Source organism: Centropristis striata, chromosome 16 (genome assembly GCF_030273125.1).
Source record: "Centropristis striata isolate RG_2023a ecotype Rhode Island chromosome 16, C.striata_1.0, whole genome shotgun sequence".
Lineage (NCBI taxonomy): Eukaryota > Metazoa > Chordata > Actinopteri > Perciformes > Serranidae > Centropristis > Centropristis striata.
Window position 1 is genome coordinate 23789389 of NC_081532.1, and position 69892 is coordinate 23859280.

General features: G+C 43.0%; 5 protein-coding genes and 1 pseudogene across 16 annotated transcripts; 4 read left to right on the forward strand and 2 right to left on the reverse strand.

The window, feature by feature from the left end:
- The first annotated feature begins 2441 nt into the window (after positions 1 to 2441).
- srp54 (signal recognition particle 54) lies at positions 2442 to 14078 on the forward strand. 3 transcript variants are annotated; one of them, XM_059353684.1, is made up of 17 exons: positions 2442 to 2535; positions 4992 to 5113; positions 5245 to 5339; positions 5755 to 5846; positions 5930 to 6014; positions 8410 to 8514; positions 9298 to 9364; positions 9936 to 9993; positions 10100 to 10250; positions 10342 to 10490; positions 10571 to 10671; positions 11689 to 11775; positions 12072 to 12145; positions 12608 to 12716; positions 13087 to 13257; positions 13338 to 13433; positions 13586 to 14078. In XM_059353684.1, the coding sequence occupies exons 3-17, from the start codon at positions 5262 to 5264 to the stop codon at positions 13675 to 13677; spliced, it is 1515 nt and encodes a 504-aa protein (XP_059209667.1). In that variant the 5' UTR covers positions 2442 to 2535; positions 4992 to 5113; positions 5245 to 5261; the 3' UTR covers positions 13678 to 14078. The 3 variants fall into 3 exon arrangements, with proteins under 3 accessions (XP_059209667.1, XP_059209669.1, XP_059209668.1); XM_059353686.1 differs by having other exon boundaries at positions 4992 to 5110; positions 5244 to 5339; XM_059353685.1 differs by lacking the exon at positions 2442 to 2535 and adding an exon at positions 2657 to 2817.
- Positions 14079 to 15752: 1674 nt separating this feature from the next.
- Positions 15753 to 33566, forward strand: sec23a (Sec23 homolog A, coat complex II component). Of its 4 annotated transcripts, XM_059353398.1 has the most exons (21): positions 15753 to 15771; positions 15886 to 16016; positions 17164 to 17429; positions 17525 to 17582; positions 17687 to 17773; positions 17866 to 18102; positions 18196 to 18272; positions 20709 to 20853; positions 20947 to 21105; positions 21219 to 21334; positions 21555 to 21678; positions 21762 to 21842; positions 21945 to 22034; positions 26541 to 26647; positions 26857 to 27010; positions 27127 to 27204; positions 27314 to 27475; positions 31135 to 31221; positions 31757 to 31912; positions 32471 to 32536; positions 32611 to 33566. In XM_059353398.1, exons 3-21 carry the CDS (start codon positions 17209 to 17211, stop codon positions 32698 to 32700), a joined length of 2295 nt encoding a protein of 764 aa, XP_059209381.1. In that variant the 5' UTR covers positions 15753 to 15771; positions 15886 to 16016; positions 17164 to 17208; the 3' UTR covers positions 32701 to 33566. The 4 variants fall into 4 exon arrangements, with proteins under 4 accessions (XP_059209381.1, XP_059209382.1, XP_059209380.1 ...); XM_059353399.1 differs by lacking the exon at positions 15886 to 16016 and having other exon boundaries at positions 15756 to 15771; XM_059353397.1 differs by lacking the exon at positions 15753 to 15771 and having other exon boundaries at positions 15802 to 16016.
- LOC131988291 (adenosine receptor A3) lies at positions 22069 to 25524 on the reverse strand. Its single transcript, XM_059353401.1, has 3 exons — positions 24265 to 25524; positions 23426 to 23579; positions 22069 to 23340 (listed from the first exon to the last, which is right to left on the reverse strand). The coding sequence occupies exons 1-3, from the start codon at positions 24959 to 24961 to the stop codon at positions 23148 to 23150; spliced, it is 1044 nt and encodes a 347-aa protein (XP_059209384.1). The 5' UTR covers positions 24962 to 25524; the 3' UTR covers positions 22069 to 23147.
- Positions 30467 to 30670, reverse strand: LOC131988843 (U2 spliceosomal RNA; annotated as a pseudogene).
- A 911-nt stretch (positions 33567 to 34477) lies between the features above and the next one.
- zgc:109986 (uncharacterized protein LOC553566 homolog) lies at positions 34478 to 37828 on the forward strand. Of its 7 annotated transcripts, none has more exons than XR_009395867.1 (9): positions 34478 to 34613; positions 34762 to 34859; positions 34978 to 35099; positions 35241 to 35379; positions 35465 to 35586; positions 35676 to 35786; positions 35882 to 35983; positions 36207 to 36297; positions 37369 to 37828. XR_009395867.1 is itself a non-coding variant. In XM_059353329.1 (9 exons), exons 2-9 carry the CDS (start codon positions 34763 to 34765, stop codon positions 37483 to 37485), a joined length of 906 nt encoding a protein of 301 aa, XP_059209312.1. In that variant the 5' UTR covers positions 34478 to 34613; position 34762; the 3' UTR covers positions 37486 to 37828. The 7 variants fall into 7 exon arrangements, 5 of the variants coding, with proteins under 5 accessions (XP_059209312.1, XP_059209313.1, XP_059209314.1 ...); XR_009395868.1 differs by having other exon boundaries at positions 37372 to 37828; XM_059353329.1 differs by having other exon boundaries at positions 35882 to 35988.
- A 4988-nt stretch (positions 37829 to 42816) lies between these two features.
- Positions 42817 to 49856, forward strand: LOC131988465 (uncharacterized). Its single transcript, XM_059353581.1, has 3 exons — positions 42817 to 42971; positions 43724 to 48623; positions 49376 to 49856. Exon 2 carries the CDS (start codon positions 43922 to 43924, stop codon positions 48128 to 48130), a length of 4209 nt encoding a protein of 1402 aa, XP_059209564.1. The 5' UTR covers positions 42817 to 42971; positions 43724 to 43921; the 3' UTR covers positions 48131 to 48623; positions 49376 to 49856.
- Positions 49857 to 69892: the final 20036 nt, after the last annotated feature.

The following is a 69892-nucleotide window of genomic DNA, read 5'->3' on the forward strand; positions in this document are numbered from 1 at the left end:
TTCACGCTTCACGTTTCCTTTCGCCTTTCAACGTTCGCTCTAAACTATTTAAAACACCATCTACAGCTAAAGAGAGTTTCGCGTCTGCAGCAGCCATGTTGGATCCGGAAAGCTTCCAAGTGCTGAGTAGTACGCGTCATCGTCTCACCGTCCCTCCCCGCTCTGTGATTGGATCCCTAAAACAGGGCTAAGAAACTGCCGTGGTTTCCAGACCGTCTGGAGGTTCGAAATTAAATTTGAGCGCGCAAGGCAGTCTGGGTATACCCAGGCTAAAAAAGGACACAAAATGACCAAAAAAAGACACAATATAACAGAAAAAAACCCTAAATTACTTAAAAAAGACACAAAATTACTAAAAAAGACTAGCCTGGCTAACACCAGACCAAATCTCAAATGAGATTTCAAATGACACCTGCCGTTCATTTCTCCGTAGAGGAGGTGTGGTTTACGATCCTCCGGAGCCGTTTATTGGGCGCTTAGAATGTCTATCAAAAGCGTCTGTAGGTAGCTCTTAGCCAATTGTATCAGTTATAACAGATGACGTAGTAGAGCAACAGAAATGGATGTTTGTTGTGTGTGTGTCTGTGAGAGAGTGTTGCTTGCTGCTTTGCTTCTCCAGTTCCCACTTTCTGCAAGATTATTTATTTTCACGCTTTCATGTCATTCAGCCACACACATCCACTGATTTTATGGCCAATAAACAAGCTGCTGCGGGTCTCTCGGCGGCTCCGCTGTCCCCCGGCACGGAGCCAGATCACCGGCTAGCGCTAGCGGCACTAATAGCCCCGCTACCAGTGATCTCGCTACGAGCCGTGGGACAGCGGAGCCGCCGAGAGACCTTTCGCCTTTCAACTTTCGCTCTAAACTATTTAAAACACCGTCTACAGCTAAAGAGAGTTTCGTGTCTGCAGCAGCCATGTTGGATCCGGAAAACTACAAGCTTCCAGGTGCCGAGTAGTACGCGTCATCGTCTTGCCGTCCCTCCCCGCTCTGTGATTGGATCCCTAAAACAGGGCTAAGAAACCTTCCTGGTTGCCAGACCGCCTGGAGGTTCGAAATTAAATTTGAGCGCGCAAGGCAGTCTGGGTATACCCAGGCTAAAAAAAGACACAAAATGAACAAAAAAGACACAAAATAACTAAAAAGGACACAAAATGACAAATTAGACACAAAATAACTAAAAAAGACACAAAATTACAAAAAAAAGACACAAAATAACAAAAAATGTAGGAAATGGTCCGCTACAATATATTTGTGTATGATTGTCAGTGCCAAGGGAAAGAGAGAAAGATGTCCTATATTTTGCATTTTGTTTTCCAAGTAGCTGTTACTTTGTTCAGTGACAATAAAGTTCAATCTAATCAATTCTAATGACTGTTGATTGAGGGTGGGTGGTGGCAGCGGGGCTCAATGGGTGCTCAGCACCCCTAAAGCTCTGACCCTAGACTCGCCCCTGTCCAATCTGCCTCAAACTTGTCATGCATGATGATGGTTCATCACTGACCAGTTCTACATAACAATATTTAATAAATTCCCGCCCTTTTTGATTAGCCACGCCCCCTTTCATAACAAATAAACTGTCCTAGAAACTTGTATAAGGTGTCAGATTACTCGGCATAGAGTTCCTGTGTAATTGGTGGTTGAGTACTACGCCCCTTTTGATTAGCCACGCCCCCTTTTATTAACTAATGAACCGTTTGTCCTAGAAACTTGTATGAGGTGTCTGTGAACTCAGGACAGAGTCCCTGTTTAACTGCTGATTTAATCAATGAGAATCAAGGGCCAGAGGCAAGCACACAATCAAAATTTCTTTAGAAATTTTCGAGTTCATATTAAAATTGTTTTTAATATTTTATATGTATTTTATTTAAATTGTATTTATATTCCATTTATATTTTATTTCTGTTTTATTTAAATTGTATTTATATTTCATTTATATTTTATTCATATTTTATTTGTTTTATTCATGTTTTATTTATTTTTTATTTAAATTGTATTTATATATCTTTTATATTTTATTTATATTTTATGTAAATTGTATTTATATTTCATTTATACTTTATTTATATTTTATTTAAATTGTATTTATATTTTAGTTCTGTTTTATTTATATTTTATTTATATTTTATTTAACAGTGAAACGCGGCTAAAGTGAGTAAAATGTGAAAAGGGGAGCAGCCAATCCAATTCACTTTATTTATGTTGCACAATTTCAGCAAACACAAGGTTTCCAAAGTGCTGCACAAAGATAAATAGATAACACAATGAAAGCACAATAAAAAGAGATGAAGTAAACAATAAAAGAAAAGAAAAGAAAAGAAAAGAAAAGAAAAATAAAGAAAAGAAAAGAAAAGAAAAGAAAATATAGCCAATCACAGCACACTTTAAGGTTTCGTCATACGGGGGTGGGCGTGGCTGAAGACGTAGCTCGCCCCGGTTATAACCAAAGCAGCAGCAGACGAAGAAGAGTTTCCGGTTCGGTGATTGATGACGTTCCTCTGGAGAGTTTCAGCTGTTTGAGCGAATCGACCTCCGGTGAGTCCCGGTGCTCCGGTAACCGCCGTCCGTCCGCTCCTCTCTCACGGTAACGCGTCTGCCAGGCTCCGAGAGGTTCCGCCGGGCGGCCAGCAGACAGATAACACAGCTAACAAACAGCTAACAGAGCGAACACGGCTAACTGAGCTAACATCATGCTAACCTCCATTCTCTGCGGACAGTACCGGCTAAAAGCTAAGCTAACGTTAGCCGGAGAGTCGCAGTAAACAGCTGCCGTGTTGTTAAACAGCAGCTAATAAACTGATAAACTGATCGATCACTGTGAGTATCGATAAGATGACGTCATCAGCGGAGGTCTGGACAATGACGTTTATTTAGTTTTTTTATGGTTTAAAAAGCTTAAAAAGTGGCGAAATGTTTCCACCTGACAACAACAACAACTTTTCACTGCCCGACAGATCGATCACACTGATCACATCCTGGTATTGATTATGTATTGATATTACAGGTTATCATAATAATGTTTTAGATCTGATCAGGTTGTTCTGACTGTCCGCCATGTTGTTTCTGGGTTTTTTTCACTTTAACCATCAACAACGTCATGATCGTTTCAGGTGAAACCGGATTCAAGAAGCGGATCAAACATTTAATCCAGATCAGTTAATGAGAAACTGATTACTATTATGGTTTCTGAGCTTATCTCTCGACTTCATCCTGCTGAACTGGAACATTATTTAGTATTTGTCATTAATACTGAAGTCAATCACAAATACAACAAATATCATTTCAAAAGTACTCGTTCTGCAGATTGGTTTATATATTGTAAATGTAATATGAGATTATTATCATTGATGCATTTTACTGTTGTCAGTTTAACTTAATATCTTGTTATGAGCTTTAATTTATAATCTCTTTAAACTGATTATGTTAAATCTGACCTGAAAGTGGTAAGATAAATGTGGTAAGTAGTAAAATGTAAATACACAGTAGTGCCCAAAATTTCGCAAATTCCACTCTACAGAAATAATTTTTACATAGAAACGTAGGAAAATTTGTCTTCTCACTCACAATCCTCTGGTAAAGCTGTCAGAGTTATAGTTTGGGCGTAAGACGCAGAGATGATCCACCAACACGCAGCAACAGCCTCATTGGCTCCCATATTAAAAACGCACTAAGATTTCTGAGCTGTCTGAGATTTAACAGTTTTTTTAGATCGCTCTGACAAAGCTATTTTTTCATTTTTCTTCACAAAAACCATATGTAGACGTTCAGGAAGAACTCAGGACGCTCAAAGGGAAGTCGGATCAATATTAGGTATTATGGTTTTGCCAAAAATGCTTTCTGTTCGAGGCCAGAAATTCCAGTCCAACTCTGGACCTCTGTCCACCGGCTGCTGTCACAGGTGTCAGTTATTTCTGTTGATTGCTTTGATCTGATTGCCTTTGATCTTTGATGTGATTACAGTTACAGATACCCACACACACACACATGCGCGTAAGCGCTCAAACTCCTCACACATGCATACACATGCTTCAAACACACACATGCGCGCGCACACACACACACACACAGGTAACTTTATGTGATTTTAATTACACAGACAAACACACACAAACACACACACAGGTAACTTTATGCGATTTTCACTACACACACACACACACACACACACACACACATTTTGAGGTTAAAGGGCATAGTTTGAAATCTCTGAAGAGTCTCATCATAGTGTACACACACCGGCAGTAGCGCCCGTGGCCCTTTCAGAATTTCCCCAGAGGAAATTTTCTAGTTGTTCATTGTAATTCTCTCTGTTCAGTGATTGTTTTCCAGTGAGTCAGAATGTCTCGCTGACGTACTAAATTCATTTATAATATTTTTTTGAATGGTTTGACCGTCAGACTGGACTCCTGTTTCCAGGAGAGATGATCTGCTGCCTCACATGGGTTAAGGAAAGGACCATTATTACTGTTTTATCTCTGTATCTTCATGGTTTTGTTCTTGAGGGATTCAAATTCTAACTTTCACATTGTGGTTGATGTTGGTGTGTTCTAGCAACATTGTGAGAATGTCGTGCTGGGAACGCCACGTCACTCAGATCAGACACACAAAGTCTCACGATCACACTGACAGCAACTCTGAAAACGCGTGTGTTTAAGACTCATAATTAAATCAATATCAGATTATTTATACTATTTCCTCTTCACTTGCCGTCTTTCCTGTCAAACATTTGCAGCATTATTTTAAACACAAAAATACATAAAAAGTCACAAATGTAAACGACAATATATTTAGTCCAGATGAAAACTATTGTGTCCTTTTTTGTATATGGAACGATAAGTCAATGGTGTAGTTATCGTGACAGGCCTATTTACAGCTGATGGTGACTCGGCTCGTATCACCTGAACCTAAATTAACTTAACTTCATCCCCTGAACGTGTCTTGTTGTGTTCAAAGACCTTCTGATTTTTTAAGTGTCTCTTTCCTCCCTACAGGAAGTGCGTCGCTTCGTGCTGCAGCCTTCACCTGTCAGCTGGCCTGCTGACTCACTGAGCGTGCTCAGTTGGGGGGTTCCCCTCCACACACACACAGACCTTTTCTAACACACACACACACGGTAAGCGCCTCCTCCACATTATATAAAAGTTACATTTGTTTTATTTTTCTGTTAATAAGAAGATCTGTCTGATGACATCACCACCGCTGTCCAATCAGTCAGTCATCCTGTGATATCACTGTGTGTTTCAGGTTAGTTGACCGCCATCATGGTCTTAGCCGACCTCGGAAGAAAGATCACTTCGGCGCTGAGGTCACTCAGCAATGCCACCATCATCAATGAAGAGGTAACAGACCACCGGAAGCCTGAACACGTCTTCATGTTTTATAAATATGTTAAATAAAATATATGTATTAACTCCTGCTGATTCGACGAGGATCCAGAGGAAACTGAATTCAGATATTTAGGTTGAGTGATACTATCTGCTGATATTTGTTATTTCAAGGTGTCTGCATATGTTGTCCCATATAAAAACTTTTAAAATGATGTTATATATTCTAAAGAAGCCTTAAAGTCATATCTACTAAATCAACACAAAACAAACAGGTTTATTTTTTATTTATCTCTGTGTATCTGGGCTCTAATATAAATGCTGAACACATTCTCCATATTTCATGTTAATGAGTCAAAGATGAAGAACAGAGACCCGAGGGATCCTGAGTCGCTCTGAGCTTCAGTCACATCAGCTGTTTGTGTTTCAGGTGTTGAACGCCATGTTGAAGGAGGTTTGTGCCGCTCTGCTGGAGGCCGACGTCAACATCAAGCTGGTCAAACAGCTGAGAGAGAACGTCAAGTGAGTCTCAAACACATAACCTGACCCTGGTCCAGGTCTGGTTGAGTCCAGCCTCGTTGGTTGAACAATTTGTCTCTCTACAGGTCTGCCATCGATCTGGAGGAGATGGCTTCAGGTCTGAACAAGAGGAGGATGATCCAGCACGCCGTCTTCAAGGAGCTTGTCAAGGTCAGACCAGCTAATAAGCAGCTAACAAACTGATTAACTGATAAACTGATAGATCACTGTGAGTATCGATAAGATGACGTCATCAGCGGAGGTCCGGACAATGACGTTTATTTAGTTTTTTTTATGGTTTAAAAATCTTAAATGAAATGAGCGAAATGTTTCCACCTGACGACAACAACTGTTTACTGTCCAACAGATTGATCACACTGATCACATCCTGGTATTGATTATGTATTGATATTACAGGTTATCATAATAATGTTTTAGATCTGATCAGGTTGTCCTGACTGTCCGACATGTTATTAGGGACCGAGCACTAACGGTGCGAGGACCCTATTGAAATTGGTCTGTTTATTATTTTTTTTCTTCCCAAAAGTAAATTGCCTTTTTGGGGGCTTTATCATATTCAAAAACTCACCATTTTTGGAATATACATAAATCTCCACTGAAATTTACATATTCTAGTGATTGCGGGAATGGGCGTGGCAAAATGACTCAACAGCGCCCCCTTGAAAGTCAAGAAAATTCAGCCCCTCGCACAGGAATGTCGTATCGGCACGAAATTTTCTACATACATGTATCATGGCAAGACGCACCAAAAAGTCTCAAGAACCCATACCCTAAAACGTACAGGAAGTCGGCCATCTTGGATCGAAAATGGCATTTCCTGCTGTTTTTGCCCATTTCCATGCCGCATACTTTAACGAACTCACTCGGATTTCACCCGATTTACTTCAAACTTGGTCAGTAGCATCACAAGGCCTTTGGGATCAAAAGTTATTGAAAGCTTTACCGACGGTCACACTATGTGGGCGTGGCATGGCGGCAAAAAATGCCGTCTCGCCATAAAACACGAGATCGTTATAACTTCTCCATTCTTTGTCCGATCTGGTCCAAACTTTTCATGCTTCATCAGAGTCCAGCCTTTAACACTTCTAAATAACAATATTTCATAAAGCCCCGCCCCTTAGGCTTTATCCACGCCCCCTTTCATAAAATGACCACGTTGCATACTTTACATAACTCCTCCGACAGATTTCACCCCATGGACTTCAAACTTGGTCAGTACCATCACAAGGGCTTTGGGATCAAAAGTTATATAAATCTTTACCGCCTGTCACACTATGTGGGCGTGGCATAGCGGCAAAATATGGCGTCTCGCCATGAAACACGGGACTGTATAACTTCACCATACATTGTCTCATCTGGCCCAAAATTCTTACACGTGATAAGGGTCCAGCCATGAACACCCCCACATGTCAATATTGACACACAGTCATAGCGCCCCCTGCTGGCAACAGGAAGTAACAACTTTAACGCCTAGCCCCAGCAGTAGGTTTCACGTAGAGACACGAAATTTGGTACACATATGAATCATGTGGAGACCAAAAAGCCTCTTGGACCTATACCTCAAACCCAACAGGAAGTCCGCTGTCTTGGTTTGAATATCGCACTTGTCATCGTTTTTGGCCATTTCCAGGTTGCATACTTTAACAAACTCCTCCTACAGATTTCACCCCATGGACTTCAAACTTGGTCAGTACCATCACAAGGCCTTTGGGATCAAAAGTTATTGAAAGCTTTACCGATGGTCACACTATGTGGGCGTGGCATGCCGCCAAAATATGGCATCTCGCCATAACACACGAGACTGCATAACTTGACCATACATTGTCCAATCTGTCCCAAATTTCACACACGTGATTAGGGTCCAGCCCGGGACACACCTACGTGTCAATAGTTACACACAGTCATAGCGCCCCCTGCTGGCTACAGCAAGAATTATGTTTTACACCTACCCTGAGCACAGTGGTAGGAGACACGCCATTTGGGACGCATAGGGACTGAGGCCACATCGTCGCGCCTGACATGGCCTCCCCCGACGTGCCCTCCCCCAACGGCTCCACTCGGCTCGGTCCCGTTCAGTCCTGCTTGCAGGCCTAGTTTCTGTTTGTTTTTCACTTTCACCATCAATAACTTCTGAGTGACGTCGCGATCAGTTCAGGTGAAACCAGATTAGAGAAGCGGATCAAACATTTAATCCAGATCAGTTAATGAGAAACTGATTACTATTATGAGTTCTGAGCTTATCTCCCGACGTCATCCTGCTGAACTGGGACATTATTCAGTATTTTTCATTAATACTGAAGTCAATCACAAATACAACAAATATAATCTCAAAAGTACTCGTGCTGCAGATTGGTTTATATATTGTAAATGTATTATGATATTATCATTGATGCATTCTACTGTTGTCAGTTTAACTTAATATCTTGTTATGAGCTTAAATTTATAATCACTTTAAACTGATGTCGCTATGCGGGCCCCAGAGGGAAATTAACCATCATGTGTACTGTGTGTATAAAGTGTGTGTATAAATACTGTATGTCTGCAGCTGGTGGACCCCGGTGTGAAGGCCTGGACTCCCACTAAAGGAAAGAACAACGTCATCATGTTTGTTGGTCTGCAGGGCAGCGGGAAAACTACAACCTGCTCCAAGGTGACATCACACACCCCAGACAGACCCCGTTAGCCACTGTTTAGCAAGTAAAAGCCAAAAAGTAGATTAAACTTGAATATTTCACTTATCCTGGCAGAATTTGGCCGCTACTTAGTTTCATAAAAGCAGCGGAGCATAAGTCACCATGAAAATGTGTTCTGTGATTACATTTTTTTTTTTTTACAGTACAATAACCGTTATTTATAAATTTTTAAAAAAGGATAATAGCGGGCTTTTGGTCCCTGTTTACACAATAAACAAATGTATAACTTTCTGAATGACATAGCTATGTATACTTTGCAGACTGAGGCGGCATCAATTAATTTAACAGGCAATGTATCAAGATGATTATCATCTTTTAGATAAATATACTGTAATTTGTTTATGCATGTGTTTAGCTTGACTTTGAACACAAGTTTTGTAAGTGATATGATGACAAATATTTAGTGTAAACTGAAAATACCTATATATTTAAATTCATATTGCACCGCCGGCGTCGCTATTTCTTCGCTCGCCATTTTTAAATCTCCCGGTAGACTGGTGTGTGCAAGGCATTATGGGTACTCAGGGCGCACGGAGGATACACACATGCATCCTTAGAATTTGGGCAAAAGAAGAACTCTGTCCTCTGGAGGATCCTGGACATTGGGGCAGTCCTTCCGCGGATGTCGATGACGTAGTATCCTTCGGATTCAGCCGTTTGAGGATCCTTCCTTGACATTGGGATACAGCTCGTATGTCAGTTTAATGCAGAGCGCCCCCTGCTGTTTCTGTCCCCTGCAGCTGGCCTATTACTACCAGAGGAAAGGCTGGAAGACCTGCCTGATCTGTGCCGACACCTTCAGAGCAGGTAACACCTCCCCTCAGACGCTTCACCTCCTCTAACTCATTTCACCCCCTCTCAGACACTTCACCTCCCCTCACTCACTTCACCTCCCTTCTCTCGCTTCACCTCCCCTCACTTACTTCACCTCCCCTCACTTACTTCACCTCCCCTCACTTACTTCACCCCCCCCTCACTCACTTCACCTCTTCTCAGCCCCTCACCTCCTCTCAGACACGTCACCTCCCCTCACTCACTTCACCTCCCACCTCCCCTCACTTTACTTCACCTCACCTCCCCTCTCGCTTCACCTCCCCTAACTCGCTTCACCCCTTCTCAGCCCCTCACCTCCTCTCACTCACTTTACTTCACCTCACCTCCCCTCTCGCTTCACCTCCCCTAACTCGCTTCACCTCTTCTCAGCCCCTCACCTCCTCTCAGACACGTCACCTCCCCACACTCACTCCACCTCCCCACACTCGCTTCACCTTCTTGCATTGGCTTCACCTCCCCTCACTCACTTCACCTCGCCTCACTCGCTTCACCTCCTCTCAGAGAGAACTTTTCTTGTTTTTATATTTCTTGTCTTTTACTTCAGGTGCCTTTGATCAGCTGAAACAGAACGCTACCAAAGCCAGAATCCCGTTCTACGGCAGGTGAGTCCGACAGGTGGCGCCCCCTGCTGGCAGCCGAGCCTCTGTCTCCCCCGTGTCTCACCTCTGTCTCCCCCGTGTCTCACCTCTGTCTCCCCCGTGTCCTCAGCTACACGGAGATGGACCCGGTGGTGATTGCAGCGGAGGGTGTGGAGAAGTTCAAGGCGGAGAACTTTGAGATCATCATCGTGGACACCAGTGGTCGCCACAAACAGGAAGACTCGCTGTTCGAGGAGATGCTGCAGGTGTCCAATGCTGTGGTGAGTACCTGAACGCACCGCGGCAGTGGCGGCGGGACGGTGCGCCGATGGTCCTCTTCAGGTGAGGTCACCTCTACGTGTGTTTCCACAGCAACCAGACAACATCGTGTACGTGATGGACGCGTCCATCGGGCAGGCGTGCGAGGCGCAGGCCAAGGCCTTCAAGGACAAGGTGGACGTGGCGTCGGTGATCGTCACCAAGCTGGACGGGCATGCCAAAGGGGGAGGAGCTCTGAGCGCGTAAGACCTCCTCATGATGTCACAATGATGTCACAGCGACCTTGCAGTGCTCACATTGTTCTTCTGTTGTTTCCTGTCAGCGTGGCGGCCACCAGGAGTCCCATCATCTTCATCGGAACCGGAGAACACATTGACGACTTCGAGCCGTTCAAGACGCAACCATTCATCAGCAAGCTGCTGGGTGAGCGCCGCCGGGCTGTCAACACGTTTAGATCATCCTGTTTCATAAGAGATTATTATATATGATTATGTTTATATGATTAGATTATAAATATCGTCGTTAAACCAGGAGAACGCTGGTGTTTCATCCCAACCAGACTCCATTCACATTCTGGTGAATTTAACAGAGCAGAGTAAAAGTTTGAAATTTGAAATTTTGCACAATAATAAGACAACAAAACAACAAAAGGAAGGTGCAAGGTAGCAGCAAGAAACCCAACAGGGCTTATACAGGCCTCTACCTATACTAAAATTCACAAATTAAATTAAAAACAAGTAACTATGAAATATATTTTAAAAAAACTACCATAAAAATAAAGCAAAATTATAATAAAATTAAAAAGTAAAGTAAAACAAAAGTGTGTGTGTGTGTGTGTGTGTGTGTGTGTACTACTTAGTGATCTGAGAATCAGGGCCACTAAACTGCTCTTGTATGAGTTAAGAGAATAAAACTATTGAACTAGTAAACTGATCATTCCAGAGTATTGTTCCTCTGTATTTTAAGGAGAACTGACCAAGGGTAGTACGATAGTGAGGAGGGTGAAATCTGGTCCGTTGTCTAGTATTGTACTGATGTAATTGTGAGTTGACATGGAAATATTCACTGAAAGCTTTAGGAATGGAATCTGGATTATACATATACTTAAAGATAAAAATGCATATTTGGTATATATTGATCTGAAAAAAATGTCATTATCTTGAGTTTTTGGAAGGAGATCCTCAGATGATTCTCATAAATTACAACTTTTAAATAAAGTATTTTAATGTCTGCTGATTTTTAACATCATCTTCTGTCTGTGTTTTGAATAAAGTAAGTTTAGGGTTTAAATCCTGTCACAGCAGCAGTGAACGGATTTTAAATATTGTTTCTGCTCTGAGTTTATCAGAAGAACTGAGTGAAAAGTGTAAATGAGTTATAAACATGTAACCATCAGAGTGATCTGATTAGCTGTGTGTCTAACTGTCCTGTGTGTATCAGGGATGGGAGACATCGAGGGTCTGATCGACAGAGTCAACGAGCTGAAATTGGACGACAACGAGGAGCTCATCGACAAACTCAAACACGGTGACAAACTCTGAATATGTATAAATATTAATGTAAAGTGGAGCCTTTTAGTTCTGAATTTTCTGCCTTTGTTCTTACTGTTTTTAACGCCCACTGCCTTTTGGCTTCTATTTAATGTTTTGTTTTTGTTTGGTATTTGTACTTATTAATTTTTTAAATATTTTTTGCCGAGCATGCTTTATTTATACAAAATGTTTTTTTGAATGTTTACTAATGCAAAACGTTCCTAAATACACCTTTGGAAGATAAATAAAGTGAAGTATTAATTATTATAATCATGTGGTAATGATCCTCAGGTCAGTTCACCCTCAGAGACATGTACGAACAGTTCCAGAACATCATGAAGATGGGCCCCTTCGGCCAGATCATGGTACACACACACACACACACACACACACACACACACACACACACACACACACACACACACACACACACTATGGGGGCATTTTATGCCATTGAACTAAAACGTGTACATCGTCTATGTGATGACATCAAACTTCTAACGTGTGTGTGTGTAAATTAATTAATATAATATTTAATTAAAATTAGTTAAGCTACTTAAAAACAAAACTATCCTGACTGCTCTGATGGGATTCATCTACAACACAGGCGTCCGCTGAGTTCACTCATGGTACGTCACCCTTCATTATCTGGTGAACTCACAATATTTATCAGCTTTATGCAGCGTAGGGCACACGGTTAAAGCGTTTTAGTTTGGTTCACTGGCATAAAATGCCCAACACAAAAACAGACACACACACACACACACACACACAGAGCTGGCGGGGAGGTCATGTGCCTTGTTGTTGACATGTCGTGGTGCATTCAGGGGATGATTCCGGGCTTTGGGACAGATTTCATGAGCAAAGGAAACGAACAGGAATCTATGGCCAGACTGAAGAAACTGATGACCATCATGGACAGCATGAACGACCAGGGTAACACACACACACACACACACACACACACACACACACACACACACACACACACACACACACACACACACACACACACGGAGACATACAAACACGGAGACGCACACACACACACACAGACATACACATACACACAGACACAGAGACACGTACACAAACACACAAAGACACACACACACACACTCTAACCAGAGGAAAGTTGTACTGGATTAAATATAAACTGAGAGAACTTCATAAAACATGAGACGCTGAATAATAATAATTATAATAATAATAATAAATAGAAGAAGAAACAACTCGCTTTCTCACTGGGTCCTGTCTCTCTCTGTTCCTCTCCCTGTCTCTCTGCCTGTCCTCTGTGTGTCCTCAGAGCTGGACAGTAAGGACGGGGCCAAGCTGTTCAGTAAGCAGCCTAACAGGATCCAGCGGGTGGCTCGGGGTTCTGGCGTGGCCACCAGAGACGTCCAGGAGCTGCTGACCCAGTACACCAAGTTCGCCCAGATGGTGAAGAAGATGGGCGGCATCAAGGGACTCTTCAAAGGTGGGACACAGAGGACAAACGGGGGGCACAGGGGGGACTATAGAGGACTCTGGAGGACTGAGTGTCTGATGTGTTTTCAGGAGGAGACATGTCCAAGAACGTGAATCCGTCTCAGATGGCCAAACTCAACCAGCAGATGGCCAAAATGATGGACCCCCGAGTTCTGCACCACATGGGTGAGACATGCTCCACCTGTCTGTCTCTCTCTCGGTCTGTCTCACCTCTCTCTCTCTCTCTCTCTGTCTCTGTCTCTGTCTCTGTCTCTGTCTCTATGTGTCTGTGTGTGTGTCTGTGTTAATAATTGACTCCTGGTGCTTTTATTTTGAAGGTGGGATGGCGGGGCTCCAGTCGATGATGCGTCAGTTCCAACAGGGCGCCGCTGGCAACATGAAAGGCATGATGGGATTCAACAACATGTGACCAGCGACAATCAGCTGCCTTACCACGTAAACTGTTAAAGCCCCGCCTCCTGGCAGGTACAGGTGGACGGGGGCGGGGCTTAGAGAGAGCAGGAAGTGTAAAGAGACAAAATAAAAGCAGGATCTTTGAATCTGATGTCGCCTGCTGCTTTTAGAGAAACACCAGAAGAAGAAAGTGATTTAAAGGAGCAGTGTGTGTGTAAAATGTGTCACTGCTCCTTTAAACGCTGCTGAGCTTTAATTTAACCTGTAAACATGTTTGTGTATAAGAGTTAACCGGGAGGGGACGGGCCGTCCTGATTGGACCAGGAGAGGCCACAAGGCCGAAGAAGATGGTGATGGTGACGTTAGTTAGTGACAGTATTTTTGTCATAATAAACATTTGTATTTCACCATTTTAAACCTGCAGTGTTTTTATTACATATCAACTCCTGGTTCAGGTCCTTGTGTCATCACATTTAGACTACTGCAACTCTCTACTGGCAGGTGTTCCTGCAGCACTACCAAACTTCTGCAGATGATCCATCTGGTCTTCAACCAGCCCAGGAGAGCACATGTCACTACGCTCCTCATCCCTCTCTCTGGCAGGATAGTCTTGTATACAAAACATATAAGAAAGCCTGCCGTAAAGCCAAATCAGCCTTTTATTCATCATTAATTAAGAAAAATAAGAACAACCTGAGGTGTCTCTTCAGCACTGTAGCCAGGCTAGAGTCACAGCTCTATTGAACCATTTATTCTTATAGCCCTCACTAGCAATGATTTTATGAGCTTTTTCAACAAGAACATTATAACTATTAGCGATAAAATTCACTTCCTCCTGCCATCAACTGGCCCTGAGGCATCTACAACATCTATTGACATCCTGGGAGATGGATCCCTCCTCTGTCTCTCCCTGAGTGAGCTCTCTTCTTATTCCCTGTTAAAAGGGTTTTTGAGGAGTTTTCCCTGGCTGATGTGAAGTTCAAAGATCAGGGTGTCCTACCATGTTCAGTCTGTTAAGCCCTTTGAGGGAAATCTGTCATTTTTTGATTTTGGGTTATATAAATAAAATGGACTTGACTGGCTGCCGGTCTCAGCAGCGTCACATTAAAGCCTTGTCTTTGTCTACAGACAGCAGCACTGCTCCTGCTTATCTGAACTCCTTTGCTCAGGTCCACAAACCCTCCCGCCCACTACGCTCTTCCAGTGAGACGTCTGGCTCCTCAGCTGCTGAAGGGCTCTATGTCTCAAACCAGACTCTTCTCCTCTGTAGTGCCCCAGTAGTGGAACCAACTTCCAAACTTCATCTGATCTGCTGAGTCCTTATCAATTTTTAAGAAGAGACTGAAGACCAATTCTTTACTGAACAACTACATACAGAATCAACACACAGAACACACACAAAAAAAAAATCTGCACTCACTACTGAATAGCACTTTACGTAGTATATGCCACTTATTCTTGCTTATTCTTGTGTAGTTTTTTGACCTCATCCTTGCTTGTGTTGTATTAACTCTTAAATGTACGTCACTTTGGATAAATCTCTGATAAATGACATTGTAGATTGACACTGAGTCAAACACTTAGATGATACAAACACAAACAGAACAAATAAAAGCATTAAAAGTGAAACAGACAGCAGCAGAACATTAAGATTCATGTTTATCAGTGTGAGGCTCAAAGATCCTGTGTTGGTGTGATGGCTCACTCAGCTTCAATCAGCTGCAGGAGACTAATGTTGAGTTCGGCGCCCCCTGTGGACAGGAGTGAGTTTTTCCATGAGCACCAGACTCCCTTTAGAAAACCTTTAGCTTTACTACAGCAGGTCTGATAGTCTGCCCCGCTCAGTCCTTGTTCTGGTTCTCCCCAGCCTGGTTCTCCAGCAGCTGGTGACGTTGTCTAGGGCGGAGACCTCCGTTTTCTAGTCAGAATGAGACCTCCTCTCTGTCTCCTGGTTCCTGGTTCTTGGTTCCTGGTCAGAGTGAGACCTCCTCTCTGTCTCCTGGTTCCTGGTTCCTGATCAGAGTGAGACCTCTTCGTGTTTGTCCTCTCTTTGTCTTGACGTGGCGCCGGTCCGTCGCCATGTTGTTTTGCTTCGTTGTCAGCAGCAGCGGTGAGTTACTGATTTACCTTCACACACACACACACACACACACACAAACAAACACACACACACAGACTCACTTACAGCCCGCAGACTCACCTGGACTCTGTCCGCTCACCTTAGTGCTCGCGGCTGCAGCTGTCAGCTGGTCGTGACGTAGCTGTTTACCTGCCGGAGAGCAGCTGTAAGCCGTTAGCTCCGAGGCTAACAGAACTCCACTCAGAAAACATCTGATTTAGTTTCTTCAGGTTCAGGTGAGACACACACACGCACGCACGCACGCCTGGTTCAGGCTGCAGACTTAATAGATGGACGCCATCAGCTGTGAAATATTCTTCATGTCAAACTAATACAAGTATTTTACTGCAGTACAGTCTTCACTGTGAGGTATTTCTACTCTGAGTGTGTATTTGTACTCAGAGTGTGTATTAGTATTTGGACTGTTCGGGGTTCAGGGTTGAAGGTTTCTTTCCTTAAATCCTGTGATTCTCTCACAGAGTCTGGTTGGGGCTGCAGGGTGGGGTCTCGGTGCAGGAATGTAACTGAGTACCAGTGGTGGAAAAAGTATTCAGATCCTTTACTTCAGTAAAAGTACTAATACTACACTGTGAAATTAATCCACTACAAGTCAAAGTCCTGCATTCAAAACGTACTGAAATAAAAGTACAAATGTATCAGCATCAAAAGGTACTTAAAGTATCAAAAGTAAAAGTACTCGTTATGCAGAATGGACCAATTTACAGTGTTATATTCTACATATTCCAAATATATTATTGGAATATTATTGATGCATTTACATTTTTTTTTATCAAGGGCTATGAGGGCTATCAGAGGCTATGATTCAAAATGGTCCTGCGGATGTCTTCAGGCCGTGATTTGTATCAAACCTGAGAACTTTGGAAAATATCTGAACACTTGTAGTGGAGTAACAGCAGTCCCTATGAGGAGTTTGTTAAAGTATGACACGTAGAAATGTTGAAAAATGGCCATACAAATCAAAATGGCAAAAAAACTTTGCAAAATTTTTGTTCGTCTGGAAGAGTTCTATATGCTTACCGAATTTTATAAATTTTGGTCAATCTTTAAGCTTAGGTAATAATGTGGGGGGCGCGAAAGAGCCAATTTGCCACGCCCATTCCTGGAACCCATATCAGATTGCTTTTTTCGCCAAGCCCGACAACTGTGCCAAATTTTGTTCGTTTTCGAGTAGCCCAAGCACCTCATTTTTGCCTCCAAAGTGATAAAATAAGAAAAAGAAGCAAGAAAAAGAATCCTTGTTGATACAACAGGTCCCTCACTGACTGAGTCAGTGCTCGGGATGTGAGTTTGTCCTGCAGGGGGCGCCAGAGACACACTGCTCTACATTAATTATTAAAATATAAATATTTTTCTCCCTCACAGTTTTTATCCTACGGTGTCTGGCCCCTCCCACCTCCCTGCGTTGCCATGGCGACCTTCCCGGAGTACATCTCTCAGAACGAGGATCGTGATGGCGTGCGGTTCAGCTGGAACGTCTGGCCGTCCAGCCGGCTGGAGGCGACCCGCATGGTTGTCCCCGTGGCAACGCTCTTCACGCCGCTCAGGGAGCGACCCGACCTGCCGCCGATCCAGTACGAACCGGTTCTCTGCAGCCGAGCAACCTGCCGCGCCGTGCTGAACCCACTGTGGTACACACATACACACACACACACACACACACACACACACACGCTCAGGGGTCAGAGGTCAGCTGTCTCACTCTCTCCTGTCTCCTGTGTCTCAGTCAGGTGGACTACAGAGCCAAACTGTGGGCCTGTAACTTCTGCTACCAGAGGAACCAGGTACAGTCAGGCCGATGCTCTTTATTTACTGTTTATGTTTATATTTACTGTTTGTTTACTATTTATGTTTATATTTATATTTCTAACTCTTTGTCCTGTTTCAGTTTCCTCCTTCGTACGCTGGAATCTCTGAAGTGAACCAACCAGCTGAACTACTGCCTCAGTTCTCCACCATAGAGTACGTCGTCCAGGTGAGACAGACAGAGAGACAGAAAGACAGACATAGAGACAAAGAGACAGACAGACAGACAGGTGTCAAACCCTCTGTGGTGTCTGTCCTCAGCGGGGTCCTCAGATGCCGCTGGTCTTCCTGTACGTGGTGGACACCTGTATGGAGGACGAGGACCTGCAGGCCCTGAAGGAGTCCCTGCAGATGTCCCTGTCTCTGCTGCCCCCCACCGCGCTGGTCGGCCTCATCACCTTCGGCCGAATGGTTCAGGTCCATGAGCTTGGCTGCGAGGGAATCTCCAAGAGCTACGTCTTCAGGGGGACCAAAGACCTGAACGCCAAGCAGCTGCAGGTATTAAAGGGACAGGGACCCAGTCTCAGGTGTCCTGGTCCGTCTCTGGTTCTGGTAGTTGTCGTGTTCTAACCGGCTGTGAACTGTTTGCAGGAGATGCTCGGTCTGACCAAGCCTGCAGCCGCTCAGGGACGAGGACCGCAACAGACCCAGCCGCCGCTGTCCAACAGGTCTGTCCCACCTTACACAGACACGAGGGGAGAGGAGGAATAACATGAATATAAATCTAAATATAGAACAATAAAATATGTATAATATATAAAATATATATATGAAGTAAACAAGATGTAGACAAGATATAAATGAGATTTAAACAAGATGATAACTAGATGTAAACGAGATATAAACAAGATGTAAACTGGATGTAAACGAGATCTAAAAGAGATTTAAACGAGATGCAAACAAGATGTAAACAAAATATAGACAAGATATGAACGCGATGTAGGCAACATGTAAACAAAATATAGACAAGATATGAACGAGATGTAGGCAAGATGTAAACGAGATGTAAATGAGATGCAAATGAGATGTAAACAAAATATAGACAAGATATAAATAATATGTAGACAAGATATAAACAAGATGTAAAGAAGATATAACGAGATATAAACAAGATTTAAAGAATATATAAAGAAGATATAACGAGATATAAATTAGATTTAAACAAGATATAAACGAGATGTGGTGAACATGATCAGACCAGGGAAACTCTACAGGGACGTCCTCAGGATGCAGAGACGTTCTCATATGGGCTTAAATTTGTCTCATTAATACCTGTAAACGCACAGAAGATGATCTACAAATAGTCCTTAATTTGCACACGTGTTTTGCTTTCCACAAATTCAAATTTCTAATTTGTAACTTGTATTTTGTTTTTTACAAATAATTGTGTATTTGTAAATATATTGTGTATTTGTAAATACCCAATTTTCCATTTGTAAAAACAAAAAAGACATTTGTAAAACTGAAAATTCTGTTTGTGAAGTGTGACTCTGCATTTGTGAATCATCAATCACACACACGCATCTCTTTCCGCAAAGACGCATTTTTGAGACGTTCTTGACAAGATCCTGCTGTTTCACCGGCTGCCGGTGTTTCAGCACCGGCAGCCCGCAAGGCAGGGCCGCAAAAAACGTTGCCGGTGTCCCTGTCTGAACTGTTTTTTGGAGCAGGCCATGTTGTCATAACTCGGTCAGTCTCAAAATGTCTCTTTCCTCTCTGCTTTGGTGCGCTGGCCGCGCAGGGTAATTAAACATTTCACCAAACGCGATAGTGTTATCATTGTTTTCATTTTATTTTCACGGTATAGCTCCTAATGTAATGTAGGGCAAGGAAAAATAGTTTTACTTATGTGTCATGGCTTTACCGCAAAATCGAAAGTTAAGTGTAAGTCCACCTTAAACGGAGTCCAAACAATCGCTCCATCAATGCATATTACAACACTGCCAATTACTGGTTGAGGAGGGCGGGCCATTTGTGAATCACTGTGTGTTTGCTAGCCTGGCTAACGCCAGACTAATCACAAATGAGATTAGTCTGGAAACCAGCCATTCATTTCTCCGTAGAGGAGGTGTGGTTTACGATCCTCCAGAACCGTTTATTGGACGCTAAGAATGTCTATCAAAAGCGTCTGTACGTAGCTCTTAGCCAATCGTATCAGTTATACCAGATGACATATGTAGAGTGACAGAAATGGATGTTTACATAGCCATAGCCACTAGCCCATCTCTACTTTGAGACTAAAATGCTCAATTGTGCTTCTGCAACATTTTTCTGCAGCATGTTCTGGCTCTGGCTGCTCACAGTCTACCGGCAGTGTTGGTATGTGTGTGTGTGTCTGTGAGAGAGTGTTGCTGCTGCTTTGCTTCTCCAGTTCTCGCTTTCTGGAAGATTATTTATTTTTACGCCTTATTCCCCCTCATGTCATTCAGCCACACACATCCACTGATTTTATGGGCAATAGACAAGCTGCTGTGGGTCTCTTGGCGGCTCTGCTGTTCCCCGGCTCTTACTGTCGCTCTAAACTATTTAAAACGCAGTCAGCTAGATAGAAAGAGAGTCATGCGTCTGCTGCAGCCATGTTGGATCCGTAACAAAACTACAAGCTTCCATCTGTCCCTCCCCGTTCTGTGATTGGATCCCTAAAACAGGTCTAAGAAACGGGCAAGGTTTCCAGACCCTTTCGCAGTTCAAAATGAAATCGAGCGCACAAGGCAGTATGGGTATACCCAGGCTAGTGTGTTTGTGGATTCTCTCGACAAGAACGTCTCAAAAATACGTCATTGAGGAAAGAGATGCGTGTGTGTGATTGGCGATCCACAAATGCAGAGTCACACTTCACAAGCAGAATTTTCAGTTTTACAAATGGCTTTTTTTTTTTTTTTACAAATTGAAAATTGGGTATTTACAAATACACAATATATTTACAAATACACACTTATTTGTAAAAAACAAAATACAAGTTACAAATTAGAAATTTGTATTGTGGATAGCAAAACACGTGTGCAAATCTCTGTGGGTTTACAGGTATTAATGAGACAAATTTAAGCCCAAATCCTCACACCACGTCCATTACTCACACACAGTGTCCCGCTCTGCGTCTTCAGGTTCCTGCAGCCGGTGCAGAAGATTGACATGAACCTGACCGACCTGCTGGGGGAGCTGCAGCGCGACCCATGGCCCGTCACGCAAGGCAAGAGGCCGCTGCGTTCGCTGGGCGTGGCCATGTCCATCGCTGTGGGCCTGCTGGAGGTGAGGGGGCAGGGCCTGGTGGGGGGGGGCGGAGCCTGGCCCTCTGCGGCACCTCCATGTCGTCATAATGAACCAGTGTGTTTTTACCCACAGTGCACCTTCCCCAACACCGGCGCCCGGGTCATGACCTTCATCGGCGGCCCAGCCACGCAGGGACCCGGCATGGTGGTTGGAGACGAGCTGAAGACCCCCATCAGGTCCTGGCACGACCTGGAGAAGGACAACGCCAAGTTCATGAAGAAGGCCACCAAGGTCCGTTACTCATATGTGTGTATATAGATGTTACTCATATATATTTAATGTGTTTTTAAAGTGTGTGTGTGTGTGTGTGTGTGTGTGTGTGTGTGTGTGTGTGTGTGTTGCAGCACTATGAGTCTTTGGCTAACAGAGCGTCCACTAACGGACACATCATAGATATCTATGCCTGCGCTCTGGATCAGACCGGACTGCTGGAGATGAAGTGCTGCGCCAACTACACCGGGTACACACACACACACACACACACACACACACACACACACACACACACACACACACACACACACACACACACACACACACACACACACGCACACACGCGCGAACTGATCAGAATCGCTTTTTTGTCAGAAACCTGATTTCTGAATATATTTTATATACTCCACCTGTCCACGAGTCTCACTTGTGTGTGATGTCACTGTGTGTGTGTGATGTCACTGCAGGGGCTACATGGTGATGGCGGACTCCTTCAACACGTCTCTGTTCAAACAAACTTTCCAGAGAGTTTTCACCAAAGACGTGCAGGGATCCTTCAAGATGGCCTTCGCTGCCACGCTGGAGGTCAAGGTACCAACTGCAGATCAGTCAGCTGATCGGTCAGCTGATCGGTCAGCTGTGATAATAAACACTTTACCATCGTTTTGTTTCAGACGTCCAGAGAGATCAAAATTTCTGGAGCGATTGGACCCTGCGTGTCTCTGAACGCTAAAGGACCCTGTGTCTCTGAGAACGTATGTACTCTCAGTATTTCTGCAGTACTACAACTTATACTGCAGTACAACAGTTTATACTGCAGTACTCAGTATTATTCAGCTGTACTCTGTGTGTTTCAGGAGATTGGAACAGGAGGGACGTGTCAGTGGAAGATCTGCGGTTTGGATCCGACCACGACGCTGGCGCTTTACTACGAGGTTGTTAACCAGGTACGGCTACAGGTCAACAAAATAAAAGCACCAGCTCAGGCCAATAAAATAAAAGCGCCATCTCGGGTTAACAAAAAAAAAAAGCACCAGCTCAGACCAACTAAATAAAAGCACCAGATCGGGTCAACAAAACAAAAGCACCAGCACATGCCAACAAAATAAAAGCACTAGCTTGGGCCTCCAAAATAAAAGCACCAGCACACGCCAACAAAATAAAAGCACCAGCTTGGGTCTCCAAAATAAAAGCAGCAGCACACGCTAACAAAATAAAAGCACTAGCTCAGCTTGACAAAATAGAAGCACCAGCTCAGGCCAACAAAGTAAAAGCACTAGCTTGAGTCAACAAAATAAAAGCACTAGCTTGGGTCAACAAATTAAAAACACAAGCTTAGGCCAACAAAGTAAAAGCACTAGCTCAGGTCAGCAAAATAAAAGCACCAGCTCAGGCCAACAAAATAAAAGCACTAGCTCGGGTCAACAAAATAAAAGCACTAGCTCGGGTCAACAAAATAAAAGCACTAGCTCACACTTGATTTGAGTTTTCAAGAATCAACTTGAGTTGATTTTCCCATTGTAGAAAAACAACCAATCACAGCTTCAGTCAGGTTTTTCATTATTTATTATTTGTGGATCTAAAGTTCACTGATGGAGGGGAGAAACCTGAAAACACCGCATAACAAGAGAAATAAGAACACAGAAGTTTGATTTATTATTATTATTATTATTATTATTATTATTCAACCAGACAGTAAAACTCTCGTCACATTCAACTCTCAGCCTCTCGTACACAACCAGAACAGTTTCCTCTCTGATGGAGTTCAATCTTCAGTCTGACAGGATCTGAAAGGTTTGACCAGATGATGGCGCCAGAGGACAGAAATCCTACAGATTCATGTTGAGATGTTTCATCACAGAAACATCAAGACTTCAGTCTGCAAACAAAGTCTGAAAACTTTTTACTGGATTTAAAATGTTCCAAAAACCGTTTAAATCAAGGTGCACAGTGCACTCTGCTTAGTGTCTTTGAGTATCTCCGAGTGTCTCCGAGCGTCTCCGTGGGTCGCCAAGTGTCTCCCAGTGTCTGTGTGTCTCTGAGTGTCTCTGCGGGGCTGATCACGGGGGGGTCGGTGTTTTCGGTGAGGATGGTGGCCGTGTTGCTACCGTTGTCGTGGTCGTTGTGCTGATCCGATTGGCTGAGTCCAGGCGGAGGGCGGAGCTCTGTGGGCGGGACTCCAGCGGTGTCCCGGAGCACGAACACATCTGGATGAACCGGCGAAGGCTGCGGCGCACCGCAGCCCGGTACCTGCTGAGACACAAAGACACAAACACACAGGAGTTACATTTCCATCAAAACGAGCCAAGCTCACCTTCACCGTCAGGACGTCTCTCACCTCTGGGTCAGGCAGGTGATCCACGGGTTCAGGGCGCCGCTGGTCAGGACCAGCCACACAGAGAGCGCCGAGGCCACCGCCGGACTCTGCTTACTGCTGAATGTCTCGTATAGACACACGGAGATGTAGGGCAGCCAGCACACCAGCAGACTCCCTGAGGACACACAGGACACTTCACAGTCGAGAACCAGAACCAGACGGACCAGAGCAGAACCAGAACCACAACCAGATGGACCACCACAGGAACTACAACCACAATCAGAACCAGACAGTCCACCAGCAGACTCCCTGAGGACACACAGGAGACTTCACAGTCCAGAACCAGAACCAGACGGACCACCAGCAGGGGTCTGAGGACTAGTTGCAGAGATTCGGGGACTAGTTGCAGGTCTGAGGACTGGTTGCTGATGTGGTCAGCTGTGTGGTGGTTCATGTGGTGACCTTTGACCCTGACTGCCTGTGTGATGAAGGTAAACAGCAGCAGGCGGTCGCACCATGGTAACAGCTCAGAGGATCAGATGACAGCATGAAGTCTTTGAGGTTTTATGACCTCAGAGTCACATTATCAGAACAAACAGAGCAGAGAGTTGCAGCTGTCAACAGAATAACGTTATATATATTATATTATATGTGTTATATATATATATATATATATATATATATATATATATATATATATTATATTATATATATTATATTGTATTATATTAATGTAAACATCCTGGAAGCAGCTGGTCAAACTTTAATGAACGTTTTCACAGCAACTCCATCAATTGACTCCTTTTGGATAAAACCAAGTCAGGATGTGTTCCAGTTTTCAGCGTGTGGACAAAACTCACCTGATGTGGTCACCATGACGACGGAGCTCCTCAGGTAGTTGTTGGCGGGGACATAGTAGCAGTGCAGCTCGTTGCACATGAACGTTCCCCGCCTTGCCTGCTTCCTCGCCACATACACGATGTAGGCGTACAGACAGCACACGGCGAGGATCGGCGCCACCACGCCCAGCGACACCCACAGTGCCACGAAGTAGCGGTTCTCCGGCGTGAAGCTCGGGCAGCACAGGAAGCGTGACTCGCTGTAGGCGTAGCTGCCGACGCCCAGCAGCGGCAGGGCGGCGGTCAGCAGGCAGAGCGTCCAGACCAGGACCAGCACGGCCCGGCCCCGCCCTGCTGTCCACAGGCTGCCGTAGCTCAGAGCGAAGCAGATCTCTGTGAACTTGTCAACGGCGGTCCAGGCCAGTGAGTGCACGGACGCTGTCTGCAGCAGGAGCAGCAGGAAGCCGCTGCCCTGACAGAAGGCGCCCTCGCCGTGGCAGCACGACGGCCATGCCAGGCTGTTGTAGGCGCCGATCGGGACGGCAGAGAGTCCGAGGGCCAGGTCGCTGAGGCCAGCGCTCACGGCAAAGCCCAGTGTGTCCGAACGAAGCTCCCGGTTCAGGAGCAGCACCAGCAGCAGGAGGGCATTCCCACAGACCGACGCCACGCCAGAAACCACCATCAGAGCGCCGTACAGCGTCCGCACGCTGTCCCCCATCTTCAGACAGACTCACAGGACTGGATAGACAACACCGGTCACATGGGACACGTGAGGACACACCGGACCGTCCAGAACCAGCAGGAACCCAAAAGTGTTGAGCTACAGTTCCTCAGTTCTCTACTAGATGGAGACTACACCACAGAGTCAGTACAGACTGAGACCAGCAGGTCCAGAGGGACACAGAGGGACACAGAGGGACACAGAGGACACAGAGGGACAAGGACAGACCCGATGGAGTCCAGTAGAGTCTGTGAGGAATCCAGCTGTGGTTTGATCCGTCAGAAGCTCCAGAACGTCAGATCTGTTGTTGTTGACTCGACCTACTGGACATTATTTATGGAGTCTTATTAGAGTCTCTCGGAGGATCCAGGTCCTAGAAACAGAACCACAGAAAGGTCAAAGGTCAACCACACACAGTCCAGTCTGACATAAATATCACAAAAATATATTTAAAAATCTGATCCGAGAGCGCCAGAGTCCGACCAGCCCCGAGAGCAGGAGGAGCTGCTGCTGCTGTGTGTGTGTGTGTGTGTGTGTGTGTGTGTGTGTGTGTGTGTGTGTGTGTGTGTCCTCTCATCATCATCTCACAGCAGGTGACTGACAGGAGCAGCACAGCAACGCTGCCTCTGGAGAGAGAGACACACACACACACACACACACACACACACGGATATTGGATGTTCAGGTTGTGTTTACATTAGAGATAACTGTGTGTGTCTGTGTGACTCTGTGTGTGTGTTTGTCTGTTAGTGTGTGTCTGTGTGTGTGTGTGTGTGTGCGCGTGCGCCTCAGGTAATGACAGGTGTGCAGGTGTGTAATCATCTTCATCCTCAGCTCACGTTGGGTTCATGTGTGAGGCAGCAGCCAGTCAGAGTGCAGTATTCTGTTTGGTGAGCAGGTGACGTCAGTTACTGAAGATGATTATGCTGCTTCATGGAACCATAACAACAATAATAATAATAATAATCATAATAATAATAATAATTATTATTATTGTAGTAATAATAATACAAGTAATAATAATAATAATAATGGTAATAGTAATAATTGGAATAATAACAATAATAATAATGACAATAATAATAATAACAGATTGTTGAAGGATGAATTTAACTCTAAAACATATTGAGGTTTTTAACAGATACATTTAAAAAAATATCCAGTTTGGTCATTTTATTTATTTATGTTCAAATGAAATGAATGAAATTTAGCAAAGTCACAATAAACAAGATAACAAGACCAAACAAATATTTCTTATGTGTTTCTGTCACGTGCAGTGAACTCACAGCGCCACCCTAAGGCTGACTGACGCCTCTGCAGTAAAAGTCATTATAAATCCACCATTTAATGAGTTGTAATGTTGAGAGGAGGTGTTGTGATGTGGAGATATGAGCTGCTTGCGTTCTCTCTGAAACAATGAAGAAAAGTCCTTTATGCATTTGAAGTGTTTTATTATTGATATTATTTTATGTAAACAGCCTGAACACATTCTAAACCCCAGATTATTGATTGATAAATAATGTGCAGTCCTGATGTTTCCAGCTGTTGTGTGTGTGTGTGTGTGTGTGTGTTGCAGCACAACGCTCCCATCCCTCAGGGCGGCCGCGGGGCGATCCAGTTCGTCACTCAGTACCAACACGCATCAGGACAGAGACGCATCAGAGTCACCACCACCGCCAGGAAGTATGCACACACACACACACACACACACACACACACACACACACACAAACACAAAAGACACACACAAAGACACAGACTGCTTCTGTTGATAGAATGGAGAATAACAAAAAAGACTTCTCCTCTCCTCTTCTTCTCTCTCCTCCTCTCTCTTCCTCCTCCTCCTACTATCCTCTCATCCTCTCTTCCTCCTCCTCCTCCTCCTCCTCCAGCTGGGCAGATGCTCAGACTCAGATACAGAACATCGCGGCGTCCTTCGACCAGGAGGCGGCAGCTATCCTGATGGCGAGGCTGGCGGTGTACCGGGCAGAGACGGAGGAGGGTCCTGATGTCCTCAGATGGTTGGACAGACAGCTCATCAGACTGGTGCTACAGAAATTAAAATATAAGAAGAAATGATGATAATTCTTATAAGTAGGAGTAATAATGTGTAACAGCTATAAATTATAGTCAAGATCGTTGTTTTAATTTGAATCTTTCAGTGTCAGAAGTTTGGAGATTATCACAAAGACGATCCAAACTCCTTCAGGTTCTCTGAGACCTTCTCCCTGTACCCCCAGGTGACCACATCATAATACTGCTGCACATCATAATACTGCTGCACATCCATAATATATACTTGTTACCTGTTGCTGACGTGTTACTACCTGTGCTGTTGTTTTTTTCCAGTTCATGTTCCACTTGCGGCGCTCTCCGTTCCTGCAGGTGTTCAACAACAGTCCAGATGAGAGTTCTTATTACAGACATCAGTTCAACAGACAGGACCTGACACAGGCTCTCATCATGATCCAACCTGTGCTCTACGCTTACTCATTCAATGGACCACCTGAGGTATTTATACACCTGCACAAAGACCTGTACACACCTGTATATACACTTGCACATAGAACTGCACATAGAACTGCGCACACCTGCACATAGACCCGCACATAGACCTGTACACACCTGCACATAGACCTGTACACACCTGCACATTGATATGTACATAGACCTTCACATAGACCCACACATAGACCTGCACATAGACCCGTGCATAGACCTGTACACACCTGCACATAGACCCGCACATAGACCCGCACATAGACCCACACAAAGACCCACACATAGACCTGCACATAGACCCACACATAGACCTGCACATAGACCCACACATAGACCCACACATAGACCTGCACATAGACCTGTACACACCTGCACATTGATATGTACAGTAGTGTTCAAAATAGTAGCAGTCCAATGTGACTAACCAAATTAATCCAGTTTTTAGTATATTTTTTATTGCTACATGGCAAACAAGGAGGTGCAGTAGATTCTCAGAAAACCAACAAGACCCAGCATTTGTGATATGCACACTCTCAAGGCTGTGCAATTGGGCAATTAGTTAAAAGGGGTGTGTTAAAAAAATAGAAGTATGGCATTCAATCAGTGAGGTCATCAATTTTGTGAAAAAACAGGTGTGAATCAGAAGGGGCTTCACCACTGCCGTTTTGTAAGCAGTGGGGAAGACACCCGTCTGAAGAGAGCAATTCACAACATTTAAAATCTGTTCCCTCAAAGAAAGCATAAAATGATTTTCAGAGCAATGTGGGAATAGGATCTAAAAGGCAGGTTGTTGGGTTTACTTGGGAGAAAACTCAACCAAGTGTCCTTGCATCAACCAGGGCAAAACTCTCCAGTGTTTCCTCAGATTAGAGTGATGCTTCAGGTGTGTAAAAAAATATATTCTGGGATAAAAGACTGTATCTGATACCATCGATCTTACTTCTGAAGTGGTCTGCAAAGTCCTCACAGAGGGCCTCTGATGGTGTCATGTGAGCTTTATTAAAACTGGTGTTGGTTAAAAGATCGAAGGTGGAGAAAAGAAACCTGGGGTTGTTTTTATTGTCTGTGATGAGTTTCGAGAAATGGGAAATTCTTGCTTGTTTGACTGCGTTATTGTAAGTTTTGAGTTGTTCTCGTAGTATTTCATGATGAACTGTCAATTTCGTTTTTCTCCACCTTCTCTCTGCACTCCTGCAATTTCTTTTTAGTTTTTTGATGTTATCGGTTCTCCACGGTGGTACAGGTTTTGTTTTTACAGTTTTAGTTAAAAGTGGAGCCACTGAGTCCAGTGTTGTTTTCAGTTTGGAGTTAAAATTGTCAACAATAAAATCACAGGGTGCAGGTAAAACCTCAGCAGGGGTGCTCTGTAAAATCTCGATAAAATTTGCAGCCACTTCACAAGTTAGGTAGCGTTTCCTCACCGTCCTCACCGGGGCCTCCTGAGGGTTAAAACTGGTGATGTTAAAATACACACAGTAGTGGTCAGACACAGCCAGGTCCACAACAGAGGACACACCAGCGGACAGGCCGGAGGTTATGACCAGGTCCAGGGTGTGTCCTCTGTTGTGAGTCAGCTGTGCGACGTGCTGTTTAAAATCTAGGCAACATAAAAGGTTTAAAAATTCTCTGGACATGGCGTCCAAGATTTTGTCAATATGTAGATTAAAATCACTCTGTTATTATCGGTGTGTATGATTGATAAAATTTCAGAAAATTCACTGATGAAAGAGGAAGAATATTGGGGTGGTCTGTAAACTGTGATGCAGATAATCTGAGGGCTGCTAAAAACAAAGGCGTGATTTTCAAATGATGTGTAACTGTTAAAAGAAACCTCTTTTGAGTTCAGCGTTTCTTTTAAAAGTGACACAGTACCGCCTCCCCTCCTAAACCCCCTTGTGAAAAATAAAAAATAAAAATTAGGTGGGCAGGCCTCAGTGAGAACAGCTGGTGCATCGGTGCCAAGCCATGTCTCTGTCAGTAGAAAGATGTCCAGGTTGTGATCTGTAATTAAGTCATTTATGATGAAGGTTTTGTTGGAGAGAGAGCGCACATTCAGCATGGCCAGATTAATGTTCGTGCCGAACGTGCGCTCACAAGGTGTGGTGATGGGGACCTGCAGGAGGCAGGTCAAGTTGCTCAGAACCTTATTGCGAGGGCGTGAGTGGCTGTTTGTGATTCTGACTGGAATGGGTAGGGGAGAAATAACAGAGTTTGGGCAGAGCAGTAGTAAGCCCGCCTCGCCACACGGGGGAGCTAGCTCTGTATGTGGGTGAGGGGGGGCTTGCCTGTGGTGACCTGCGCTGACCAGGTGCGGATGATTTGGGCATGAGGTGTGCGATAGTCAGTGCGAGGGAGAGGTCCAAACGGAGTAAAAGATAGTGGCTGTGTCCCAATGTCCTTCTTTTGCCCAAATTCCAAGGATGCATGTGTGTATCCTCCGTGCGTTTCGACTACCCATAAAGCATTGCAAACACCGGTCTACCAGGAGATTTAAAAATGCTGAGCATAGAAACAGCGATGCCGGCGGCGCAATATGCATTTAAATATATAAGTATTTTCAGTTTACACTGAATGTTATCACATAACTTACAAAACGTGTGTTCAAAGTCAAGCAAAAACATATACATAAACAAATGCCAGAATATTTAGCTAAAGATAATAAACGTCATTTTGATACATTGCCGGTTAAGTTAATTAATGCCGTCTCAGTCGCTAAAGTTATTGTTAATTGATTTATATGTGTCAGATGATGATGTACTATGTGCAACTATGCCATTCAGAAAGTTATACATTTCTTTATTGTGTTTACAGGGACCGAAAGTCCGTTATTATCCGTTATTGTTATTTATAAATAACTGTTATTGTACTGTACTGTAAAATAAAAAATAAAAAATCACAGAACATATTTCCATGATGAATTATGCTCCGCTGCTTTTATGAAACTAAGTAGCGGCCAAATTCATCCAGGATCAGTTAAATATTCAGGTTTAATCCACTTTGTGGCTTTTACTTACTAAATCGTGGAGATTCAACCTTAAGGCATCATCTTCCATTTTCACAAATATGTGTCACAGTGCTGATGCCAAAGACACATCAATGTCATGAACTGATTTTGAAATTGCGGCGCTGAATTTATTTATTTTTATTAAACAGATGAGAACAGATACTACACTTGATCTTAGCCAAAAGGCCGAGAGCGGCGCTGAATTAAAGCAGGACGTCCAATTATGCAATGAGGCACAGCTGCACACTCCGAAGGCTGTCCCATTTATGCGGTACATCAGTGAAAGGAAGGACTCTTGCCTCGCCTCCGGAGGACCCGACTCCGAAGGACCCGACTCCGAAGGAAGGATCCTTGACATTGGGACACAGCTATTGTCAGTGAGAGTCTGTGAACCTCTGCCGTTTGGATGGATACCATCAGGGCGGTAAAGAGATGGGCGTTTCCAGAAGAGATTAAAATTGTCAATAAAAGCTACGTTGCGGGCTGCACATGTTGATTTCAGCCAGGTATGGAGGCTCAGTGCGCGGCTAAAACAAGTGACACCTCGGCTGTGAGGAGGTATGGGTCCGCTGATAAAAACTTGCTTGCCGTGGGCCTCGAGGGAGTCAAGAAGTTTATTAAAATCCCGTTTGTACACACCTGTATGTTTCTGTTTGTGTTTCAGCCGGTCCTGTTGGACAGCAGCAGCATCCTGCCTGACAGAATCCTGCTGATGGACACTTTCTTCCAGATTCTCATCTACCACGGAGAGGTACACACACACACACACACACACACACAATGATTTGCTTTATAAAGCAGTTCCTTCACAATAAAATGCCTTTTATTTTCAGACATGAAAAGCGTCTGTGGCTCAGTTGGTAGATTGATCGTCCACTGATCGGATGGTCGGTGGTTTGATCCCCGACCATGGCAGCCTACATGTCGAAGTATCCTTGAGCAAGATACTAAACCCCAAATTTCTCCCGATGCTGCGTTCATCAGTGTGTGAATGAATTACCATTAGTGGCAGGTGGTACCGTTTAGGGTAGCCTCTGCCACCAGTATGAATGTGTGTGTGAATGGGTGAATGAGCGCAGTCTATAGTGTACAGCACTTTGAGTGGTCACGAAAGCGACGAGAAAAAGCGATATATAAGTGCAGGTCTATTTACCATTTACAAGTAAAATCATCTGTAGATTCTTCAAGACATGTTGATTATTCATAAAGTGTTGACTTAATGATTGGTATTTGTGTGTACGTTTTTATTATACTGAACTTTTGAGTCACTGCTCTCTGTCTGTCAGACTGTGGCTCAGTGGAGGAAGGCTGGTTATCAGGAGATGGCCGAGTATGAAAACTTCAGACACCTCCTTCAGGCTCCGGTGGACGACGCTCAGGAGCTGCTGCAGACTCGCTTCCCAATGCCCAGATACATCGACACAGAGCACGGAGGCAGCCAGGTGGGGGTGCTTACACAGACACATATACACAACTGTAGATGTACTTTACATTAATATGTGCACTGTTTACAGGATACATTTATTATTTTATTGTGTATTTATATGTGTTGATTTGTGAACAATGCCACAAACATTTTAGAAACTTAAATTAAAAAGACTTAAGACGTAGAATGGTAAATTTCATAATAAAAGTCATAATATAGTATGTTGTCAAATTTCATATTAAAAGTCATAGTATAGTATGTTGTCAAATTTCATAATAAAAGTCATAGTTAAGTATGTTGTCCAAATTTTATAATAAAAGTCATAGTAAAGTATGTCGTTAAAATTTCATAATAAAAGTCATAGTATAGTATCTTGTCAAAATGTCATAATAAAAGTCATAGCATGCGGTACAATACTATACTGAAACTGACTTTTATTTTGAAATTTGGACACCATGCTATAATAAAGTCAGACACTGTACATTAACTCATGTGGTATGTGTTTATATACACAGTATACATTAATACATCAACATGTACTTTCATAACCTGTATGTGTGATGATGTGTTCCAGGCTCGCTTCCTGTTGTCCAAAGTGAATCCTTCTCAGACCCACAACAACATGTACGCCTGGGGACAGGTGAGTCTGTGACCACTGACCTCTGACCCCCTGGGGCGTGCTGCTGTAAGACGTGTTATTTGTTTCCTTTGCAGGAGTCTGGAGCTCCCATCCTGACGGACGACGTCAGCCTGCAGGTGTTCATGGATCACCTGAAGAAACTGGCCGTGTCCAGCGCCGCCTGAGCTCACCTGCTGCCTCACCTGTCTGCCATATCTTTATATCTGCTGCCTGGCTTCCAGTGACAACCTGTCCATCAATTAAATAACAAGCATGTCAACCCTGTACACAAACTTTACATTACAACAGAAACTTTACATCACATATAGAAACTTTACATCACAACAGAAACTTTACATCACATACAGAAACTTAACATCATCAACAGAAACTTTACATCACATACAGAAACTTTACATCACCTACAGAAACTTTACATCACAGGTTAATATTTTAGAAATTAGAATAGTTTTTATGATACATTATATTTTTCAGATGATTTCATCTTGTAAGATATTCTCGTTGCAACATTTAAAAATGATCCAGTGAATAAACAATAAAGTACTTGAAGGTAAACTTCTATAAGGTATTAGAATCTACAAGAATCCAACACATTAAAACATCAAGTCTACTTTAATTATTTTATTATAATCATTATTATGAAGTCATGCAGCAGACTGACTGCAGTGATGAAGTTTCCAACTGATATAAATGCTTCTGGGAACAGGATGAAGATGTTTCATGTCGTCAGGGACAGAAAATATAAAATGTGTCTTTATATGATGATACGTTCCTCTGTAAGGTCTGATGTGACATTACATCCTCTCTGTTTACGACTGGTCAGAAAATCAACAAGAACAAGTAAACGACACAGTGTGGTGATGATCTGAACTCTGTGATCAGACTTATAGAAACATTGTTTGTTAATGATTCTGCTCTGTTGTTGAGTTTCTCTTTCAGCTGTTGAACACTAAAAGTCCTGCAGAAGGAACACACGTTCAGTGTTTATTGGTTCTTTATTCTCATGTTTCTAATAAAACTGTGGAGATGATCGCTGTGTGACTCTTGTTTTCTGCAAATATATAAAAACCGAGGCAAAGCTTTTATCAACAAATTCATCAGTGGTGCCTTCAAGGACTTAAGAAAACAAGTACTATACTATGACTTTTTTTTGTAAAATTTGAACAACATACTATAGCATGTTGATTTCTGTCAAAAATGTCAAATTTTAAAATGCCTAAAAATTCTTAAAATTGATCAATTATAGTCTGTTGTCAAATATAATATATCTATCTATACATATCATTCCATATGTGATTGTTGACTTCAGATTCCTGCTGTAATACAGCTGATCATTATTAGGCTGTGGAGCTCTGAGCCGTTTGTATGAATGAGGCCATCTGTTTAAACGTCTCTCCGTCCAGCTTCACAGGGAGTCTCAGACAAAGTCACTGATCACAATGGAAGAGGTTTTTTTTTTTTTTTTTTTTACTGTTTCTGATCTGACAGACATTGTTACCCTGAAACTCTCTGTTTCTGTTTCTTTATTGTTTTCCGATGATAAAACAGTTTTACTGACCTTCTGCTCAGTTTCAGATTGTATCATTGTGAGAAATGTTTTATGCTTGTTAGATTTCTATTGTGAAATTAAACCAGAATAACCAGAATATAAAAAGAATAAATAAATACATATATATCATATATACATATGTATCATATATACATATAAAGGGTTCATCTCGTTTCTTTTAGGTAGAATAACAAAGTTATACAAGTTGAATTTCTCTGATAATTTGTTTAAATTGAATAAAATGGAATTTAATTATAAAACAGTGTTTTATTTTACTCATTTTATTTTATTGTTTTTCTTTAATGTAACGTATACAGTTATTGTCCATGTTTGATGAATAAAAGACTAAAACAGTGTGTGTTTGTATCCAGCAGGGGGCGGTGACGCAGCGGAAACACAAACACCAGAGAAGAATAAGAGCAGCGAACTGTTTCCGGTGGCGGAGGTCTTAAGAGTACAGGTGATCAGAGATTTAACACCGTTACACGTTGCTTGCGTCACACGTGAAGAGTGACGTCATCTGGACAAGTGAGTGAACGTGTTGAAGATTTTCAGTTGATCACGTGTCAGTCTGCAGGTTCACGTTCAGTGTGTGTTGTTGTGTGTGTGTGTGTGTGTGTGTGTGTGTGTGTGTGTGTGTGTGTGTGTGTGTGTGTGTGTGTGTGTGTGTGTGTAGTATGGACCTGAGCTCTGCTCGTTCTGAGGTGAAGCAGATCCTCCTGAGGGTTCGTCCGGCGGAGCTTCAGGAGTTGCTGAAGTGGATCAGAACTTCAGGTGAAATCAGTTTAAATCACTTTAATCTGTGACTCAAAAGTAAAAGTACTTCAGTTACTCTGAGATGTTTTGAGTTAATGAGAAAACATTTCATGTATTTGTTATGTTTGTCCTGCAGATGAGCTCGATGACTTCCTATCTGACAACAAGACCAAGATCCTTCAGAACATCTCCGACGACCTGAGAGCCCGCCTCCCGCTGGACGCCATGCTGGCCTCAGAGACCGCCGCACATGGCAAGGTACTGTAGGGGTACTAGACTAGTACTGCAGTAGTATTACAGTAGTACTACATTAGTCCTGTGTGTTGCAGTATTATTGCAGTAGTGTTACAGTAGTACTGTAGTAGTACTACAGTAGTACTTTGGTCCTGTGTGTTGCAGATGTCCCAGTGTTCTCGGCCTACGGTCCACGTTGACGGGTTCCTGTACGACGAGGACCTGGTGGACTCTCTGTGTGAGGAGGGAACCATGAGCCGGTCCTACTGTCTGAACTGTGGATCTACCAGAACCGCCCCGCTGGGTCAGAACCTTCATCCTCCTCCTCATCCTCCTCATCATAAACCTCCTGTCCTCCTGCTCTCACCTCTTCTCCTCTCCTCCCTCAGACTTCATCTCTCACTCGTTCTCCATACCGGAGCTCCGGTTCCTGTTTGAGAACGTTCTGCCGGACCTGAGCGGCCGGCTGCTGGTGGACGTGGGCTCCAGGCTGGGAGCGGTTCTGTACGGGGTCAGTGGAACCAGGAGAACCCAGAGGAACCTGATAACACCCTACTGATGGAGAAATTAAATCAATGTGTGTGTGTGCGTTTGTGTCAGGGTCATGTGTTCAGCTCAGCCTCGCAGCTCGTTGGTGTGGAGCTCAGTGAGGAGTTTGTGAAGCTGCAGAGAGACATCATCCAGAGATACACACTGACTGACAGGATACAGGTATACACACACACACACACACTGACACACACACACACACACACACACACACACACACACACACACACACTCTCTCTCCTGTGTGTTTTCTGCAGGTTATCCACTCTGACGTCTGTCAGCAGAACGTTCTGCTGCAGAACGCTGATGTTCTCATCATGAACAACGTGTTTGAGTTCTTCATGGAGCCGAGTCAGCAAGTCACGTCAGACACACAAACACACACACACAGACACACACACCGCACACAGATCTGTGTTTATGTCTGTAACATATGAGACAAACTGAAAACAGTTTATTAAACACTTCGTAATTTCACATTTAATAAATACAAAAATACTTTGTTGAGAACACATGTTCACACATACACACATATAAGACAGAGTATATATTTACCTCCACCTGTGTTTGTGGTGCGTTCAGGGCTTGGAGGTTCATCAGGGAGAACTTTAGGAAGAAAGGCTCTCTGCTGGTCACAGTCCCCAGTCTGCAGGAGAGTCTGAACCCACTGCAGGTACATACACACACACTGGCTGTTTCACAAAATCAGGGATCCTTCCTCTCTGTGGTAGAACCACTAATAGAGCCTTCAGTTCCACACAAATTCTGTGCTGATATTGTAAACCAGTTGAGACATGATGTGTCTTTAATGTCAGCACTCTGACACATATAAGTGGAAATGGAAAAAGATGGTCCGGGTGCCAAAGTATAATTTGAGAGCAAAATCCGTTTTTCCGTTTTTGGTTTAAAACGGAAAAAGGAAAAGGGGGCTGTTTCCGGGTTTTCGTATTTTCGTTTTGACAGAAAAAGGAATTATACTTTGGCACCCGGACCACCCGGACCGAAGATGCTTTAAAGTTGAATCTTCAAGATTTAACCAGTAAAAGCCACAAAGTGATTAAACCTGAATATTTCTCTGATCCTGGAGTAGAACTCACCATGGAGATGTTCTGGTTCTCTTTTTAATTTACAGAACAATGACAGTTATTTATAAATAACAATAACAGGTAATAGCAGACTGTTGGTCTGTTAACACAATAAACATGTATAGCTATCTGACTGGCATAGCTACGTTTACTTTACACATCATCAGACTGACGTATATATATATGAATTAACATTAATAACTTTAGCGACTGAGGCATCAGTTAACTGAACTGGTAATATATCAAGATGTTTATTATCTTTAGATAAATATTCTGGTATTTGTTTATGCATGTTTTGCCTGACTTTAAACAGCTTTGTAAGTTATGTGATAACAAATATTCAGTGTAAACTGAAAATATTTATATATTTAAATGCATATTGCGCCGCCAGTGTTGCTGTTTCTTTGCTCGCCATTTTAAAATCTCCCGGTGGACCAGTGGGGCAAGGCATTATGGGTACGTGGGACACAGAGGATACACACAAACATCCAACAGAAGGACTCTATACTCTGGAGGATCCTGGACATCAGGACAGTCCTCCAGCTGTCCATGACGTAGAATCCTTCAGATTCAGACGTTTGAAGTTCCTTCCTTGACTTTAGGATACAGCCCATGACACACACACACACATACACACTCTCTGTGTTTCCTTGTTTCAGCAGGAGGTGCTGCCCCTTGGCTGGGTGGAGGAGCTTCCTGTGGACTACGATGGTTTTGTGGGTGGGGACACGGACACCGACGCACTCACACAGATCCACCTGTACAGGGTCATGTGATCCAGACTGACACGGGTCAGAGTCCTGGTCCTGGTCCTGGATCACATCACGAGGACCAAACTGGACCTGCTGAACGTCTTCAGACACAAACAGACTTAAACAGGAAACACGTTACTGAGAGAGACATTTACTGAAAAACACCATCAGATACCAGACCAGACTGATCTGTTCTGAACCGGTCTGATTAGGTCTGAACTGGTCTGATTTGCACTAAAGAGGAACCTGCTGGTTCTCCTGACTGTTTGCTGTGTGACTGTTGAACATCTGATGAACCAAACTCTGTCAGTCAGAGATGAAAAGATCAATTTATATGAAGCCAAATTAAAATAAATATTTTTCAAGATTTCAATTTTTCATTTCTTTTTTCTTTTGAATAATTCTGGGTGATTCACTCAAAGCACAGTGTCAGCAGGATGATCCAGACCAATGCTCTGTGTGTTTCTGTCAGATTCACAGTTTTCATAAAAATCACCCAAAAAAACTGTGATAAAATGTCCCATAGAACCCAATGAGAATGCCTGTATCAAAAATTAAAAAAACACATTATTTATAAAGCACTTTTCATACAGTAGATGCAAGACAAAGTGCTGTACAGAATATAGAAACAGAAATGCAACACTTAACCCCCCCCCACAAACACACATACACACACACAGAGCCACGCACCCACCGCGGACACACATATACGCACACACACACACACACTACACAAACCATCACTGAATTAACATGGCAGGGCACTGAGGAACCATGAGAGGAAAACCACCTATGGGGGGCTCATCCACACTGAGAGGGATCGCAGCCCACGGCCGCAGGAAGCGCCGCCACCACAGAGACCCCCGACCCAGATAGACCGGGGTAGACTCCACACATGGTGCAGAGCCCCCGACCCGGGCAGACCAGGGGGGACTCCACACACAGGGCAGAGCCTCCCCAGTCCACCTAGCCCGAGGGGCCTCCAGGACAACCCCCCAGCTGGCAGATCAAACACACCTCCCAGTGCGGAGGCCCCCATGAGGAAGCACTGGAGCTAAAGCGCTAAAAAGTAGATAAATAAAGACTCAGCTATAAATAAATGAATATATAACTAAATAAAAAAGTAAAAAAATAAAATAAAATTTAGACTCCGCTAAGACACAATAAAATAAAGAAAAAATAGATTAATAGATGAATAAATTAATAAATAAATAAAAAGACTGGGTAAACGAAGTCAGTTAAAAGCCAAACTAAAAAGGTGAGTCTTGAGCCTCCTTTTAAAAACATCAACAGTCTCTGCGGTCCTGATGCCCTCTGGCAGGCTGTTCTAAAGCCTCGAACCATAATGGCTGAATGCAGCCTCCCCGTGGGTTTTGGTCCGAACCCTTGGAATAATTAAAAGGCCGATGCCAGAGCACCTCAGGATCCGCGAGGGCTGATATGGTAAAAGCAGGTCAGATACATAAGATGGCCCAAGACCGTTAAGACACTTAAAAACTAATAAAAGCACCTTAAAATCAATCAGTCTTTTAACAGTTTTGGTTAAAAGTGGAGCCACAGAGTCTAAAATTGATTTCAACTTTCTGTTAAAATTGTCAACAATAAAATCACAGGGTGCAGGTAAAACCTCAGCAGGAGTGCTCTGTAAAATCTGGATAAAATTTGCAGCCACTTCAGAAGTTAGGTAACGTTTCCTCACTGTTCTCACCGGGGCCTCCTGATGATAAAACTGCCGATGTTAAAATACACACAGTAATGGTCTGACACAGCCAGGTCAACAACAGAGGACACACCGGTGGACAGGCCGTAGGTTATGACCAGGTCCAGGGTGTGTCCTCTGTTGTGAGTTGGCTGTGTGACATGCTGGTTAAAACCCATGCAGTTTAAAAGATTTAAAAATTCTCTGGACAGTGGGTCTGAGATATTATCAATGTGCAGATTAAAATCGCCAGTTATTAAAACTCTGTCGTAAGAGGTGTGTATTATAGATAAAAGCTCAGAAAATTCACTGATAAAATCAGTGGAGTGATGGGGTGGTCTGTACACGGTGATGCAAAGAATCGGAGGACTGTTAAAAACAAAGGCATGGTACTCAAATGATGAGTAACTGTTAAAACCAACTTCCTTTGACATTAGAACATTATTAAAATTGAAGCAGTTCTGCCTCCTCTCTTTCCTCCCCTGGTGGAAAATATAATTTGGTGGGCAAGCCTCAGTGAGAACAGCGGTGCCTCTGTGCCAAGCCATGTCTCTGTTAAAAGCAACCCATCTAACTTACTGTCTAAAATCAGGTCATTTATGATAAAAGATTTGCTTAAAAGAGAGCACACGTTCAGCATGGCCAGGTTAATGCTTGTGCTGAACGTGCGCTCGTGACCACAAGATGAAACTAGAAAATTTCTAAAGAAATTTTGATTGTGTGCTTGCCTCTGGCCCTTGATTCTCTTATACAAGTTTCTAGGACAGTTTATTAGTTATGAAAGGGGCGTGGCTAATCAAAAGGGAGGGAATTTACAAAATATTGTTATGTAGAACTGGTCAGTGATGAACCATCATCATGCATGACAAGTTTGAGGCAGATTGGACAATGTATGGTCAAGTTATAAGGTCTCATGCTTTATGAAAAAATGCCATGTCCGTTAAGTTAGAATGTCTGTCTTGGAGGAGGGAGGGGGGGGTTGGTGGGAGGCTTTGGTAGCTAAGCACCGGCAGATTTGCCAGTGGCCACAGCGTCCCTATCCAGTCGGATCGGTTCCCCGAATCCATCAATTGTCAATTCTTTGTCCAAATCTTTATGTGACAACCACGTCTCGGACAGTGCCAGAATACAGGCGTCTCTGAATTCATGCCTGTAGCGGGCCTGCGCCTGCAGCTCCTCAGTTTTATTCCGCAAGGACCGGACGTTTGAGAGACCGATGGAGGGTAAAGGTATATGCGACAGAGACATACCTCTCATTTTAAGACGAATCCCCGCTCTTCACCCTTGCTTCCTTGTCTTTGATCCCTGGTGTTTTCCGCCGGTCGTTATGAAAGCCGGTCCTCGTAATCCATATGAGCGGATCCCGTCAAAAGTGGGAGAATTAAAGTCCGCCGGAGGAACACCAACTGTGTTCCACCTAAGGAGGACCTCTCTGGTGTACTGGATCCGATCATATCCAGCCTGGATCCGAGCAGGGGGACTGGAAGTGATTAAAGAGCAGCCGGGCCTCCAGGCCAGGTAGAACGCCAGCCAAACAATTTGTAGCAAGAAGAAATCCATGGTGAAATCAGCGCTACTGCATACTTTAATAGCGAAACTGTGGGACAACTAAACCTTAAAATTGGCCAATGTTGATTTAAAAAAATAGATAAAACAGACTAAATACACAGCATAGTTAAAAACAAACAGACGGAGCCTACACCTGCTGCCGGTCGCTGCATGAGCAAGCGCCCTCATGGAAGCGGAATTAACATAAACTACTTTCATAAATTATGTATTATTATTTTTTTTAACCCTTGTGTGGTCCTCCCATCGACTATATACCCATGGTCCTCAGGAGTCAAAAAGGATCCCATGACACAAGACTGTTTTTATGGGAAAACATTTTTTTTTACCAACTTTTTTTTATTTTTTATTATTTTATCATTTAAGGCAACTCATGCCCCAAAAATTGATTGATTGATATATTATTTTCTTTATTATTGGTCAATTTTAGTCAAATATTCAAAATTAGGCCTCATTTCAAGAGAGAGAAAAATAATTCTTGATGGGAATGCACAGAGTAGGTCATGTCAACTTTTAGTGAAACTTCTGATCTTTTGATATTTGTATATTTGAAAAAAAAATTGACCAATAATAATGAAAAAAATATGAAAATGAAATATAATTTTTTTGGTCATGGGTTACCTTAAAAGGTGAAAAAAAAGGTGATAATATTTTTTTCTACATTTCCTAAAACCAGTCTAATGTCATGAGGTCCTTTTTGACCCCTGAGGACCATGGGTGCTATAAAAATGTATAAAACACGTAAAAATGTATGAAGAAAGTTATAATTTATATTATCTATTAAGGATGCAGAGGGGCACATATGCTGAAAATGTTACTATGTTTCTAGAGGTGCTATGTGTGTATTTAATTCAAATGATTATATTCAGCTTCATACTGATTTTTATGAATAAGTGATACATTAATTCAGTTATTTAAAACATTAATAACACATTATTGTTACAATGCTGCAATGCTCACGGTTGTCATCCTGTTCTAGATAAACACTACTTCACCTAAGAGACTTTAGTATCCAGTTCTTCGTTGACCTTCAGCATTCAGTTGTTTGTCTTCACCTTTTCAGGTAAGCAATTTTAAAAAATTGCTTTTGTAATGTTGAGAAACACTGAAATTATTATACATAAAGAACTTTCAACCACTGTTCTGTGATGTCATGGATAGTGATATACAAATATATCTGAAGGAAAGGTGTATTTGGGATAATCAATATTATTAGTATTATTTATGCATTTATTTATTTTTAAATTAGAGAATGGGGGAAAATAGATTATTAGAACAAAAACTAGTAACTAGTAAAAAAAATTGGTAACAATAATGGTCATTCATTAATTGACGCTTGGTCAAACTCTCATGTAATTAAGTATTGCTGTCTCATTAACATGTTGTATTTATTCATTTTGTAGGCTAAAACCTGAGAAGCCATCACCATATTGTTGTTTCACATCAGAGTAAGTATTTCACATTATGTAGATTTTTCAGCATGTGGTCCTCAATATATAGTGTAGAAGTCACTGTATTTTCTGACTTTTCCAGGTTTCCTGTGTCCAGCATCTTCAAGACAGACTAAGCTAACTTTTCATATTTTTTGCACATTTATATTTAGGTTAGGTTAGGAGTAGGTTAGGTTTATAGTAGAGTATTTAGTTTGTACAGTTTAGCTTTTTATGCTGGACTAGGGACAGTTAAGTTAGCAAATTAATTTAGTTCAAATCACTTACAGTTGCATATTATTGTTATTGAGTTATTTTGTGAGTTATTGTTGTACAGGCTATTGTATATTGCAGGACCAAATGAGACGAGGAAGACCACTGCTTCCAAGATGCCGCGCTCAGAAAGTGCGTTGGACAAGTCTCGACCTTGCAGATCCTGCCCCACTCAGCCCAACCACTTCCGACCATAGGGGACCTCAAAGACCTCCGTCAACCAGCCGGCTGTGGATGATGGATAACTCACCCACAACTCCTTCTCCAGTATACAAGGTATGTGTTGCGGCGATCTGAAGCTGCGTGTGTGTGACAGCGGCCGTGCTGCTGCATGCGCGCGCCGGCGTGTGTGTTTCTCCGCGGCGCGCCTCAGCAGGTGCGCTGCTCCAGCAGGTGAGCACAATCCCAAATCAGCGCCAAGGTGATAAAAGACCGACGGCAAACATTTAGTTGGGTGCACGGCAGAGCTGAGGAAGGCAGCAGAAACGTTCACCGTCAATAGACTGAAATAACGCATGGGAAAGGACTCTAACGGACTACCGGTGAGCTCATGTTGTTTGTGGCAGAGTTTAATTTTGTTTGTTTGGGTTTCAGTTCGTTAAAATATGTAGAAATGTGCATATTCTGATTACTTTATTTATCTTAAATAATTGTATGTTTAAGTATTGCTTAAAGCCATGTTATTTGTAACTTTTAATTTAGTTAAAATCTAGCATATTTTGTTTATTAAAATACAAAGCAAAACATTTAATTACGGCTAAAACATAAGTATTTTTGTTAAGTGTTAAAATCTACAGTGAAATCGGCTATAAAAATAAGGCTTGATTTAATTTAAAATAAGTTAAAATTGTCTGAAAAGTACACATATTGAACATGTTGAAAACCTGTATGTTTAAGTGGGTTAAATTTAGAACTACATTTGTTTCTTCAATGGTTAATTTACCCCATTTATTTAAGTTATATACTTTGTGGATTATTGGTTACCTCTTTAAAATATACATGTTTAAAATATAAATGTTTAAAATATACATGTTTAAAATATATATACATGTTTAAAATATATATACTTGTTTAAAATATACATGTTTAAAATATACATACTTGTTTAAATGATACATGTTTAAAATATATATACTTGGTTAAAATATACATGTTTAAAATATACTTACCTAAAATATACTTACCTGTTTAAAATATGTTTACCTTACCTGTTTGAAATATACTTGCCTTTACTTACCTGTACCTTTTGTTGGTGATTGCTTTTATTTACAATTGTTTATTCTTGTGTTTAAAGGTTTTTCACCTGCACTGAAATGCATTGCTCAAACTGCAAAATAAAGCAAGTGAAAGAGTGAAATCCTGAGTCAAGTCCTTCCTTTCAAGTGTGGAAAGCCATGCAGTGAAAATACACTTGACAGTGAAAAACCGAAGACCATAAGCTTGAGGCATTAAGGCATCATCACCAGGGAACTTCTGTGAACGTCCTGTAGCCATGGCTGACCAAGCAAGTGGGAAATCTGCGGAGCAACTTAAAGTGGAGAGAACAACAGCTAAAAGACTATTCTCTCGCCTGGCCAACCGCATAAGAAGAACATATGCAGACATGTCTGAAGAAGAGCTCAAGGAGAGTTACAGCAAACTCACAGCTGAGGCCAAAAAAGTTATCGATGCAAATGATGATTTGGAGGCCGCAATAATTGCAGATCTGGAGGCGGAGCTGGATGCAGGTGAAGACGCTGCGTTAACTGTGGAGCAAGAAGCCGAAATGGAAAGGACTGCAAAAGAGTGTGAGCTGAAACTAAGAGAGACTAAAAGACTAATCCAGGAGACTTTGTGGGCCAGCTTTGGAAAAGTTGAGATTTCTACAGCACTACAGGTGGCAGAAGGGGAGTGTGAACGTGTCGATGCTGTTCAACCAAACATCAGCCAGGAGGCATATGAGTTCAAGCTCAACCACCTGAAGGAGCTGGCAAAAACTGCAAAGGAAGCATACAGCCGGTGGAGTCAATGGGTGCCTCCGGATGCAAAGCAAGGATGTCAAAGTCGATTGAGAGAGCTTGATCTTCACATCCCCAGGCTGATTTCCAAAACGGCAGATGTCATACAGGCAAGGAAAGAGGAGGATGCTGAAAGACAAATATGGACACCTACTCCATCCTACTCCCAGCCATCCATCCCAGCCATAAGGTTAAAACCCACAGCCCTCCCCAAGTTTACGGGAAACAAACGGGATTTTCACAGATGGAGAAAAGACTGGGAAGCACTCCAACGGCAGGGGGAGCCAACCGGCTCAAGGGAGGTGAAGAAGGTTCAGCTGCTGGACAGTCTTGATGATAAAGTCACAAGGGACCTGCGACTCACCACTTACAACACAGCTGATGACATCTTCCGTGTCCTAAGCAACCGCTACGGCAACCAGACCTCCATTGCCATTGAAATTGTGGAAGAATTACAGAGAATGCCTGCTGTCCGGAGTCACCAGCCGAAAAAAATAGTGGAGCTGATTCAAGCTGTGGAGAAAGCACTGCAGGACCTGACGGACCTTGGAGACACTGGTGCTATCAAGAATCCTCTAGTCACAAAGTCCATTGAAAGTAAACTCCCAGAAACTCTCAAGAAGGAGTGGCTTGTCTATGTTGCTGATAAAAGAAATGCTGTGGCTCCAGAGAACAGATTTGACAGTCTTTTGGCATTCCTTAAAGAGCAAGAAAGCATATATGAGCAGCTCGAGCAACTAAGGGAGGAGGAGCCAAGAATGGAGCAGAGACATGGCAGAACCAAGGCAACCAAGACAAGTGGTGACCATGCAGGGTGTGTCGTCTGTGGCGACCCAAAGCACAGGACAAAACTTTACTTTTGTAGGCAGTTCCGGGGGCTGATGCTGGGAGAGAAGAACGCTGCTGTAAGGAGGTTGGGGGCATGCAAGGAGTGTCTCGAGGTCCATGATGACTGCTCATCCTGCAAACCCGGCTTCCTGTGCAAGAACAAAGACTGCAAGGATAGAAGCACTCCCATGCACCATTATTACCTGTGTCCCAACTTTGAGATGAAGAAAAGCAACGCAATCCAGAAGAGGAGCAGGATTGATCCAGAGGAAGAGAGGGGCAGGAGGAAATACACAGAGGAACAGGAGGAGTTCTTCAGTAAGCTCTCACCTGAACTTGCATGGCAATGCCGAGATGTCTTCTTCAATGCTGCTTCCAGAGTCGTTCGATCTGTAAAAGACAAGACTGGTCTCCTTGAGGGAAATGGACTGCAAGAGCTGCCAGTAATAATGATGCTTCTTGAGGTGACAGCTAATGCCGGGCAGAAGATTGGCACACTAATTGATTTGGCATCGGACACCAATTATATAACCCACAGGGCTGCGAGCAGACTAAACCTCAGAAGTGAAGAAATCAAATTGGTCGTCCATGGAGTGGCAGGAATGAAGGTTCATGTGGAGACGAAGCGGTACCTCCTAAAAATTCGAGTTAAGACCCCCAAAGGCACTCTGCGACCACACAATCTGGTTTGCTATGGGCTCGACAGCATTGCAGACATCCACAGACATGTCACCCCAAAACAGCTTCAAAAGTTCTTCCCGGACGTGCCACTGGAAGAGGTGGTGAGACCAAAAGAAATCAACCTGCTCATCAGCCACAGGGAAGGCAGACTAGTGCCTCAAACAGTCAAAGCTGTTGGGGACCTCGTGCTGTGGGATGGACCCCTCGGGAAAACAGTTGGAGGAACACATCCCAAACTCTTTGAAGGGCTATCCATGTCAGCCCACCAGTCCAAGACACACTTCGCCAGGTCAATGAGGGCAGCTGCTGTAAAGTATGAGGAACTCATCAACAGGGCCCCAGAGCAGCCTCCACCAAGCAATCAAATCACCACCCAGGCCAAAGAGTCAAAGACTTCAGCCACTAAGAGGGACTTCCTGGAGTGGTGGAGATGGGACAGCATAGGTGCAGCGTGTGAACCAAAGTGTGGGGGATGCCGCTGTGGAAACTGCCAGCCAGGCGGCAAAGAAATAACTCTGGCTGAGGAGAGGGAGCTCGAAGTAGTTCGTGAAGGTCTCACTTATGTCACAGAGGACCGGCATAGTGAGGAGCCACACTGGCATGCTCGGTATCCCTGGCTAGAAGATCCTGCCACCTTACCAAACAACAAGAGAACAGTTGAGGCCACGTTCCTCAGAACAGAAAAACAGCTTTCCAAGGAACCGGAGTGGAAGGCTGCTTATGCTGCTCAGGTGCATGACATGGTCAATCGAAGAGCTGCCATCAAGTTGTCAAACAATGTGATCACCAGCTGGACTGGACCGGTATGGTATGTGAGCCACCTCATCGCTCCTAACCCCCACTCTGTCACAACCCCTGTAAGGCTCGTGTGGAACAGCAGTCAAAAATGCAGAGGTGTGAGCCTAAATGACCTGCTGATGAAAGGCCCAGATGTCCTCAACCCGATTCGTGCTGTCCTCCTCAGATTCAGGGGTGGAAGATATGCTGCGCTGGGGGACATAAGAAAAATGTATAATTCAGTCTGGTTAGAAGACACAGAGATGCACCTGCACAGATTCCTGTGGCGTGACTCAGAAGAGGAAGAACTTGGAGAGTATGCCATCACAAGAGTGAACATTGGAGACAAGCCAGCAGGGTGCATTGCGCAGCTAGCAATGCGTGAAACAGCTAACCTCCCTCGTTTCACTCACCTCCAAGAAGAAAAGCAGGTACTCCACCAGGACAGTTATGTTGATGACATCGTCACGTCACATGACAACCTTGACCGACTGAGAACCATTACAGCAAACGTGGAGCAGATCCTGAAAGCTGGAGGGTTTGAACTCAAACCTTGGGTCTTTTCTGGGCAAAGTGGGAGGAAGGAGTTCAGTAACAGGATGGAGGAGAAGGCAACAGGGACCATAATCCTGCCAAACCAAATGCGTGATAATGACAACAAAGCACTTGGGCTGGGCTACCTGGTAGAAGAGGACAAACTGCACGTCATGATCGGCATCAACTTCTCAAAGAGAAGGAAAAAGATGCGGCTTGGTCAAGATCTCCTGGAGCAGATCAGAGCTCAGACACCAAACCCCCTGACACGTCGAGAGTTGCTCAGCCAGGTATCGGGGTTGTATGATCCACTTGGCCTGGTAACCCCGGTTAAGCAGAAAGGCACCATCCTGGTAAGGAGGGCATTCCGAGAGGATGCAATAAAGCTGCTTCAAGAGTATGTCCGGCTTGACGAAATCAAGTTCACCAGAGCTCTGACTCCACCATGCGTCGCAGGGAAACCCTCTGCAATCACATTTTTGGATGGAAGTAAGCATACCTATGGAGCTGTGATGTATTTGAGATGGAACTCGGACAAGGGCCCAATCATCAGATTGGTAGAATCTAAAGCCAAATTGACACCATTAGATCAAAGAGGAGAGGCTGGGAAAGCCAGTGCTCAGGACCTGGATGAGTGCTCAGAGTGGCAAGAAGGCCCAAAGTTCCTTAGCCTGCCAATAGATGAATGGTCAATGCACTCAGCCAAAGATCTTGCAGCCGCTGCAAGAGACAGCATCAACAAGCTGCAAAAGAAAGCATTTGTTGCGGTCTTGACAAGATCACAGGAAAAGACACAAAACTCCATCAGTACCCAAGTCAGAGTCACAGGAAGGACCAAACGCAACAAAGGAGACCACCTGCAGGCCCGACCATCCAAAACCTGATGGACATCAAGCGGTTCAGTGATCTAGCTCGCCTGGTCAGGACCTTTGCATGGATTTGGAGGGCAGGGAAGAAGTTTGGACTGCCAATGTTTCGACTGTGTTTAGCAAAGTGGGAGGCAGTACCAGATGTCGACGTCTTGTCGTCCTCCCAGTGGAGGATCAAGTTGTGGTGGACCAGCTCGCCTGAGAGGTGCGATCTTCCTAGGTCACGCCCGGAAGATCGAGTGGGAGGTGTTGCGGCGATCTGAAGCTGCGTGTGTGTGACAGCGGCCGTGCTGCTGCATGCGCGCGCCGGCGTGTGTGTTTCTCCGCGGCGCGCCTCAGCAGGTGCGCTGCTCCAGCAGGTGAGCACAATCCCAAATCAGCGCCAAGGTGATAAAAGACCGACGGCAAACATTTAGTTGGGTGCACGGCAGAGCTGAGGAAGGCAGCAGAAACGTTCACCGTCAATAGACTGAAATAACGCATGGGAAAGGACTCTAACGGACTACCGGTGAGCTCATGTTGTTTGTGGCAGAGTTTAATTTTGTTTGTTTGGGTTTCAGTTCGTTAAAATATGTAGAAATGTGCATATTCTGATTACTTTATTTATCTTAAATAATTGTATGTTTAAGTATTGCTTAAAGCCATGTTATTTGTAACTTTTAATTTAGTTAAAATCTAGCATATTTTGTTTATTAAAATACAAAGCAAAACATTTAATTACGGCTAAAACATAAGTATTTTTGTTAAGTGTTAAAATCTACAGTGAAATCGGCTATAAAAATAAGGCTTGATTTAATTTAAAATAAGTTAAAATTGTCTGAAAAGTACACATATTGAACATGTTGAAAACCTGTATGTTTAAGTGGGTTAAATTTAGAACTACATTTGTTTCTTCAATGGTTAATTTACCCCATTTATTTAAGTTATATACTTTGTGGATTATTGGTTACCTCTTTAAAATATACATGTTTAAAATATAAATGTTTAAAATATACATGTTTAAAATATATATACATGTTTAAAATATATATACTTGTTTAAAATATACATGTTTAAAATATACATACTTGTTTAAATGATACATGTTTAAAATATATATACTTGGTTAAAATATACATGTTTAAAATATACTTACCTAAAATATACTTACCTGTTTAAAATATGTTTACCTTACCTGTTTGAAATATACTTGCCTTTACTTACCTGTACCTTTTGTTGGTGATTGCTTTTATTTACAATTGTTTATTCTTGTGTTTAAAGGTTTTTCACCTGCACTGAAATGCATTGCTCAAACTGCAAAATAAAGCAAGTGAAAGAGTGAAATCCTGAGTCAAGTCCTTCCTTTCAAGTGTGGAAAGCCATGCAGTGAAAATACACTTGACAGTATGGGTTTGTTTTTTTCCCCATCACAGTGGACACAGACATGGCCTGATAATACAATCTGCTGTCTTAACTACTTCCTTTGAATAATAAAATATTAATTCACAATTGAGTATTTATAATGTATGAATAAATTTGGTATTGTGTCATCAGGTTCTGAAAATACAGACACCCCCACAGTCCAAGAACAGCTGGATGACCTCTGGACCCACCTGCCCCCGTTCACCAGTTGAAAAGATAGGCTTTTTAAAAAATTCTTCAATTGTTAATTCTGCACAAAGTGATACACAAAACATTGTATGTATTCCATTTCAACTAACACAAACATGAAATGTATATTTAAATACATGACTTAATGCAAATCATACTAAATATCTTTTTTTTTTTTTTAAACCAACCATTGCACACACTGGAGAGGTTACATCTTGATGGTAATTTTTAGATTAACAAAACTTTTGTGAGATTTGTAATTGTTGTTTCTGGGGAGGAGGCGGAGAGGGTTAGTCTAAACATTGCATGCAAGAGACCAACACTGCCGTCTCAGGGGAAAGCTATCTGTATAAACAACTATCAATCTACTTGGTTGCTTCAAAATTTTACGATAGTTTTGCAAATCCTGACCCAGAGAAAAGCACATCAAACAAACAAAAAAAGCAATGGTAGATTTTCAAGGCCTTTCAATGACATTAACATTATTTTCAATGACATTGACTTTGCAATTAACATTAGTTTTATGCGCATGGTCTCAGTGGCAGTTGCAGGTTCGCATGGACTCAGTGGCAGTCGCTGGTTCGCATGGTCTCAGTGGCAGTCGCCGGTTCGCATGGTCTCAGTGGCAGTCGCCGGTTCGCATGGTCTCAGTGGCAGTCGCCGGTTCGCATGGTCTCAGTGGCAGTCGCCGGTTTGCATGGTCTCGGTGGCAGTCGCCGGTTCGCATGGTCTCAGTGGCAGAGTTACTGGTTCGCATGGTCTCAGAGGCAGAGTTACTGGTTCACATGGTCTCAGCGGCAGAGTTACTGGTTCAAATGGTCTTAGCGACAGTCACCGGTTCACATGGTCTCTCAGCGACAGAGTCGCCGGTTCGCATGGTCTCGGTGGCAGGCGCCGGTTCGCATGGTCTCTAAGCGACAGAGTCGCCGGTTCGCATGGTCTCGGTGGCAGGCGCCGGTTCGCATGGTCTCAGTAGCAGTCGCAGGTTTGCATGGTCTCAGTGGCGGTCGCCGGTTCGCATGGTCTCAGCAGCAGTCACCGGTTCACATGGTCCCAGCGGCAGAGTTACTGGTTCACATGGTCTCAGCGGCAGAGTTACTGGTTCACATGGTCTCTCAGTGACAGAGTCACCGGTTCGCATGGTCTCAGGAGCAGTTGCAGGTTCGCATGGTCTCAGTGGCGGTCACCGGTTCGCATGGTCTTAGCGGCAGAGTTACTGGTTCGCATGGTCTCAGAGGCAGAGTTACTGGTTCACATGGTCTCAGCGACAGTCATCGGTTCACATGGTCTCAGCGGCAGAGTCACCGGTTCACATGGTCTCTCAGCGACAGAGTCGCCGGTTCGCATGGTCTCGGTGGCAGTCGCCGGTTCGCATGGTCTCGGTGGCAGTCGCCGGTTCGCATGGTCTCAGTGGCAGAGTTACTGGTTTGCATGGTCTCAGAGGCCGAGTTACTGGTTTGCATGGTCTCAGCAACAAAGTTACTGGTTCATATGGTCTCTCAGCGACAGAGTATATCTTTAAGAGTTTTGAGTGGTGCTGTTGTGGCCATTTCATAGTGTCTCTGAGCTGATCTCTAAGGTACTCTGTATTTTGGACCAAAAACTCCTTTGTATTCCAGTATCCATGTTCCTGACTGTCATTAATGTCATGTCTGATTTCCATCAGAGGTTGATTTAACTATGGTATATGTTCCTTTTCAATTTTCATGTCCCACACCATTACTTCTAGTTTGTGAACTGAATGTTGCAATTCTTCCAAGGGATAGGAGGTTACAACTGAGCAGTTAGAGAGTCACCATCACATAAATAAATATCAATTAGAGCCATTGTGTTTGAGCGAACCTCTCATTCCCGGGGTCTGAAGAATTCAATATGTTCTTGTGGCTACCACCACGGGGAGCCTGTTGTCCAGGGCAGCTATTCTCAAACTTGGGGTCCCGACCCCAACTGGGGTCGCGAGATGATTTCTGGGGGTCGCCAAATCATTTTTTAAGTCAGCTCTCTCTCCACTGTGTTAAAGTGTTCATGTGTTTTAGTCTTTTTGGTCATTTTGTGTTTTTTTAGTCATTTTGTGTCTTTTTTGGTAATTTTGTGTCTTTTTTTGGGGGTAATTTTGTCTTTTTTAGGTAATTTTGTGTCTTCTCTGGTCATTTTACGTCTTTTTTGGTCATTTTTTGTCATTTTGTAGTCAATTTGAGTCCCTTTTTGCTTAATTTTATGTAATTTTTTGGTATTTTTTTATATAATTTTGTGTCATTTTTAGGTCAATTTGATTCTTTTTTGGGTAATTTTGTGACAAATCCCAAAGTAGCAAGTTATTACTTTCCAAGGAGTCTCTGGCTTGAAGCTGACTGTTACACACTCAGGAGGTCAGAATGGACCTTTAAACTTATAGCAAAGGACTTCGATTAAAACTAACAATAAAATATAAAAAAATATATAAATGCACAGACAGAGAGATGTTTTAGTTGTTCTCTGCTTCATTATTCGTCCAAAATTTGTCGCATCAACTGAGTTTGTATGATCTGAACTGTGAGATTCTGTTCAGTGAGGGGGGGTCACAGACAACATGCATGTTAAATTCGGGGTCGCGACTCAAAAAGGTTGAGAACTACTGGTCCAGGGTATGGTAAATTACACAGCTATCTTTTTTTGCAGAGTATTTAAAGAAGAGAGTCAATGAATGCCAGATTCCTATTGGCTTAACAAGGGAGAGTTGACTGGCGTGTGGATTTTGAACAATAAAATATAGACTCAAATAAAGCAGACAATTTTTATGGCAGATTGCCACACAACATGGGCTACTGCAAGCAAAAGTGGCCCAAATCTGTTTTGTTTTTTTTGCTTATATGTATCTGCTTTTGTTTTGTTTTGTACAGTATGCAGCACAGATCAGATGGAATCTAATTTTTTTTCAAATCAGAACCGGGTCTCTTTGTGATCCTAAATCGGATATAGATCTTATATTTTCCAATGCGACCTCAGGCTGAACAGTCATGTTGCATTTCACAGTGGTCACAATTCAGGACTGTAAGTTCACACGCAGTCTTATATGAACCACATTTATAAAACAATGTGAACACGGCTGTGAACGGCTGGCAGCTCAATCTTAAACAATACAAGTTAACACTGGCGTGAGACAACAGAAAGTCTAAAGGCCGGTGTTGTGTCCTTACTGGTTTCCACACTAACTGGTTGCCGTAGGCTATGATCTGCGCATTTACTGTTACGCATGAGATGTCCGTTGTACTGAAACCACTTGCTGTTAATGTGAGAATTCTGTCTGACGCAGGCCTATGTTATGCTGTGCGTTGACACCTTAATACTGTAAGAAATAAAGCACGAAAATCATAAAAATCAAAGTGCAATCAGCACTTGTAGGAAGGTGGGTGGCACTGCATTTCTGTGTCATGTGCTATAGTTGAGCCGCAAATATAACGACCACCCATGTCCGACTGGTCCCTCCTCCGCCCTACATCATCATAAACAACACAACGCAGAGTTCCAGGGTGTGGAGAGGCTCATCCCACATGGGCTGGGTTACAAATACAATTATACATTTATTTCCTTTCTTACATACATGTTTATATTTTTTTGTAACAAAATATGTTTTTATCATACTTGCTGGGTGGGCCAGTGAGTAAAATGGGTGGGCCCTTTGCTGGCTACGTGTCTGGCCTACAGATCTCCAGAAAATTATCTCGTTATCTCGAGAAAACAAATGAAATTAACTCGTTATCATGAGAAAAAAATATATGAATGCATGGCCGTTCACCTAATAAGGTAAGATATCTATCTACCCACCCTAGAAGAAGCAGCAAAAACTATGTAAGACAACCTGTTATTGTCTAGGGCAGGGATTCCCAAAGTGTGGTGCATGCACCCCTGGGGGTGCGCGAGCTGCCGCTAGGGGGTGTGCGAGATGAAAAATTTAATGGCGGTCTGATGATAACACAATTCAATTTTTTCCCCCCACACAATAAAGAAGTGTAAATTAAGATTTCCTTTGTAAAATGTAAAATCAAAAACTGTAATATTAATTAGTAAATAAATGCAGGCTATTCAAAATGCACTTCATCTTCAAATGAAGCGTAGAAGAAGTTATCATCTTCCATTTTTCCAACCTGTGTTATAATTGATGATACGATTATGACTGGTTGTTTAGCTCCACGCTCATTTAAACTTGCTGCAATTTTTGTTCAACGCGGCTCAAAATATAACATTTTCCCCAACTTATGTGCTTTCTGCCTCTGATCCTGAGCCTGTCATCATCCTCTTTGCTCTTAAAAGTGTAAGCTTGCGCATAACTTTGTTGCATTATATTGAAACTATGTTCAGGTTAATTCAAATGCGAGACCGCATTGTTGTGATGGTGATTATTTTATTATGTGTTCTCATTCAAGCATGATTAAACATGCCGCCTTTAATATGGCTATAAAAAAGCTTATTGCATTTTGGTTTTTTTGAAGGTGTAGGGGATTGGAGGATGCGTCAACAGGGTTGGGACATAGAAGGGGGTGCGCAGCTAAAAACGTTTGGGAACCGCTGAGTTAGAGTAAACTGTTTTCAGTTAAGATGTCTGTGTTGGAGGAGGGGGGGGGGCTTTGGTAGTTAAGCAACCAGGTGGCCAGGTGGAGTCGACCAATCAGGGCAGAGCAATCAACTGAAATTAACTGACGGTGGAGACAGTGCCGCCACACTGAGCAGCCAGAGGTCGACAAACTGGAAATTCTGGCCTCGAACAGAAAGCATTTTTGGCAAAATCATAATACCTATCATTGGTCCGACTTCACTTTGAGCGTCCTGAGTTCTTCCTCAACGTCTACATGTTGTTGTTTTTTTAAGAAAAATAAAAAAATGGCTTTGTCAGAGCGAACTAAAAAAACTGTTTTTCAGAAATCTTCCTGCGTTTTTAATATGGTAGCGAATGAGGCAGTTTGTGCGTGCTGTTGGTGCACCTGTGCATCCTACGCCCAGACTATAACTCTGACAGCTTTACCAGAGGATTGTGACTGAGAGGACAAATTTTCCTACGTTTCTATGTATAAATTATTTCTGTAGAGTGAAATTTGCAGCCTGGAGCGCAGTTTTCAAATGTATTTTTTGACAATTCTTTCTCTCCCTCTACACTCTGCTTGATGACATCACCACTCTAGACTCTCCATAGGGTTACATTGGGGGGATTTTTTTGACGTGTTTTTGCCCAATAATTTGAAAACCGTTTGTCGAAACCCTTAGAAAAGTCATAGCACACTTGTCATGGGCGAGCCGGTCGATTTGATACCTTTTTTGTGTATGTGCGACCAAAACTCTGGGAGGAGTAGTCGGCCGAAAAACAATACAGAAGAAACGGAATAAAAATAAAAATAATTAAAATAGACCCAGTGAATAGTAGTTAGTGTGCTTTTGCAAGCAAGCACACAAAACTAGAAAATTTCTAAAGAAATTTTGATTGTGTGCTTGCCTCTGGACCGTGACTCTCATGGCTTATCAAAAGGGGCAGGGATTAAACAGGGACTTTCTGCTGAGTACACTGACACCTCATACAAGTCTCTAGGACAAACGGTTCACTAGTTAGTAAAAGGGGGCGTGGCTAATCAAAGGGGCGGGGTTATCAATCACCAGTTAAACAGGGACTCTGTCCTGAGTTCACAGACACTTCATACAAGTCTGTAGGACAAACGGTTCATTATTTAGTAAAAGGGGGCGTGGCTAATCAAAAAGGGCGGGAATTTATGAATTATTGTTACGTAGAACTGATAAGTGATGAACCATCATCAGGCATGACAAGTTTGAGGCAGATTGGACAATGTATGGTCAAGTTATAAGGTCTCATGTTTTATGAAGAAAACGCCATGTTTGTTCACTTAGAGTAAACTGACAGTTATCAGTTAGAATGTCTGTGTTGGAGGAGGAGGGGGGGGGGCTTTGGTAGCTAAGCAACCAGGTGGCCAGGTGGAGTCGACCAATCAGAACAGAGCAATCAACTGAAATTAACTGACAGTTCCGCCACCGGGGCAGACAGAGGTGGACAAACTGAAAATTCTGGCCTCGAACAGAAAGCATTTTTGGCAAAACCATAATACCTATCATTGATCTGACTTCACTTTGAGCGTCCTGAGTTCTTCCTCAACGTCTACATATATTTTTTTTTAAGAAAAATGAAAAAATAGCTTTTTTAGAGCGATTTAAAAAAACACTTGCATCTACTTTTTTATGAAATCTTCCTGCGTTTTTAATATGGGAGCCAATGAGGCAGTTGGTGCGTTTTGTTTGTGCATCTGTGTGTCCTGCACCAAAACTATAACTCTGACAGCTTTACCAGAGGATTGTGAGTGAGAGGACAAATTTTCCTACGTTTCTATGTATAAATTATTTCTGTAGAGTGAAATTTGCGGCCTGGAGCGCAGTTTTCAAATTTATTTTTTGACAATTCGTTCTCTCCCTCTACACTCTGTTTGATTTCATCACCACTCTAGACTCTCCATAGGGTTACATTGGGGGGATTTTTTGACGTGTTTTTGCCCAATAATTTGAAAACCGTTTGTCGAAACCCTTATAAAAGTCATAGCACACTTGTCATGGGCGAGCCGGTCAATTTGATACCTTTTTTGTATATGTGTGACCAAAACTCTGGGAGGAGTAGTCGACCGAAAAAACACCACGGAAGAAACGGAAGATTAAAAACTAGAAAATTTCTAAAGAAATTTTGATTGTGTGCTTGCCTCTGGACCGTGACTCTCGTGGCTTATCAAAAGGGGCAGGGATTAAACAGGGACTTTCTGCTGAGTGCACTGACACCTCATACAAGTCTCTCGGACAAACAGTTCACTAGTTAGTAAAAGGGGGCGTGGCTAGTAAAAAGGGGCGGGGTAATCAATCACCAGTTAAACAGGGACTCTGTGCCGAGTAATCTGACACCTTATACAAGTTTCTAGGACAAACGGTTCATTGGTTATGAAAGGGGGCGTGGCTAGTCAAAAAGGGCGGGAATTTATGAAATATTGTTATGTATAAGTGGTCAGTGATGAACCATCATCATGCTTGACAAGTTTGAGGAAGATTGGACAATGTATGGTCAAGTTAAGAGTTAACTGTTTTCAGTTAGAATGTCTGTGTTGGAGGAGGGAGCGGGGAGGGGGGAGGCTTTGGTAGCTAAGCAACCAGGTGGCTAGGTGGAGTCGACCAATAAGAGCAGAGCAATCAACTGAAATTAACTGCTGTTGGAGACAGTTCCGCAGACAGAGGTGGACAAACTGAAAATTCTGGCCTCGAACAGAAAGCATTTTTGGCAAAACCATAATACCTATCATTGATCCGACTTCACTTTGAGCGTCCTGAGTTCTTCCTGAACATCTACATATTTTTTTTTTTGAAGAAAAGTGGAAAAATAGCTTTGTTAGAGCGATTTTAAAAAACGGTTAAATTTTTTTTTGGGAGAAATCTTCCTTCATTTTTAATATGGGAGCCAATGAGGCAGTTGGTGCGTTTTGTTTGTGCATCTGTGCGTCCTGCGCCAAAACTATAACTCTGACAGCTTTACCAGAGGATTGTGAGTGAGAGGACAAATTTTCCTACGTTTCTATGTATAAATTATTTCTGTAGAGTGAAATTTGCGGCCTGGAGTGCAGTTTTCAAATTTATTTTTTGACAATTCGTTCTCTCCCTCTACACTCTGTTTGATGACATCACCGCTCTAGACTCTCCATAGGGTTACATTGGGGGGATTTTTTGACGTGTTTTTGCCCAATAATTTGAAAACCGTATGTCGAAACCCTTAGAAAAGTCATAGCACACTTGTCATGAGCGAGCCGGTCGGTTTGATACCTTTTTTCTGTATGTGTGGCCAAAACTCTGGGAGGAGTAGTCGACCGAAAAAACACCACGGAAGAAACGGAAGAATAACTAGAAAATTTCTAAAGAAATTTTGATTGTGTGCTTGCCTCTGGACCATCATTATCGTGGCTCAAATCAACAGTCAAACAGGGACTCTGTCCTGAGTTCACAGACACCTCATACAAGTCTGTAGGACAAACGGTTCACAAGTTAGTAAAAGGGGGCGTGGTCACTCAAAGGGGGCGTGGCTTGAATCAGCAGTTAAACAGGGACTCTGTCCTGAGTTCACAGACACCTCATACAAGTCTCTAGGAGAAACGGTTCAATAGTTATGAAAGGGGGCGTGGCTAATCAAAAAGGGCGGGAATTTATGAAACATTGTTATGTATAAGTGGTCAGTGATGAACCATCATCATGCTTGGCAAGTTTGAGGAAGATTGGACAATGTATGGTCAAGTTATTAGGTCTGTTCACTTAGAGTAAACTGACAGTTATCGGTTAAAATGTCTGTGTTGGAGGAGGGAGGGGGGAGGCTTTGGTAGCTAAGCAACCAGGTGGCCAGGTGGAGTCGACCAATAAGAGCAGAGCAATCAACTGAAATTAACTGACAGTTCCGTCACAGTGAGCAGACAGAGGTCGACAAACTGAAAATTCTGGCCTCGAACAGAAAGCATTTTTGGCAAAACCATAATACCTATCATTGATCCGACTTCACTTTGAGCGTCCTGAGTTCTTCCTGAACGTCTACATATATTTTTTTTAAAGAAAGATGAAAAAATAGCTTCGTTAGAGCGATTTTAAAAAACTGTAAAAAAAATTTTTGGGAGAAATCTTCCTGCATTTTTAATATGGGAGCCAATGAGGCAGTTGATGTGTTTTGTTTGTGCATCTGTGCGTCCTGCGCCCAAACTATAACTCTGACAGCTTTACCAGAGGATTGTGAGTGAGAGGACAAATTTTCCTACGTTTCTATGTATAAATTATTTCTGTAGAGTGAAATTTGCGGCCTGGAGCGCAGTTTTCAAATTTATTTTTTGACAATTCGTTCTCTCCCTCTACACTCTGTTTGATTACATCACCACTCTAGACTCTCCATAGGGTTACATTGGGGGGATTTTTTGACGTGTTTTTGCCCAATAATTTGAAAACCGTTTGTCGAAACCCTTAGAAAAGTCATAGCACACTGGTCATGGGCGAGCCGGTCGGTTTGATACCTTTTTTGTGTATGTGCGACCAAAACTCTGGGAGGAGTAGTCGACGGAAAAACAACACGGAAGAAACGGAAGAATAATAATAAAAATAGACACGGTGAATAGTAGTTAGTGTGCTTTTGCAAGCAAGCACACAAAACTAGAAAATTCCTAAAGAAATTTTGATTGTGTGCTTGCCTCTGCACCGTGACTCTCGTGGCTTATCAAAAGGGGCAGGGATTAAACAGGGACTTTCTGCTGAGTACACTCACACCTCATACAAGTCTCTAGGACAAACGGTTCACTAGTTAGTAAAATGGGCGTGGCTTATCAAAAGGGGCGGGGTTATCAATCACCAGTTAAACAGGGACTCTATGCTGAGTAATCTGACATCTTATACAAGTTTCTAGGACAAACGGTTAATTAGTTAGTAAAAGGGGGCGTGGCTAATAAAAAGGGCGGGAATTTATGAATTATTGTTATGTAGAACTGAAAAGTGATGAACCATCATCATGCATGACAAGTTTGAGGCAGATTGGACAATGTATGGTCAAGTTATAAGGTCTGGTGTTTTATGAAGAAAGCCATGTCTGTTTACTTAGAGTAAACTGACAGTTATCAGTTAGAATGTCTGTGTTGGAGGAGGGGGGGGGCTTTGGTAGCTAAGCAACCACGTGGCCAGGTGGAGTCGACCAATCAGAGCAGAGCAATCAACTGAAATTAACTGATGATGGAGACAGTTCCATCAAAGTGAGCAGACAGAGGTCGACAAACTTGAAATTCTGGCCTCGAACAGAAAGCATTTTCGGCAAAACCATAATACCTATCATTGATCCGACTTCACTTTGAGCGTCCTGAGTTCTTCCTGAACATCTACATATGTTTTTTTTTTAAGAAAAATGAAAAGACAGCTTTGTTAGAGCGATTTTAAAAAACTGTTAAATTTTTTTTTTGAGAAATTTTCCTTCATTTTTAATATGGGAGCCGATGCGGCAGTTGGTGCATTTTGTTTGAGCATCTGTGCGTCCTGCGCCCAAACTATAACTCTGACAGCTTTACCAGAGGATTGTGAGTGAGAGGACAAATTTTCCTACGTTTCTATGTATAAATTATTTCTGTAGAGTGAAATTTGCGGCCTGGAGCGCAGTTTTCAAATTTATTTTTTGACAATTCTTTCTCTCCCTCTACACTCTGTTTGATGACTTCCCCACTCTAGACTCTCCATAGGGTTACATTGGGGGGATTTTTTGACGTGTTTTTGCCCAATAATTTGAAAACCGTATGTCGAAACCCTTAGAAAAGTCATAGCACACTTGTCATGGGCAAGCCGGTCAATTTGATACCTTTTTTGTGTATGTGTGACCAAAACTCTGGGAGGAGTAGTCGACCGAAAAAACACCACGGAAGAAACGGAAGAATAAGAACTAGAAAATTTCTAAAGAAATTTTGATTGTGTGCTTGCCTCTGGACCGTCATTCTCGTGGCTCAAATCAACAGTCAAACTGGGACTCTGTCCTGAGTTCACAGACACCTCATACAAGTCTGTAGGACAAACGGTTCACAAGTTAGTAAAAGGGGGCGTGGTCACTCAAAGGGGGCGTGGCTTGAATCAGCAGTTAAAAAGGGACTCTGTCCTGAGTTCACAGACACCTCATACAAGTATCTAGGAGAAACGGTTCATTAGTTATGAAAGGGGGCGTGGCTAATCAAAAGGGGCGGGGTTATCAACCACCAGTTAAACAGGGACTTCATGCCGAGTAATCTGACATCTTATACAAGTTTCTAGGACAAACGGTTCATTAGTTATGAAAGGGGGCGTGGCTAATCAAAAAGGGCGGGAATTTATGAAATATTGTTATGTGTAAGTGGTCAGTGATGAACCATCATCATGCTTGGCAAGTTTGAGGAAGATTGGACAATGTATGGTCAAGTTATAAGGTCTCATGTTTTATGAAGTCTGTTCACTTAGAGTAAACTGACAGTTATCAGTTAGAATGTCTGTGTTGGAGGAGGGAGGGGGGAGGGGGGAAGCTTTGGTAGCTAAGCAACCACGTGGCCAGGTGGAGTCGACCAATAAGAGCAGAGCAATCAACTGAAATTAACTGCTGTTGGAGACAGTTCTGTAGACAGAGGTGGACAAACTGAAAATTCTGGCCTCGAACAGAAAGCATTTTTGGCAAAACCATAATACCAATCATTGATCCGACTTCACTTTGAGCGTCCTGAGTTCTTCCTCAACATCTACATATGTTTTTTTTTAAGAAAAATGAAAAAATAGCTTTGTTAGAGCGATTTAAAAAAACTGTTAAATTTTTTTTTTGAGAAATCTTTCTTCATTTTTAATATGGGAGCCGATGCGGCAGTTGGTGCATTTTGTTTGAGCATCTGTGCGTCCTGCGCCTAAACTATAACTCTGACAGCTTTACCAGAGGATTGTGAGTGAGAGGACAAATTTTCCTACGTTTCTATGTATAAATTATTTCTGTAGAGTGAAATTTGCGGCCTGGAGCGCAGTTTTCAAATTTATTTTTTGACAATTCTTTCTCTCCCTCTACACTCTGTTTGATGACTTCCCCACTCTAGACTCTCCATAGGGTTACATTGGGGGGATTTTTTGACGTGTTTTTGCCCAATAATTTGAAAACCGTATGTCGAAACCCTTAGAAAAGTCATAGCACACTTGTCATGGGCGAGCCGGTCGGTTTGATACCTTTTTTGTGTATGTGCGGCCAAAACTCTGGGAGGAGTAGTCGGCCGAAAAAACAACACGGAAGAAACGGAAGAAAAAGAATAAAAACTAGAAACAAAATTCCAGGGAAATTTTGGAGTGCCACGGGACTACTGCCGGATGATTCTCGTGGTTTAAATCGGCAGTTAAACAGGGACTCTGTCCTGAGTTCACAGACACCTCATACAAGTCTGTAGGACAAACGGTTCACTAGTTAGTAAAAAGGGGCGTGGCGACTAAAAGGGGCGTGGCTACTCAAAAGGGGCAGGGTAATAAACCACCAGTTAAACAGGGACTCTGTCCTGAGTACACAGACACCTCATACAAGTCTGTAGGACAAACGGTTCACTAGTTAGTACAAAGGGGCGTGGCTAATAAAAGGGGCGTGGCTACCCAAAAGGGGCGGGGTAATCAACCACCAGTTAAACAGGGACTCTGTCCTGAGTACACAGACACCTCATACAAGTCTGTAGGACAAACGGTTCACTAGTTAGTAAAAAGGGGCGTGGCTATTAAAAGGGGCGTGGCTACCCAAAAGGGGCGGGGTAATCAACCACCAGTTAAACAGGGAGTCTGTCCTGAGTACACAGACACCTCATACAAGTCTCTAGGACAAACGGTTCATTAGTTAGTAAAAGGGGGCGTGGCTAGTCAAAAAGGGCGGGGTTATCAATCACCAGTTAAACAGGGACTCTATGCTGAGTAATCTGACACCTTATACAAGTTTCTAGGACAAACGGTTCATTAGTTATGAAAGGGGGCGTGGCTAATCAAAAAGGGCGGGAATTTATGAAATATTGTTATGTAGACAATCAGTGATGAGCCATCATCATGTATGACAAGTTTGAGGCAGATTGGACAATGTATGGTCAAGTTAAAAGAGTTAACTGTTTTCAGTTAAAATGTCTGTGTTGGAGGAGGGGAGAGGGAGGGGGGGGGGGGCTTTGGTAGCTAAGCAACCACGTGGCCAGGTGGAGTCGACCAATCAGAGCAGAGCAATCAACAGAAACTAACTGTCACTGACAATGCTTTGCTAAAGTGAGCAGCCAGAGGTGGACAAACTGAAAATTCTGGCCTCGAACAGAAAGCATTTTTGGCAAAACCATAACACCTATCACTAATCTGACTTCACTTTGAGCGTCCTGAGTTCTTCCTGAACGTCTACATATATTTTTTTTTAAGAAAAATGAAAAAATAGCTTTGTTAGAGCGATTTAAAAAAACTCTTACATCTGATTTTTTCAAAAATCCTCACGTGTTTTTAATATGGGACTCAATGGGGCAGTTGATGCGTTTTGGTGGCACTTCTCTGTGTCCTGCGCCAAAACTATAACTCTGACAGCTTTACCAGAGGATTGTGAGTGAGAAGACAAATTTTCCTCCGTTTCTATGTATAAATTATTTCTGTAGAGTGGAATTTGCGGCCTGGAGCGCAGTTTTCAAATTTATTTTTTGACAATTCCTTCTCTCCCTCTCCACTCTGCTTGATGACATCACCGCTCTAGTTTCTGAACATTCCGCGCAATACACACACATGGGAAAATCGCCCTCCCCATTAGTTTGGAAAAATGGAAATGTTTTCGCACTTCGTGCGAAAACTATACGTGCAATCGCTTTGAAATTTCACAGGACTAGAGTTAAATTCAGGCCCTACAACTTTCTAAATCGGTTCGGAATTTTACGAGCAACGGTTTGCGAATGGTGAGGCCCCAAAGTTTGCGCAATGCGTTCCGGATGGGCCAAAAAGTGCACGTTTGTGCACGTTGTGCAAAAACGTGCGCTCCGATCGCTAATAAAAGTCATTCCACACGATTCCCGATTAGGGCGCAACTTTTGACGTTTTTACTTTTCGCGATTTCTCAAAGCTGCGAGACTAGTTACGCGCCAAAGTTTTTACGGAAGAATAATCTATAATAATAATAATAATAATAATAATAAACATGAGCAATAATAAGAGATGCCTCGTGCTTCGCACGAGGCACTCATCCTCACTGCTTGCAGTGAAGATGAGTGCCTCGCTGCTCAGCCGTGGCACTAACTAGAAAATTCCTAAAGAAATTTTGATTGTGTGCTTGCCTCTGGACCGTGACTCTCGTGGCTTATCAAAAGGGGCAGGGATTAAACAGGGACTTTCTGCTGAGTACACTCACACCTCATACAAGTCTCTAGGACAAACGGTTCATTGGTTATGAAAGGGGGCGTGGCTAATCAAAAAGGGCGGGAATTTATGAAATATTGTTATGTATAAGTGGTCAGCGATGAACCATCATCATGCTTGACAAGTTTGAGGAAGATTGGACAATGTATGGTCAAGTTATAAGGTCTCATGTTTTATGAAGAACAACATGTCTGTTTACTTAGAGTAAACTGACAGTTATCAGTTAGAATGTCTGTGTTGGAGGAGGGGAGGGGGGAGGGGGGAGGCTTTGGTAGCTAAGCAACCACGTGGCCAGGTGGAGTCGACCAATAAGAGCAGAGCAATCAACTGAAATTAACTGCTGTTGGAGAAAGTTCCGCAGACAGAGGTGGACAAACTGAAATTTCTGGCCTCGAACAGAAAGCATTTTCGGCAAAACCATAATACCTATCATTGATCCGACTTCACTTTGAGCGTCCTGAGTTCTTCCTGAACATCTACATATGTTTTTTTTTAAGAAAAATGAAAAAATAGCTTTGTTAGAGCGATTTTAAAAAACTGTTAAATTTTTTTTTTGAGAAATCTTCCTTCATTTTTAATATGGGAGCCGATGCGGCAGTTGGTGCATTTTGTTTGAGCATCTGTGCGTCCTGCGCCCAAACTATAACTCTGACAGCTTTACCAGAGGATTGTGAGTGAGAGGACAAATTTTCCTACGTTTCTATGTATAAATTATTTCTGTAGAGTGAAATTTGCGGCCTGGAGCGCAGTTTTCAAATTTATTTTTTGACAATTCTTTCTCTCCCTCTACACTCTGTTTGATGACTTCTCCACTCTAGACTCTCCATAGGGTTACATTGGGGGGATTTTTTGACATGTTTTTGCCCAATAATTTGAAAACCGTTTGTCGAAACCCTTAGAAAAGTCATAGCACACTTGTCATGGGCGAGCCGGTCGGTTTGATACCTTTTTTGTGTATGTGCGAGCAAAACTCTGGGAGGAGTAGTCGACCGAAAAATGACACGGAAGAAACGGAAGAATAATAAAAAGTAGAAATAAGCCCGGTGAATAGTAGTTAGTGTGCTTTTGCAAGCAAGCACACAAAACTAGAAACAAAATTCCAGGGAAATTTTGGAGTGCCACGGGACTACTGCCGGATGATTCTCGTGGTTTAAATCAGCAGTTAAACAGGGACTCTGTCCTGAGTTCACAGACACCTCATACAAGTCTGTAGGACAAACGGTTCACCAGTTAGTAAAAAGGGGCGTGGCTACTCAAAGGGGGCGTGGCTTCAATCACCAGTCAAACAGGGACTCTGTCCTGAGTCCACAGACACCTCATACAAGTCTGTAGGACAAACGGTTCACTAGTTAGTCAAAAGGGGCGTGGCTACTCAAAGGGGGCGTGGCTTCAATCACCAGTCAAACAGGGACTCTGTCCTGAGTTCACAGACACCTCATACAAGTCTGTAGGACAAACGGTTCACTAGTTAGTCAAAAGGGGCGTGGCTACTCAAAGGGGGCGTGGCTTCAATCACCAGTCAAACAGGGACTCTGTCCTGAGTTCACAGACACCTCATACAAGTCTGTAGGACAAACGGTTCACTAGTTAGTAAAAGGGGCGTGGCTTATCAAAAGGGGCAGGGTTATCAATCAACAGTTAGACAGGGACGCCATGCTGAGTAATCTGACACCTCATACAAATTTCTAGGACAAACGGTTCATTAGTTAAGAAAGGGGGCGTGGCTAATCAAAAAGGGCGGGAATTTATGAAATATTGTTATGTAGACAATCAGTGATGAGCCATCATCATGTATGACAAGTTTGAGGCAGATTGGACAATGTATGGTCAAGTTAAAAGAGTTAACTGTTTTCAGTTAAAATGTCTGTGTTGGAGGAGGGGAGAGGGAGGGGGGGGGAGCTTTGGTAGCTAAGCAACCACGTGGCCAGGTGGAGTCGACCAATCAGAGCAGAGCAATCAACAGAAACTAACTGTCACTGACAATGCTTTGCTAAAGTGAGCAGCCAGAGGTGGACAAACTGAAAATTCTGGCCTCGAACAGAAAGCATTTTTGGCAAAACCATAACACCTATCACTAATCTGACTTCACTTTGAGTGTCCTGAGTTCTTCCTGAACGTCTACATATATTTTTTTTTAAGAAAAATTAAAAAATAGCTTTGTTAGAGCGATTTAAAAAAACTCTTACATCTGATTTTTTCAAAAATCCTCACGTGTTTTTAATATGGGACTCAATGGGGCAGTTGATGCGTTTTGGTGGCACTTCTCTGTGTCCTGCGCCCAAACTATAACTCTGACAGCTTTACCAGAGGATTGTGAGTGAGACCACAAATTTTCCTACGTTTCTATGTATAAATTATTTCTGTAGAGTGAAATTTGCGGCCTGGAGCGCAGTTTTCAAATTTATTTTGTGACAACTCCTTCTCTGCCTCTACACTCTGCTTGATGACATCACCAGTCTAGATTCTGAACATTCCGCGCAATACACACACATTGGAAAATCGCCGTCCCCATTAGTTTGGAAAAATGGAAATGTTTTCGCACTTCGTGCGAAAACTATACGTGCAATCGCTCTGAAATTTCACAGGACTAGAGTTAAATTCAGGCCCTACAACTTTCTAAATCGGTTCGGAATTTTACGAGCAACGGTTTGCGAATGGTGAGGCCCCAAAGTTTGCGCAATGCGTTCCGGATGGGCCGAAAAGTGCACGTTTGTGCACGTTGTGCGAAAACGTGCGCGCCGATCGCTAATAAAAGTCATTCCACACGATTCCCGATTAGGGCGCAACTTTTGACGTTTTTACTTTTCGCGATTTCTCAAAGCTGTGGGACTAGTTACGCGCCAAAGTTTTTACGGAAGAATAATCTATAATAAATAATAAACATGAGCAATAATAAGAGATGCCTCGTGCTTCGCACGAGGCACTCATCCTCACTGCTTGCAGTGAAGATGAGTGCCTCGCTGCTCAGCCGTGGCACTAACTAGAAAATTCCTAAAGAAATTTTGATTGTGTGCTTGCCTCTGGACCGTGACTTTCGTGGCTTATCAAAAGGGGCACGGATTAAACAGGGACTTTCTGCTGAGTACACTCACACCTCATACAAGTCTCTAGGACAAACGGTTCACTAGTTAGTAAAATGGGCGTGGCTTATCAAAAGGGGCGGGGTTATCAATCACCAGTTAAACGGACTCTATGCTGAGTAATCTGACATCTTATACAAGTTTCTAGGACAAACGGTTCATTAGTTAGTAAAAGGGGGTGTGGCTAATAAAAAGGGCGGGAATTTATGAATTATTGTTATGTAGAACTGAAAAGTGATGAACCATCATCATGCATGACAAGTTTGAGGCAGATTGGACAATGTATGGTCAAGTTATAAGGTCTCGTGTTTTATGAAGAAAGCCATGTCTGTTTACTTAGAGTAAACTGACAGTTATCAGTTAGAATGTCTGTGTTGGAGGAGGGGGGGGCTTTGGTAGCTAAGCAACCACGTGGCCAGGTGGAGTCGACCAATCAGAGCAGAGCAATCAACTGAAATTAACTGACGATGGAGACAGTTCCATCAAAGTGAGCAGACAGAGGTCGACAAACTTGAAATTCTGGCCTCGAACAGAAAGCATTTTCGGCAAATCCATAATAGCTATCATTGATCCGACTTCACTTTGAGCGTCCTGAGTTCTTCCTGAACATCTACATATGTTTTTTTTTAAGAAAAATGAAAAAATAGCTTTGTTAGAGCGATTTTAAAAAACTGTTAAATTTTTTTTTTGAGAAATCTTCCTTCATTTTTAATATGGGAGCCGATGCGGCAGTTGGTGCATTTTGTTTGTGCATCTGTGCGTCCTGCGCCCAAACTATAACTCTGACAGCTTTACCAGAGGATTGTGAGTGAGAGGACAAATTTTCCTACGTTTCTATGTATAAATTATTTCTGTAGAGTGAAATTTGCGGCCTGGAGCGCAGTTTTCAAATTTATTTTTTGACAATTCTTTCTCTCCCTCTACACTCTGTTTGATGACTTCTCCACTCTAGACTCTCCATAGGGTTACATTGGGGGGATTTTTTGACGTGTTTTTGCCCAATAATTTGAAAACCGTTTGTCGAAACCCTTAGAAAAGTCATAGCACACTTGTCATGGGCGAGCCGGTCGGTTTGATACCTTTTTTGTGTATGTGGGGCCAAAACTCTGGGAGGAGTAGTCGACCGAAAAACAACACGGAAGAAACGGAAGAATAATAAAAAGAAGTAGAATAAGCCCGGTGAATAGTAGTTAGTGTGCTTTTGCAAGCAAGCACACAAAATAAGCCCACGGAATAAAAGTTAGTGTGCTTTTGCAAGCAAGCACACAAAACTAGAAAATTTCTAAAGAAATTTTGATTGTGTGCTTGCCTCTGGACCATCATTCTCGTGGCTCAAATCAACAGTCAAACTGGGACTCTGTCCTGAGTTCACAGACACATCATACAAGTCTGTAGGACAAACGGTTCACAAGTTAGTAAAAGGGGGCGTGGTCACTCAAAGGGGGCGTGGCTTGAATCAGCAGTTAAATAGGGACTCTGTCCTGAGTTCACAGACACCTCATACAAGTTTCTAGGACAAACGGTTCATTAGTTATGAAAGGGGGCGTGGCTAATCAAAAAGGGCGGGAATTTATGAAACATTATTATGTATAAGTGGTCAGTGATGAACCATCATCATGCTTGGCAAGTTTTGAAATTTCACATGACTAGAGTTAAATTCAGGCCCTACAACTTTCTAGATCGGTTCGGAATTTTACGAGCAACGGTTTGCGAATGGTGAGGCCCCAAAATTTGCGCAATGCGTTCCGGATGGGCCAAAAAGTGCACGTTTGTGCACGTTGTAGATGAGTGCCTCGCTGCTCAGCCGTGGCACTAATAATAAACATGAGCAATAATAAGAGATGCCTCATGCTTCGCACGAGGCACTCATCCTCACTGCTTGCAGTGAAGATGAGTGCCTCGCTGCTCAGCCGTGGCACTAACTACAAACAAAATTCCAGGGAAATTTTGGAGTGCCACGGGACTACTGCCGGATGATTCTCGTGGTTTAAATCAGCAGTTAAACAGGGACCCTGTCTTGAGTTCACAGACACCTCATACAAGTCTGTAGGACAAACGGTTCACTAGTTAGTAAAAGGGGCGTGGCTACTCAAAGGGGGCGTAGCTTCAATCACCAGTCAAACAGGGACTCTGTCCTGAGTCCACAGACACCTCATACAAGGCTGTAGGACAAACGGTTCACTAGTTAGTAAAAAGGGGCGTGGCTTCAATCACCAGTAAAACAGGGGCTCTGTCCTGAGTTAGCAGACACCTCATACAAGGCTGTAGGACAAACGGTTCACTAGTTAGTAAAAAGGGGCGTGGCTACTCAAAGGGGGCGTGGCTTCAATCACCAGTAAAACAGGGGCTCTGTCCTGAGTTAGCAGACACCTCATACAAGTTTCTAGGACAAACGGTTCATTAGTTAGTAAAAGGGGCGTGGCTAATCAAAAGGGGCGGGGTTATCAATCAACAGTTAGACAGGGACGCTATGCTGAGTAATCTGACACCTCATACAAGTTTCTAGGACAAACGGTTCATTAGTTAAGAAAGGGGGCGTGGCTAATCAAAAAGGGCGGGAATTTATGAAATATTGTTATGTACAACTGGTCAGTGATGAGCCATCATCATGCATGACAAGTTTGAAGCAGATTGGACAATGTATGGTCAAGTTATAAGGTCTCGTGTTTAATGAAAGAACGCCATGTCTGTTCAGTGAGAATGTCTGTGTTGGAGAAAGGGGGGGGGGGGGGGGTAGGAGGTTGGGGGAGGCTTTGGTAGCTAAGCAACCACGTGGCCAGGTGGAGTCGACCAATCAGAGCAGAGCAATCAACTGAAATTAACTGAAGGTGGAGACAGTTCTGCCACACTGAGCAGCCAGAGGTGGACCAACTGAAAATTCTGGCCTCGAACAGAAAGCATTTTCGGCAAAACCATAATACCTATCACTGATCCGACTTCACTTTGAGCGTCCTGAGTTCTTCCTGAACGTCTACATATTTTTTTTTTTTAAGAAAAATGAAAAAATAGCTTTGTTAGAGCGATCTAAAAAAATGGTAAAATCTGATTATTTCAAAAATCCTCGTGTGTGTTTTTAATATGGGACTCAATGGGGCAGTTGTTGCGTTTTGGTGGCACTTCTCTGTGTCCTGCGCCCAAACTAAAACTCTGACAGCTTTACCAGAGGATTGTGAGTGAGAAGACAAATTTTCCTACG

Excerpts from the sequence above, each read along its gene's own strand:
- LOC131988465 (XM_059353581.1), top strand. The coding sequence starts at position 43,922 with ATGGCTGACCAAGCAAGTGGGAAATCTGCGGAGCAACTTAAAGTGGAG.
- sec23a (XM_059353398.1), top strand. The coding sequence starts at position 17,209 with ATGGCGACCTTCCCGGAGTACATCTCTCAGAACGAGGATCGTGATGGC. Across the intron at positions 17,430-17,524 it reads GCCGTGCTGAACCCACTGTG|TCAGGTGGACTACAGAGCCA; the intron begins GTACACACATAC and ends CCTGTGTCTCAG. Across the intron at positions 21,843-21,944 it reads GACCCTGTGTCTCTGAGAAC|GAGATTGGAACAGGAGGGAC; the intron begins GTATGTACTCTC and ends TGTGTGTTTCAG.
- LOC131988291 (XM_059353401.1), bottom strand. The coding sequence starts at position 24,961 with ATGGGGGACAGCGTGCGGACGCTGTACGGCGCTCTGATGGTGGTTTCT. Across the intron at positions 23,580-24,264 it reads CGTCATGGTGACCACATCAG|GGAGTCTGCTGGTGTGCTGG; the intron begins GTGAGTTTTGTC and ends GTGTGTCCTCAG. Across the intron at positions 23,341-23,425 it reads ATCACCTGCCTGACCCAGAG|CAGGTACCGGGCTGCGGTGC; the intron begins GTGAGAGACGTC and ends TTTGTGTCTCAG.
- zgc:109986 (XM_059353329.1), top strand. The coding sequence starts at position 34,763 with ATGGACCTGAGCTCTGCTCGTTCTGAGGTGAAGCAGATCCTCCTGAGG. Across the intron at positions 34,860-34,977 it reads GAAGTGGATCAGAACTTCAG|ATGAGCTCGATGACTTCCTA; the intron begins GTGAAATCAGTT and ends TTTGTCCTGCAG. Across the intron at positions 35,587-35,675 it reads TGGGAGCGGTTCTGTACGGG|GGTCATGTGTTCAGCTCAGC; the intron begins GTCAGTGGAACC and ends CGTTTGTGTCAG.
- srp54 (XM_059353684.1), top strand. The coding sequence starts at position 5,262 with ATGGTCTTAGCCGACCTCGGAAGAAAGATCACTTCGGCGCTGAGGTCA. Across the intron at positions 8,515-9,297 it reads AAACTACAACCTGCTCCAAG|CTGGCCTATTACTACCAGAG; the intron begins GTGACATCACAC and ends TGTCCCCTGCAG. Across the intron at positions 13,434-13,585 it reads CCGAGTTCTGCACCACATGG|GTGGGATGGCGGGGCTCCAG; the intron begins GTGAGACATGCT and ends TTTATTTTGAAG.